The 72089-nt window shown below is 38.1% G+C and overlaps 2 protein-coding genes and 1 long non-coding RNA gene across 15 annotated transcripts; 1 reads left to right on the forward strand and 2 right to left on the reverse strand.

Moving 5' to 3' along the window:
- The first annotated feature begins 30490 nt into the window (after positions 1 to 30490).
- Positions 30491 to 39764, forward strand: LOC143862662 (uncharacterized). Of its 4 annotated transcripts, XR_013240425.1 has the most exons (9): positions 30496 to 30968; positions 31280 to 31340; positions 31468 to 31502; positions 32378 to 32413; positions 32568 to 32630; positions 33240 to 33429; positions 35251 to 35302; positions 39132 to 39245; positions 39453 to 39764. XR_013240425.1 is itself a non-coding variant. In XM_077373733.1 (8 exons), the coding sequence occupies exons 2-8, from the start codon at positions 31312 to 31314 to the stop codon at positions 39138 to 39140; spliced, it is 414 nt and encodes a 137-aa protein (XP_077229848.1). In that variant the 5' UTR covers positions 30496 to 30968; positions 31280 to 31311; the 3' UTR covers positions 39141 to 39351. The 4 variants fall into 4 exon arrangements, 2 of the variants coding, with proteins under 2 accessions (XP_077229848.1, XP_077229861.1); XM_077373733.1 differs by lacking the exon at positions 39453 to 39764 and having other exon boundaries at positions 39132 to 39351; XM_077373746.1 differs by lacking the exons at positions 32568 to 32630; positions 39453 to 39764 and having other exon boundaries at positions 30499 to 30968; positions 39132 to 39351.
- A 1859-nt stretch (positions 39765 to 41623) lies between these two features.
- On the reverse strand, positions 41624 to 50068 carry LOC143855338 (uncharacterized). Of its 10 annotated transcripts, none has more exons than XM_077365515.1 (12): positions 49783 to 50068; positions 45530 to 45668; positions 45209 to 45394; positions 45048 to 45120; positions 44859 to 44966; positions 44459 to 44767; positions 44263 to 44346; positions 43939 to 44162; positions 43308 to 43387; positions 42240 to 42323; positions 42010 to 42139; positions 41624 to 41901 (listed from the first exon to the last, which is right to left on the reverse strand). In XM_077365515.1, exons 3-8 carry the CDS (start codon positions 45271 to 45273, stop codon positions 44085 to 44087), a joined length of 717 nt encoding a protein of 238 aa, XP_077221630.1. In that variant the 5' UTR covers positions 45274 to 45394; positions 45530 to 45668; positions 49783 to 50068; the 3' UTR covers positions 41624 to 41901; positions 42010 to 42139; positions 42240 to 42323; positions 43308 to 43387; positions 43939 to 44084. The 10 variants fall into 10 exon arrangements, with proteins under 10 accessions (XP_077221630.1, XP_077221638.1, XP_077221627.1 ...); XM_077365523.1 differs by having other exon boundaries at positions 42240 to 42335; XM_077365512.1 differs by having other exon boundaries at positions 43308 to 43525.
- A 2037-nt stretch (positions 50069 to 52105) lies between these two features.
- On the reverse strand, positions 52106 to 54644 carry LOC143862681 (uncharacterized). The gene is made up of 2 exons (XR_013240429.1): positions 54449 to 54644; positions 52106 to 52497 (listed from the first exon to the last, which is right to left on the reverse strand). It is a non-coding gene; the product is annotated as an uncharacterized LOC143862681 (long non-coding RNA).
- Between the last annotated feature and the right edge of the window lie 17445 nt (positions 54645 to 72089).

Here is a 72089-nt window from a genome sequence, read left to right on the forward strand (position 1 = left end):
GCACAGCAAGATCCAGAAACCAGGCATGAAAAGGCTGTGTATTATCTTAGCAAGAAGATGCTGGAGTATGAACAGAAGTACACTGTCCTAGAAAAAACCTACTTAGCCTTGGTTTGGGTTACTCAGCGACTCAGGCATTATCTTTTATCACATAAGGTCCTGCTTTTGTCAAGGATGGATCCTCTGAAGTATCTCTTTCAAAAACCAGCCCTAACAGGTAGGACTGCCAGATGGTTATTATTGTTGTCTGAGTTCGACATCACCCATGTAACCCAAAAATCAGTAAAGGGCCGAGTCATTGCTGAGCAATTGGCGGAAGCACCCCGAGAAGAAAGTCAGCCTTTCAAGCCGATGTTCCCAGATGAAGAGATCATGATGATAGAAGATGAATATCCAAAAACTGGTTGGACCCTCTATTTTGATGGAGCAGCAAACCAAACAGGGCAAGGAGTAGGGGCATTGCTTGTGTCACCTCGAAATGAGCATGTTCCCCTTGCCGTTAAGTTGCAATTTAATTGCACCAACAATATGGCAGAGTATGAAGCATGCATTGTTGGGCTTGAGGCCGCATTGGCCTTAGGCATAGAGAATCTTGACGTATATGGAGATTCGAAGTTAATCATTTGTCAAACTCAAGGAGAGTGGAGAACCAAGGAAGAAATGCTACAGCCATATCATGAATACTTGGATGTTCTTGCTCGACAATTTCGGTGCATCACTTTCAGTTATTTACCAAGGCTGAAGAATAGATTTGCCGATGCCTTAGCGACATTAGCTTCTATGATTGACATACCTCACAATATGAAGATGAGGCCCATCACGGTTCAGGAGCAATGAGCTCCTGCCTATGTTGATGCTATAGAAATAACTGCAAGATGTCCCGATGGTAAGCCATGGTACACGGACATAAAGAACTACATCTCAGGCCAGGGGCATCCCAATGAGGCGTCGAGTAAAGAAAGAAGGACTTTGCAGAGATTGGCAGCTAATTTTATCATTTGTGGAGGGGAGTTGTATCGACGGTCTTTCGATGGAATTCAACTCTTATGTGTCACTGAAGATCAGGCAGAAGAAATTCTCGCAAATATTCATGAAGGGGTGTGTGGGCCTCATATGAATGGGAAGATGTTGGCAAGGAAGATCCTACGTCTGGGGTACTATTGGCCAACATTGGAAGCAGATTGTCACACATTTGTGAAGAAATGCTATAAATGTCAGATACATGTGAATCTCATCCATGTACCACCCACCGAATTGCATTCTCTTACCTCTCCTTGGCCGTTTTCGGTATGGGAAATTGACATCATTGGCAAGATTTCACCCAAGTCGTCTAATGGTCACGAGTACATACTCGTTGCAATTGACTACTTCACCAAGTGGGTTGAGGCCGCTTCTTATGCAAAGCTTACATCCGCATCAGTTGCTAAATTCATACGAACCAACATCATTTGCAGATATGGAATTCCCCATGAACTTATCTCAGATAACGGATCTCATTTCAAGAAAGAAGTAATCACTCTTTGCGAAGAGTTCAAGATTAAGCATCATAAATCCTCACCTTATCGGCCGCAGACAAATGGAGCGGTAGAAGCTGCAAACAACAATGTCAAGACTATCATTAGCAAAATGTCAGAAACTTATAAGGATTGATCGAATAAGTTACCGTACGCCTTGTGGGCTTACAGAACATCAATTAGAGCTTCAACTGGAGCAACCCCTTACTCTCTTGTTTACGGGATGGAAGTTGCTACCTGTTGAGATCAGGGTACCTTCGCTTCGAGTATTGACTGAGGTTAAGTTGCCAGAAAATGAATGGGCAGATGCCAGATATAAAGAGTTGAACATGCTAGATGAGAAGAGGTTAAAAGCGCTTTACCATGTGCAGGGTTACCAGCGCAGAATAGCCCGGGCTTTTAATAAAAAGGTTAAGGTCAGAGATTTAGAAGAAGGCAATCTTGTTCTGAAAGAGAATCGAGCACCAGTGTTTGACCCAAGGGGCAAGTTCAAACCAAATTGGTCAGGACGATACATTGTGGACCAAATCTTACCCGGAAAAGCTGTCAAGCTCCGTAATTTAAATGGAGAAATATTACCGGAACCAACAAATCTTGATCAACTCAAGAGGTTCTATGCTTGAACACCAGAAGGCCGTCTTTTGGCCGAATAAATCCCAAATTCATAACCCAAAATTAAAATATATATATATATATATATATATAACCTTTTGCGAACCCTTTTGAGCCTAAATAACATTTTCCTTCAAAATCCAATATACTAGGGGCATTCGCCTTGAACTACGCATGACCTGATCCCTACACTGGGGTACGTAGGCAGCTCGGTCAAACCGAGTTCGGTTGTATCAAAAGAAAATCGATCATTCTAAAAAGAAGTTGAAAAGAAAATAAAAGAAAATAAAAAAAAAAACGGAAAAGAAGAAAAGAATAAGGAAAAATCCGTGCTATCTGAAAAGAAAAGAAAATTAAAATACCTTCAAACTAGGGGCATTCGCCCTGAACTACGCATGACCTGATTCCTCCATTGGGATACGTAGGCAACCTGTTCACAGGTTCGGTCGAAACTCTTGCAAAACCTTAAGCCATTCTTTGAAAAGCCCTACCTCACCTATAAAGTCCTTTTAGTGTTCAAGTAAAAAGAAAAAGAAAAAAAAAAGAGAAAAGAAAAAAAATGGAGCTTGAAGATCCGCTAGATTGAAAACCTGAAAAGGCGATCTAGGAAAATTTAGGATCATTCCCCTGCTAAGTTGAAAACCTGAAAGGGCGGCTTAGGCAAAAGTTAAGGGGGTGGCCTGCTGAGTCGAAAACCTGAAAAGGCGATTCGGGCAAAAGTTAAGGCCGAGCGGTCCGCCAAGTTGAAAATCCAAAAAGGAAGACTTGGTCGTGGTAAGATTGGGTTCACACCAGAAGAATTATAATCGATCTCTGAAATCACAGTAGGTCAAGCAAAAATAACAACGATTCCCGAAACTAGGGGCATTAATTTCAAAACAATCCGAAAGTTGATAGAAAGATACATGAAGTATTACTGTCTTAAAAATAAGTGAAGATGTTTATCAATGGAGAAATATTCTTTAAAAAGAGGCCAGCTTAACCCAAAAAGAAAATACTGATAAGTCAGAAGCATCATGAGATTACTTGAGTAATCTTTCTTATTTTGTCTTTTTATTACAAATATCTGTGGTTCTATTTTTTTTTTTTAAAATTACGAATTCTATCTTAAGAATTGTTGTAGGGTGCAATCACTCTGAAGGCAGGTTCATTAACCGGTTCTGAGAAACTTGGAAAAGGCGAGACTGTCATGAATGGCGAAAAATCTTTGAAGAATGATCTCTGGTCAATGAATAGAAGAAAGTTAGAATGCCTCAAACTGGGGCAGGTTGCTAATGAAGTGGCATCTCATATTCGAGCCCTGAAAGTCATTTGCTGCATGGTGGTGTTAAATCATTTGCTTCCAAAATTGTTAGTTGGAGGTTTCAATTTCCTTTTTTCTGATAATCTCTGTCAAAACCCAAATCATCTTATCTCTCTGAGTCCATTTGAAAATGGTCTCTCAATTCTCTCTGAGCATCATATGAATATGGTGTCTCATTTTCTTGGAATCCGTATAAATATGGTATTTCATTCTCTCTGAGTCCATTCAAAAATGGTCTCTTAATTCTCTTTGAACATCATACTACTATGATGTCTCATTTTCTTGGAATCCGTATAAATATGGTATTTCATTCTCTTCGAGTCCATACAACTATGGTCTTTTTACTCTCTTTGAACATCATACGAATATGATGTCTCATTTCCTTGGAGTTCGTATAAATACGATATTCCATTATCTCTGAGTTATCTTCGAACATCATACGAATATGATGTCTCATTTTCTTAGAATCCGTATAAATACGGTATTTCATTCTCTCCGAGTTCATTTGAAAATTGTCTCTATTCTCTTTGAGCATCATACAAATGTGATGTCTCATTTCCATGAAATCTGTATAAATACGGTATTTCATTCTCTCTGAGTCCATTCAAAAATGGTTTCTTATTCTCTTTGAGCATCATACAAATGAGATGTTTCATTTTCGTGAAATCCGTGTAAATACGCTATTCCATTCTCTTCAAGCCATTTGAAAATGGTTTCTGCTCTTTGAACATCATACAACTATGATGTCTCTTTTCCTTGGAATCCGTAAAAATACGGTATTTCATTTTCTTTGAGTCCATTAAAAAATGGTCTTAATTCTCTGTGAACATCATACAAATGTGATATCTCATTTTCTTGGAATCCGTATAAATATGGTATTCCATTCTCTTCGAGTCCATACCACTATGGTCTCTTATTTTCTTTGAACATCATACGAATATGATGCCTCGTTTTCTTGGAATCCGTAAAAATACGGTATTTTATTTTCTTTAAGTCTATTAAAAAATGGTCTCTTATTCTCTTTTGAGCTTCATAGAAATGTGATTTTTCGCTCCCTTGAAATCCGTATAAATACGGTATTTCATTATCTCCGAGTCCATTTAGAAAATGGTCTTTTCTTTTTAACATCATGCAAATATGATGTCTCATTATCTTGGAATCCGTATAAATATGGTATTTCATTCTCTTCAAATCATTCGAAAATGGTCTCTTGTTCTCTTTGAGCATCATATAAATGTGATGACTCATTTCCTTGGAATCCGTATAAATATGGTATTCCATTCTATTCGAGTCCATACAACTATGGTCTCTTATTCTCTTTGACCATCACGCAAATGTGATATCTCATTTCCTTGGAATCCGTATAAATATGGTATTCCATTCTCTTCGAGTCCATACAACTATGGTCTCTTATTCTCTTTGAGCATCACACAAATGTGATAACTCATTTCCGTGAAATCCGTATAAATATGTGTGGACCCCGATCCCGAGGACGGTTGGGCGAGGGACACGAGATCCCACGCCGATCCCCTAAGATCTCCACGATGTGAAGGAGAGCTCTACCAAGGAACTCTCGAAATGGTGCCACTGACAGCATGGGTGGCGATATAAGTGAGATACCTCTCGATTCCAGGACTAGCCCGGAACCCAGATGTACCTATAACAAAGAAGAGTCGCCATCCAGGGAAGTAGGCCCTGGATCCCATGAAATGCTCTGTTGCAACGGATAACCAGAGATACAAAAGTCCGTGCCTGATGACGAATGAGGAAGGTGTTAAGCGCCCCCAATTCGCCCAAGTGCAAGCACCGGGTCTCTTATGCTATTTTTAATTAATTTTGAAGAGTTTTGGGCTAAAATCATGTGAAATGGGAACGAGTATCCCCGAAGAGACGTCTATCTAAGCATGCATGACCCGGGGATGGGCAAAAGAAAATAGACATCCAAATCCTAACTCACCGCATCTACTCCTAACCCATCACATCTAGGAAAGCAGTAACATCCGCATGCACAGCTACAGCTAAGCAAGCAATATCAGATATGGTAAGCAGAAAAGCAGTAAACATCTACAGCTAAGCATATGATCATGATAAATAAGCAAATAAATGTCACAGCTAAGCATGTAAATAAGCATGTGAAACTAAACGCACAAGGAATAAGCAAGATGAAAGTAAACACACAAGGAATCAAAGACAAACACACGATAAGCTAAAAGATGCGACGAAATAAAGGAATCAGAAAATAGACGGTATGCGAAGGCCCCAAAATGCCAGGGAAAATAAAAGGGAACGTACGATAGGCTCAGGGAGCGATTCTAATGAATCAAGCTCAGCGATCCTGATCCGCTAAAGATCGGATAAGTCTCACGATCGTCATAGCCTATTGTTGGGCTCAGCGAGGACAATCCCTATAAAGGGGCCACGCTATGTCGTCGCCCGTCCCAAAACCCGATAAAACGTCGGAAAACCGATAAAATCGGCAAACCACAATCAAAATCAGAAATGAAATGAAAGGAAGGCTCCGAGTGACCTGGCAATCACCATCCTTGCCCATTTTGTTTTTTTTTTGTTGTGAAAGGTTTGAAAGATTTTTTGGATGCTTGAATGATTTTTTTTTTGTTTTTGAAGGGTTTAAATGATTTTATTAAAAAGTTTGACTGAACTTGGGATGACGATCCGAAGCTGCCTACGTACCCTGTGAAAAGGGATCAAGCCAACGTAGTTCGAACAGCTTTTCGAAATACGCTTTGAGTGTTTTTTTTTTGTTTTTTTTTTGGATTTTTGTTATTTGATTTTTATGAGTTTTTGTTTTTTTATCCCTTTTTGATTGAAAATGAGGGGTTTGGCTCAGGAGGTTTCCGTCCGTCGTCGCCTGAACCCGACGAAGTGTTCCCAAAATCGATGGGATCCCGAAATGCAAAGAGAACCCCGAAGAACATGAAGAATGACTCTGATTGGAGAAGAAACCCAAGGAAATGTCCCTATAATCGAAGGAGTCCCGGAGCCCGAGTAAAATCCCTAGGAACGTGAGGAGAGTGAACCCGAAGGAAGACAAGGTAGAACCCCTGAACCCTATAAGAAGTAATGATCTCGAAGAAAAAAGGGAACCCCTAAGCCCATGTAAGAAATGATGAGATAGGAAAAGGGATATGAAGGGCAAAGGGGTGGCTCAAGAAACATTCCGTCATCGCCTGACCCGAAAGCTAGAAACCAAAGGAACCTCAATCCCTTTAGAGATCTCGAGAAGAGGAAGAAGGAAAGATGGAAATGGGTAATTGCTTACTCAAACTCTCTACAAATAATCGATTGATTATGAGAGCACCATGTCGGCATGACTTGACAATACCCTTGAGACTTTCAAGATGACCCAATTACTCTTATGACTAACCACAAGAGTGCCTTCAATAAATCAAAAAAAAAAAGGGGCACTGAAGTTTAGGAAAATTCTCCTGGAAATTATATCCACGATTGGCCCCCTCTGGTAGCCCTCGGCCTCCCCTTTAGTTAGGAGAGGTTAATTCCCGAGATCCGAAACCCATTGCATGGGGGTCAAAGAAAGGGCCTACAATTTTATCATCCACGATCTTCACACCCCCAAAACAACATAATAGGAAAAAGAACAAGATAATGTTGCAGTTGCGGAAACAGGATAGCGACAACATCAATAACAGGAAACCAACATCGGCATTATTGCATTTTAATAACAGTGCTACCCGCTTTATCATACATTAATTCCATCGAAATGGATTATGCCCATAGCATTCCATGCGTGTTATGTGCCCCGATCATATTCAACCCATGGTATAAACTTGCATTATCTTTTTTTCTTTATAAGAGTCGAATGCTGCAAACAGTGCATACAAATCCTCTATGAGAATGGGGGTAGCATAATTATTACTCTGATTGATTCCCTGCACTACACCCAGCTCAAACCATTGGACCAACACTATTTCAATTCTCGAAATCTATAGGAAACCGATTAGAAAATCAAGACAGGCTGATTCTGAACAAGGATCAAAACATAATATTGCTAAGATTAGCCACTAAAAGAGCCTGATTTGATCATGGCCTCAATCCCATTCAGATTCTTATTGTTATGAAGGAAGAAAAACAGACAAGAACGAGAAGCCATCACAATTTTCACACCATGCTCTGAAAATCAGCTTGGCACAGGGAACACAAATTACTACTTAATGAGCTCGCATTCACAGATCATGAAGGTCAAAACCACGATTGAAGCCAATTCAAATCATGGAAAAGACATCGAAGAAAATATGAAGATATGTAATACTGAAAACATGACCACTATAGGAAAAGAAAAAAAAAGAAAAAAGTTTAGCTGAAATTACCTGGGTTGAAGGAGTACGATGATGATCGGAGATAATGGTCAGAATGGGTTTGTAACGAATAACATGAGAGGCGTCGAGAAGATGGTTGAGCTTCTAAGGCAAGAATAGCGGTGACCTCCAGATTTCAGCTCCTCCTCCTTTAATTGCGAAGGATCCCCTTCAAAATCTAGTTGGAATACCCTCCTCTCTGCTTTTACCTCAAAACCCCTAATGGAATTTTCTACAACTGTATGAGAAGAGATAAAAGGGAGAGATGAATTAGAAATAGGATTCTAATAGGGTCTTGGAATTTAGTAATGGAGGGAGTTGGCAGCCGCTAGGAAGGTGGTGGTGGTGGAAACGGCGATGGTGGAGGTGGAATTGGAGAGGGTTTTAACAGCGAGTGGGGTGGGTGATGATAGGATTTGGGTTTTGATTTGGGTTAGGAGAAGAAGTTGGAGGTGAGGTGGAGGAGATGGTGGTTGGAGAAGGGTGGAAGAGGAAGAGGGTTTGGGTTGTTGGTGGATGACGGTGGTGGTGGAGATTGGCCAGCGGATCCGGTCGGAGGTAGAGATTTGCAGAGGTGGGTTTTGATTTGGGTTAGGAGGTAAACAACACAGAACAAAAGGAATGAGGTCTGTTGAGGGTTGGTACCGGAATCCGGTGGCTGGATTCCGGTGGCCGAGGTTGGAAGAACGGTTTGATGGGATTTGGCGTAGAAAAATGGTGGAGGATGGTGGTCGGTGGCGGTGACAGAGATGAAAATGGGAGAGGGGCGGTCAGATGCGGAGGTGGAGATGGGTTGGAGGAGATGGTCAGCGCTCCTCTGCTTCTCCTTTCTCTCTCTTTGGTGTTGTTCTTGCGGCTGTTCGCCTCCCTCGTTTTCAGAAAATGGGACCCCCCCTCTTACCCACGAGATTTTCGATTTTTATAGCCAGGGTTAAAACCCTCCTCCTGATCTCAGCCATCCATTTCATTCCCCTCTCATCTCATCCATCCATCTCTCTCTTTTAGCCTCAATGCCCTCCTAGAAACCCTAAAACCTAGAACATTCTAGATGATCTGAGCCCTACACTTCACCTCTTTGATCTAATGGCCTATGCTTGTGGCTTGCAAAGAAGGCAATGGAAATTTCTAATAATGCCCTCCTTGGAAATGGGAGATGATATATTACGCCCCCACCCTTCTCTCTCATGGGCAGCTCCCCATCTAGTGTATTTTATTTCTTGCTTTTGCACTTGAGTGGGCTACCCTAAGTAAGAAAAAAAACAAATATATCTTTCTCCTTTTAATACAAGGGCTTGGTATTGCCACACCTTCCTTGTTTAAATCAACCCCCTTCCATTTGAAATGAAACAACCTCACCCTCGCTTTGATAATCACACAAACTCAGCTTGTCCCTTGACAAATTTTAATTCGAAAATGTACCCATTTAAACACGGTCTAAACACTAAGAGACAAGGTAAGCTAATAAAATATCAAGGAGAGGTCGAGTTAGCATCATCCACACTTGAGAAATTTGTATAGAGAGGTGCCAATACCAAAACTCAGGGGTGTTTTGTAACTCTTTCAAATTTTTGCGAAAATGAGCTGGAGGATCAGGGCAATTTGAACGGAGGATGCCAATGGGGTTCAGAGATCATCTAGGCCTTCAAACGATTTCCAAAATATATGGAAATGGGCATTTTTAGGGTTTTCGGGTTCGATTTTTCGAAAATTTTGAGATTCGGTTCCGGGATCTCGACTCAACTTCGGGATTGGGATTTTATTCGATTTCGATAATTTATTCGATTTTGGGAAAAATGGTCCGGTCAAAATGGGGTGTCTACAATATGGTATTTCATTCTCTCCGAATCCATTCAAAAATGGCTCCTCAATTCTCTTCGAGCGTCATACGAATATGATGTCTCATTTTCCTTGAAATCCATATAAATACGTTATTTCATTCTCGTCGAGCCGTTTGAAAATGGTCTCTGCCCTTTGAACATCATACAACTATGATGTCTCATTTCCTTGAAATCCGTAAAAATACGGTATTTCATCTTATCCAAGCCCATTCAAAAATGATGCTTCGTTTTCTTCAAAAATCTTTCGAAAGTCATCTGTTATTCTCTAAAACCATTTGAAAATGGCGTCTAGTTTCCTCTGAAACCGTTCAAAAATGGTATTCCTTTCCATCCGAATATCCATTCGAAAATGGTATCCCATTCCGTCATTGCCCGTTCGAAAATGGCACCGCATCATAATCATCTTTTGTTCTGGATTGCAAGATTTTTGGCACCCAGAACAAATCCGATCCTCCGTTGTTCTAAACTGTCATCTCAGAGTGTTTAGAGTAAAAGATTTTTGATATATGTTCAAAATTCTAGGATTTCATCTAGGGTCTTGCATTATATTAGGTTGCATTGTGTCTAGGGAGTCCTTTGTCAATTAAAGCTACGCAAAATGGTTCTGTCACTTTTGCTTTGGTATTCAATGACTACGTCATCTTTACCAAAGAGGGGCATCTGTAGACACCCCCATTTCATCGTGATTTTGAATGTTTTGGGTGAAAAGTAGTTTTCCCGTGGTTTTAAAGGTTGGGTGAAAAGTATTTTCCCCGTTGTTTTGAATGTTTTGGGCGAAAATTAGTTTTTCCGTGATTTTGAATGTTTTGGGTGAATAGTAGTTTCCCCGTGGTTTTGAAAGTTGGGCGATGTAGACACCCCCATTTTTGCTCCACTCCAATCAACAAAGAAATTAAGGTTTTGCTATCGGTCTTTTTCAGTGTTTCCCATTCATGTGTCCGCCTCTTCTATTTTCTCAATCTTTTCAATCATTTATGCCGTGTTTCGCATTTTGCCGCTAAATGTTGAGAAAGGTTATTCACGAGAATCCGAGCATGAGAGAATTTGGACCCATTCGGTGGGCCCGTATGGAGCATTTGTTTAGATTTAGATCAAACAGGGGGCCCGCATATTGTTTTAATGAAAAATGAGTGTTGAGCCTACTTCGATCTAATGCATAAAGATGTCCATCAAGGGAGCGGTCAAGATCTCAGAGATGTCGTTTTAACAACCAATTTTGTTGCGACCATCAAGTTGAGCTATTCAGATAATCCTTGGAAATGATTTTTAGGCACAACTTTATAAGTTAATGATATGGATCATCCTGCGAGCGAAATTGATTTGGAGGGGCTCATTCCATATATATTGAGACCCATAAATTGGACGGCTGAGATCATGCAATGGAAGGGATTTGAATGCAAGTAGTGTAGTGCAAGAAGAATTCACCCGAAGTAGGGCCCACTAGTTTCTAGATTGAATTATACCATGGAATTCACCCATGATAATGGACCCACATTAATTTATTGTATGGTGCAGTGGTGCCAATATCAATTTTCAATCACAAATGGAAATTGGTTTGTGGAAGATATTGATCGAATGGTGGTCCCTACATTGAGAAGAACGAATTTGGAAGATTTCTCCATGAAATATAAAATTCTTTCCCTTATAATATCTCATGAGATAAATAGTTCATGATTTTTGGAATCAAGATTTTCTTGCTCGGGAAATATGCTATTGTGGGAAAGATGTTTAGTGTGTGGTGTTTGGAAAACCATAAAAAAAAGTTTCTTTTTGGAAGGATGGAGCGTCTCTCTCTGTCTTGGTTTCGAAAAAAGCAAGTAACTCTCTCTTCATAAAGAGGATGGTCTCTATGGTTGAAAAAAAAAGAGAGAAAAACGGCAACTCTGAAAAGAGAAAAAGGAGGCTCGGGAAGTTGAAAAAAAAAAGGAAAAACAGAAGGTCTCCTCATTCTCAAGGCTCTGTAATTTCCAGCTCTAAAAAGACGAAGTCAGAGCCCTCTTTCTCTGGTTTTTCCTACTAAAGAAGAGAAGAGAGCAGAGCATAGTCTGTGTCATTCCCTCTTGTCTCTCGGTCATCTCTGCATCTCGGTTGTCTCTCCCTTACCTTCTCCCTCTGATCTATTCTCTTCCTCACTCACCATCCCTCTGTTTTCTTCTCATCATCTACCCCCAACCCTCAACAGCCCACGTATAAAAAAAAAAGAAAACTCTCAAAAACAGAGTATCGTACTCTCCATCCCTCTGTGTTCATCGTTCGTCCCTTTCTAATTCTCTGTTCCTCACACTCTCCATATTTCTCGATCCACCACTCACCCTTTACTATCTTTCATCCCCCTCACCTCTCACAAACCAGCCATCTTCTCACGTTCATTCCCTCTCCCCTCTCTCAATCTTTGTTTATCTCTCTCTCATTACACTCCTTGTTTCACTCTCACTCATCCTCACTCCACTCTCTGTTTCACAATCTCTGTCTCATTCATTTTCTCTCAACTTCTCTATTTATCTATCTCACTCATCCCTCGAATTCTCTATTTATGTCGATCTCTCAAACTCTCTATCTCTCTCACTCACTCTCACTCTCTATCTACCTCTCTCTCCCCATCCACAGTGAGAGAAACAAGGAGAAAAATAAAATAAAAACAAAGAAAAAATAAAGAGAGAAAGCGGACATCGGATCGAGCGTCGGCGAGATTTTTTGGATTTTTTGGCTCTCGGATTCGGCGAGGATCTCCATCACAGGTAGGTGCACTATTCTCCAATTTTTCGATATATTTTTTATGTATTTTTGCATGGTTTTTAGCATTTAATTGAATTTAATTCGATATTATATGTGTGTGCTCCAAATCATGATCTACATGAGTGTTTCAATTCCGATTTGTCTTGAAATTTAATACGCTGATCTGTTTAAATATACTAAAAGAACCATCAGATCGGATCGGGCATTGAATCAAAGGATTTCAAAAATTTGAGTGAAGGTGGAATTTCATTTAAAATAATGGCTGAGAAATTACAAAATTTGAAAAAATAGCTATCTCAGGATGATTTATTTTGTGGAATTTTAAATTTTTCTTGTGGTCATCACATCAGAACAAGATTAAAGGACATTTTCGGGAGCCGTAATTTTCTCAAAAATCATGTTTTAAAAATAGAAAACTCTTCAAAAATATCTTTTTGACGAAGAAAAATAAAATATATACTAAATAGATTCCAAAATTAATGAAATTTCTTGAAAAATATAATATGGTACTGATACATTCTACCATGAATTTTTAAGAATTTTTGGAGTTTGTTTGGTACATTATTTGATGCTTTCTTTGAAAACAATCAGATTTTGTGAGATTTTTTACTTACATCCGATCACAATTAAAATTCGTAAAATTTTTACAGTAGTCTTATATTCCATATTTCTTACTGTTGTAAAATTTCCAAATGATTTGGATCTTGTTTCCTAAAGGATGTAGTGTAAATTCATAATCTGGTCTTAAAATTGAAAAATCCGAAATTGATAGTGAATAGTCTCTAAAATTCATGAAAATCTCACAACATGCTATGTTTACTCATATCATACTACTATAGAAATTTCAATGAATTTAGATTTCTATTTCTTGTAGTTTTTGTGTTATTTTAACAATCTGGTCTCATTATTGTTAAATCAAAATTAAATAGGAACTTAATGTAAAAATCTGCAAAACTCTGTTAATAAGCTACATACATTCCCATCTTGTTGCTGTAGAAGTTTCAGTTTGTTTCAAATTCGTTTGCAATAATTTCACTTGTAAAATCACTCATATGTTTGAAATAGATAAATTCCATTGAAAATTCGAAATTAATTAAAAATCATTGTGAAAATTTCCAAAGAACCTTAAATATCTGTCACATGTTCACTCCTTACTCCATTGAAACAGAAATCTTAGGATCTTTAGATTTTCCTAGAAAAATGGCTAGTGCATCCATAATCGTATCCCAATTGCAATCGATCTTAGACAATTTGAATATTTAAGCTATAGCATGTTATTGGCTCCGAGGTTTACTGTCCATGGAAATCCTGAGATATGCCAGGCAATAAGGTGCTATAACTTAAGTATTAAATTGCACAACGGAAGAGCGCACGATTCCCTTCCGTGGATGCCATTCTAGGCCGAAATTTGTGAACCGTAAAACCTTTGGTATTCCTTAAATGTTCAAAAACCGGAAATCCTTGAAATCTGAAATTCATTAACTTCAAGAACTTAAACCGATTTGTCTCGTGTCTTTCAGAACTGTTGGATTACGATTTCCGTCATAAGAACCATTAGAGCCCAATTTAGGAACACTTACGTCAGGTCGTGTCCTAGGTTTTAGGGAGTCCTAGGTTTTAGGGAGTCCTAGAGTTAGGAGTCCAGCCTCATCACGGACGTTTGCTATGGATAGCAACCGTGCCATAGGTCTAGTTACAATAGTCACCCAATCTTTTCCTAGGACAAGCCTAGTTACCTAGGATGTAGGTTAACCTGCATTAGTCTAAGGAACAACTTGCACTTAGATAGGATCATATAGCATCTTAGATGAAATCCTAGGATAATAAAATCTTCAACTTGAATTAAATAACTTCTCTTAAAACTGTTGAAACAGTCAATCCAGTCTAGATCGGTGTCTTAGTTGAGTTAGGCATAAGTAGCTTAGCTTAGGTGCACCGAACTACGTCGACTCTGATCCCAGTGAGGCTTGGGTACGTAGGCAGCTTGGATGTCTGATGGCATACCAATCACGAGTCAGCTCCACAACAAATTGTGGGGTTTTGTATATTAATTTTCTTGTAAATGCTTAATTAAATCACTTAGGATTTTTCATGAAATTAGAATTTTAGGAGAACTTTCACTTAGATTGAATTCAAACAAATAAAGAAATCAAGATACACACTTAGGATCTACATTGAAATTAGATTTTAGGATGCATGTCACTTAGTTCGCACATTAACAGAGAGTTGAATGAGCCATTTAAAATAAATTTAAAAGAGTTAGCTTTTGGAATCGAAGACCGATTATCGAGCAGGAATGGTGCATGTGGTGGATAACTCCCCATACCTTCCATTCTCGTAGCCAGGTAGCGAGTCTAGATTTCTGGTTAATTTCGGGTCCTAGATCCCACATCTAGGTGGCGACTCTGTCAGTCTCTTTTGTGTGGAATTCGGATTGCCTTAGTGATCCCAAGTTCACATAAAAGACGAATTAAAATCAATAATAAAAATGACACGCCAATCGCGTGGGTACGAAAAACCAAGAGAGAGCGTGGCGGCTCGCGCCCCACCCCTCTCGAGGGATCGGGTTCCACAGGCGAAAACTAGTTTTCCCGTTGTTTTGCTTAGTTTGGGCGAAAAGTAGTTTCACCGTGGTTTTAAATGTTTTGGGTGAAATGATGTTTCCCCGTGGTTTTGATGTTTTGGGCGAAAAGTAGTTTCCCACTGGTTTTGAATGTTTTTAGCGAGAGGTAGTTTCCCCGTAGTTTTGAATGTTTTGGGCGAAAAGTAGTTTCCCCTAGGTTTTGGGTGTTTCATCGAGGTTTTTGAATGTTTTAGGCGAAAAGTAGTTTCCCCGAGCCTTTGTGGGTTTAATCATGGTTTTGAATATTTTGGGCGAAAAGTAGTTTCCCTGTGGTTTTGATTGTTTTGGGCGAATAATAGTTTCCCCGTGGTTTAGGAGGTTGGGCGAAAAGTAGTTTCCTTGTGGTTTTAAATGTTTTGGGCAAAAAGAAGTTTCCTTGTGGTTTTAAATGTTTTGGGCAAAAAGAAGTTTCCCCGTGGATTTGAAAGTTGGGCGAAAAGTAGTATCCCCAAGGTTTGGAGTGTTTGTGTGAAAAGTAGTTTCCCTATTGATTTAAATGTTTGAGGTGAAAAGTAGTTTCATTGGTGTTTTGAGAGTTTGAGTGAAAAGCAGTTTCACTATTGTGTTTGTTCAATGAAAGGTAGTTTTACCAATATGACTTGTGGCTGAGTTAAGTGTCCGGTGAGAGGTACTTTCACTAATACGATTTGTTTTCCTGAGTTAAGAGTCTGGTGAAAGGTGGCTTCACCATTATGATTGTTTTACCGAGTTAAAAGTTCAGTGAAAAATAGTTGCACTAATATGATCTGTTTTCTTGAGTTAAGCGTCCACCATTGCTTTATTGCTGAGTGAGAGTCTAGTGAAAAACTATTTCACCAATTTATCATTGTAAATGTTGTTTTAAAACCAAAATCTAAAATTTGATTTGTCACAATTTCATGCCGGCCAAAATTTATTGTCTTGTCAGCTTTGGCAATCGTGTGACAAGCACACTCTGCCAAAGAGGGACATCTGTAGACACCCCATTTTGACCGAACCCTAAATCCTCAGTTTGAATAAAATCCCACGAAGTAGTGAATTAATATCCAAAATCCATCCTAGAGTATTTTAGGATCCCGGGAAGTCCCTGCAAACCTTCACAAAAATCCACCAAAAATTACCTAATAAGACGAGCCTAGTTAGAATGATAGTGCAAAAGAGGGGGGTGAATTATCCATCATGGGGTTGCCCAGTAGAAAGAAAGGATGAAGATATTACTTAAAAGTGGAGTGAGTCATCCCAAGAGGGGATTGTCCAAAGGGAAATTTATCATTTAATTATTACTCATTATTGTTTTTGTTTTAGTCATGCCTTTTATGTTGTAAAGTAGGTACGATTTGTTGAAAATGGTTGTCCAAGGTAACTTAAAGGGGCTAAAAATAATGCCTAAATTCTATGAATAGAGACCTTTCCTCTCTCACTTGCCTAATTAGGGTTTGTCTTGATTATTTTTAGAGGAAGAGAGAGAGAGAGAGAAAAAGAGAGAGGAGAGAGATCCTAAACCATAACTCATCTTCATCTTCTCCGGCGAGATCCCGCTGGAATCCGGCCGATCTATCTTCCACAAGCTATTTTCTCTTTCCCTTTGTTAGTTTCAACACTATTGACCTTAGATCCAAAGCTAAACCCTTGATCTACACTCCACAACCTTAGATCTAACCCTAACTTTTCATCTTCTCTGGGGCACTCGCCGAAATCCGGAAGATCTTCATGGATTCCGTCCAACCTTCACTTAAATCTGATTATGCCTAACATAATTTTAGTGATCTCTGCAACTCTAGTGAATCCATGTTAAATCAGAAACTTCTTCATTTCAATTGCCATCGATCATTGTTGTTTTTAGCTCAGATAGGATCATCTCTTTATCTCATCTCTCATTACTTTTTTTCCTTTGTCTTTCTCAAAGTATGATCTAGAATAGGATTTTTCTTATTAGGTTATGAGGTTTGCAAAGAGAATTAGGAAATTATTTCAATGAGTCTGCAAGAATTCAGAGTGAGGAAAAGGAAAGAGCTTGGTAACCATCTCTTTCACCATTATTTCTCTGATTTTCCATAATTATACCTTCAAGCAAGCCTATTTTCTTGTCTTTCCAGTACAATTACTACCCATGTTTTCTCCATTTCTTTCCAATTTCTCCTTCAAGTTTCTTTTCATCACCTATCTCAGCGAGATCTGGCAATTTGATTGTTCGTTTCTGTAAATTTTGCCTATCCTATATGAGATTCGAAGGAAGGAAAAGAGGGAATTTGTCTGGGGACTAGGCGTCCATTAGTCATTGATTTCAATGAGAAGTTGAGAGGGATCTATCGACAACAGGTATCATCTGTAAATCTTTTATAGTATGTTAATCCATGGATGTGCTTTAGAAAAATTACTTCCTCCAATAGCTTTCCCCTTTTATCATGTTTTGACAATTGATTTTAATTCTCTTTGATTTTGTTTCCTTTTTCATCGTTCTACCAGAAAAGACTTTATGAGGAACTTGATTTTTCATAAGGGAGTTAACTTAGCAAATTTAATATTGTTTTGATTTTTAGCTTTGATTTCTGATAAATTAAGTTACCACATGATGATCTCTTTTATGTACAACTAAAGCAGGGTGAAAAGTGTGCTATTATTCTCAAGATATAATAGTATAAGTTTTTAATTGAGTATGCTACTCTCAGTTGGATGATTATCCATTTTCTTTTCAAAAGTGCTATGAGATTTTGTTTGTCTTCCCTACTTTTAATGGGATGGTCAGTAGCCTTCATTTGAAAAAACAGAACTTTAGTAATCCTTGTAATAGGCAATGACAAGGGCTCTTTTCTTAGAGATATAGTTGTATTAAGTTTAATCTCAAAAGAATTGATATTTGTATTACCATAACTTAATGTGTATATCACTGAAAATGTTATATTCCTCCATTGATAAGGTATTTTTGTGAGAATATTCAACAGGTTCTATAGTATTATGTCTTGCCAAGGGTAAAATAAGAATTGTATTCTTTACTTTACCCTTTCTATATTCCAGGTTTCATTTGACTTAAGGTTTCAATCTTTTCATTTGAATGAAAGAAAAGGGAAAATATTACCTTGATAGAGTGGGAATTCCCAGTTGTTTGTGATTGAGAATAAATGCATTCGTTCTTTGGCTGAACTTAAATTTTTCTCCCAAAGGATAATGATTTTGATAGTTCTTTATTACAAATTCCATTTAGTTAGAATCTTTTTTAATGTACTGATGAAGTGATGATAAGCTGGTGGTGAGGTTTGAAATTAATTAAATAAAACAAATGATGGAATGAAGCAATAGTTGTGTAAACTGTCATGATATCCAGTCATGAATTTCAATAGGATATATGCTTTGATTTGTGTTATTCTTTAAGGTGGTTTGTCAAATCTTTGTAAAATTCATGAAAGTTTTAACAAGTATATACTTTTGATAATTAGATGCAGATGGATACAATATCATGTTTTAAAGAGATAATTTTATCTTTGTAACCATTGTCGGTCAGAATTATTCAATTGAGGTTCTTAGCTGAATGGATTCGAAAGCAAGGATTGAAATTTAACTTTGGGTGCTTATGCTTGAATTATAAGGTTAACATTCTTAATGCTTACACGTGTTTGAATCTCAGTTACATCATTCTTTTTACCAGTTGTATGCATGAGAATTGAATTGAGTAGCAATTAATTGATTGGATTCCACAAATGAACCAAGTTTCTATTCGGATGTCGTCTCTTGTCGAATTTTTTTAAAAACTAAAATAGTATAATAGATACTTTGATAGTTTTCTAGTGTTAATTACATCCTTTAATTCAGTGATTTTCTATGGTTATATTTTATAACAGCTATTGTAAGCTTGATTACACATATCCAGAAATTATTATACACTGGTATAATCAGTTATGAATAAGTTCCTTTTTAAAGGCAAGTTTTGGATTTGATATTGACTGGTACTGTTTTGAACCAATAAAAGGTGACACATTTCAGTTTGACCCACTCATAGTTTTTAATTCTAGAGAGGTATTTGAATTACAGTTTGATTTATAATAATTTTGATTTTAGAATTTAATAGTTGCAAGGGCTATGATAGAGCTATCCGGAGCCTCCCCTTTAGAAGACATGTTTTGTCTCATTAGTGAGTTATCCATAGAGGAGACATATTTTGTCTCATTAGCAAGTTATACTCCTTTAGGAGATTATCTTAGCCTCATTAGTGTGTCACCCATAGGAGACTTGTTCAGTCTCAGTAGGACACCCCCTATAATTAAAGACTAACTTAGTCTTCTTATTATATCCTATTTATCATTGCAAGGGCAATGATAAGGTTACTTGGAGCCCATCTCTCTGTCTAGGAGACTTACCCAGTCTTACTAACACACTAATTGTCTCCTCTTCTTCTAGGATACATACTTTGTCTTATTATCACTCCCATTTATAGAGATGTTAGTCTAGGAGTTAGCCCTATAAACTAGGAGTTAGCCCTATAGACTAGAGGTCAGTCCTTTAGTTGAGGAGCCTCTCCTTAGGTATAAATCTCCCTCTTTTAGAGACTAGCTCAGTCTATACCTTATTGGGATCATTGCTTTCATTTCCGTGACACTAGTTCACTAGTTTATGGATTCTCCTTAGGTTCTAGAGATTATGTCCTTAGTGTTGACACTCTGCTAAGCTATGGATCACGGAGTGTGGTCTTATAGGTTCCTTTTACATGAAAGGGTGAAAACACTTTGAAAAATAGCAAAAACAATAGAAATCTAAAAAACATTAAAAGGTTAAAAGCACTGGAAACATATTTTGTAAAAGCTATTTTCGAACTACGTTGGCTTGATCCTCTTCCACGGGGTACGTAGGCAGCTTGGGACCGTCCTCCCATGTGTAGTCAAACCTTTCAAAAAACCTTTTCAATAAACATTGTCAAACACTTTCAAAACAAAAAAACTTTTCTTTACAGAAGGAGTTTCCTAGATGTATAGGAGAGTTCTAGAATTAGGAGTGCCTCAGTTAGGTTAGTTTTACACATCATCAACCGATATCTAGAATAAGCCTAGTCCCACATAGGATGTAGGGCCCTCCTACATTAGTCCAGGGTTCAACTTGCATTTAGTTTAAAAGCATATAGGAAGTCTTAAAATTCACAATCAACTTCAACTTAATTAATCATCTTCAATAAGCTTTAATCACTAGTCCAATCTAGTTGGTCGAGTCAAGTTTAGTGGTTGTACGCACAATATGCATCGTAGCTTAGAATAGCGCCACCGAACTATGTTGGTCTTGATTCCAAAAGACGCTTGGATATGTAGGCAGGTTGGATGGCCATCTGAGTTCAGATCACCATATGCACATTTTTTAGAGTTTTAAGGGTTTTAGGGGTTTGTGGTCTGTTGCTTGACATTATCTCTTATATAAGGGCATGTTAGTATGTTCACTTCTTTATTTTCATTATTTCTACTTCAGATACATCTCTTGTGCAGTTTTATATGCCCATTCACATGTTTGGTAGTAGCATTACTTGTTTTTATTGCCTCTAATCACATGCTTAGCTATAACATTTACCTGCTCATTCATACATTTACTTGCTTATTCATATGCTTAGTTGTAGTACATTTGTTTACCTGCTTATTATCTTTTGATTATTAGCTTAGCTCTAGTTTGTCACTATTACCTGTTTATCGTATCTCATTATATTTGCTCATTTATTTAATTATCTGCTTAGCTGTAGAACGCATGTGGTTTTTTACAGCTTTTCTAGATGTGATGAGTTAGGATTAGTGGAGATAGGTATCAGGGTCATCTGGTATTGGATCAGCACTAGTCTTCTCCGCCTCCCCATGAGTGATGTGAAGTTATTGATTCATATTCTGTTTATACCCATCTTGTATATATATTTTATTTCTAAGAGGGGGAGATGGCGGACTCTATTGTTCATTCCAATGTCAGGTGATACTGATATCAACCCTTCTTAGGTCATGGATGTTTTTTCCTTTCTTTTGTGGATGTTATGAGTCATGCATGCTTTAGATAGGTCGTTCTTCTCAAGGATGTAGGTTCTCATTACATGATTTTTGCCCAAAATTCTTTAAAAATAATAAAGAATGGCAGAAGAGACCGAGTTTTCTCGGACGAGTGAGGTGCCTAATACCTTCCCCACTCGTAACCAAGCACGAACCTGTTATTTTCTAGTTATCCATTGCACATAGTATTTTATGGGTTCCAGGCCTTAATCCTGGATGGCAACTCTTCTTTTATATTTAAGTACGTCTTGGTTCCAAGTTCCTACTCCGAATCAAGAGGTATCGCACACGCCATGACTCATGTTGTGAGGGCACTATATTTGAGAGAGTAGCAGCGGAGCTCTCCAACTCGTGTGGAAGATTGAGAGGCTCGCGGGGTCTCATCCTGCCGTCCTGCCTCGAGATCGAGGTCCCACAAGGACATGACACAATGAATTGGTTTCATTGCAGATTCACATGTTTTCATTTGTTTTGGATGGCTCTATCAAAAGAATATACCAAAATGGGGAAGAATTCTGATTTCATTAAATCAGTATGCCTTCTAAGGTTAAAGTAAAACATCTTTTTGGATTTTTTTCTTTCTGAATGCATCGTTTAATCATTATTTATTTTTTCTCCCCTCGTGCATCGCATGAGGTTTCTTACTAGTACTTTTTAAACAAAAATGTCAGTTTTTGCAATTTTGGCTGGTTAGGTCTCTTCGGAGTTCTAATGTCATTATTTTCAATTTTTGCTCCATTTGTTAAGCATACTATTTTTTATTTGGTGATAGATAAGTGAAGGAATAGATGCTGCTCTTGAAGTGTGTATATAGGTTAACCAGAATTTCAAGAGGTTCCTAATGAACTGCTTGTTGAACTTAGTTTGACGAATTTGACAGAGCTACTTTGTCCCTAGTGAAAATGCTTTCCTTGACGATGGAGATGCACTACATGCAATTTGGATTTGGGCTTCTATTTTTTATTATGTTTTTGGTTAAATGTATGAACTTTGTTTTTTGTGTTGGTATTGGGAAGCTTGTTTTGTTTAATGAATATCTCTATTTATGTGAAGACATGTTTTAATATCAATTAATATCTACTTGTGCTTTGAATTGTTTATGATTACGATCAAAGACTTGTATATATTTTAGTTGCGTGCCAAATATTTCACAAGTTTTAAAAAAATTATTTAACAAATATCAAGAAATTATTATTATTAAAGGATTTAGTGGCATAAAAATAGTCGTCACTAAAGTGTTGGAACAGTAGCTCTAGTATCTACTAAAATTTTAAATATTAGTGCAAACTTTAGATCGTCACTCATTGAAGCAAGCCTCTCCTAGGCTTCATGGACTAAGGATCGGGAGAGTGACAAACAGACACTCAATTGTTCAATAACTCAGATACAAGAATATAGATTTACGCAAGCTCAGTAAAATGAGCATATCTTCCTCGATATAAGTCAGAATGACTTGATTCCAAAGCCAAAATTTTAAGGACTCAACGATCTACAACTTTGATGAAAAATGTTTTCTCGGATTACCATCATAGGGTGCTCAAAAAATTACTTGAAGTGGACGAATGCGAATGGACAGAATTTTGGAAACATAGTGGGATATAATAGGGAAAGATGACAACTTCAATGGCTACTCTTCAAGGTTGCCAAGGAAGGTGCGTAACGTCAATTCTTCTAGATTGATGGCTGCAACTCTTCAAGCATGCAAATGATAGGGAAAGCTCCTACTGTTCGTGGAAGGAGTGAAACTCTTCTAGGCTTCAATGATGAGCTCTTCAAGGTTCAAAGGAAATGCTCTACGCAATTTTTCATTCAATATTCAACTAAAAACTTCATTACAGATGTTTGCTGGAATTTTATAGAGAAAATCCAATAGAAAAACGTTCAAGGTAGCCCACTAACTATTTTAGGGACTTACATACATCATTAATAGCTTAGGAACTCAAAACACATTAACTAGTCAAAGACCTACAGATACAGTCTACTAAAATGGTCGTAACTTTTCAACCACTTCGCCAAATGAAGACCATAAATATCCGTCGGAAAGATAACTCAAATACCTACAACTTCTTAGTTAACCATTTGCCCTAATTTGTCCGTATATAGGTGTAAAAACGTGCTTAAAAAATGACCAGAATCATTATGACGAGAATTGCAACTGGATCAGGCCCGAATTGGCGTGTCCATGATCTTGGGCTGGAGCTGGCCTTTATACTTGGTGGATTTAAGTTGGGTTTGGGCCTTGTATTGGACTTGAATGCGTGATGATCTTCTTAAAGCCGTTGAATGGTCCAACTTGTCTCTCACATGGATAGGGTGCATCATTCCCACCATGTTTGAAAGAATTCGTCTCGAAATTCGAGTGTTCACCATCAGTTGAATTTCCCACATAAGGTGTTAAGTGATGGACCATCCGCGTGATTTTGAAGTTTGCAAAACTTCCCTTTTTCAAGAATACTCGTCCTCGAGTTTTGAAGTGTCGAAGAATGTTAATCATCTTAAACTCTTGAGAATCCAATCTTATTGCATAATTCCAAAGACAAAAGTAGAATCTGTCACCTTCTTGAACATGCTTGAATTTATGAATATAAGCTATATGCGTTAATGTCGAATCGAATAGATGTAAACAAATGAAGAAATGGATCACTGTAAACAAATGAAGAAATAGATGTAATATATTTCCACCCACCTAACTCTTCAATCTCCAATGGTTTACCCGATGTGTTGTCCAATCCAATGTCTTTGAGTTCTTCATTCAATATTCCGTATGGCTGCTCAATCATTTCCTTAACTGAATCGCTGATCATTTTGCCACTATCAAAAATCAATAACTCACCATTGGAAATTTTTGAACAGATTAGATATCCATCTTATGAATATTCATCATCGATTGGTGGAAATTTTCCAGCTTCTTGTCTTGGAGTAATAAAAAAATTTCGCATCATAAGGAACTCATCGATATCGGCACTAAGCACTTGCTCATCCTCTGAGTTACTTTCATCATCCTTTGGGTCAATATCAGCAACTTCCTCACTCGGATCATCAGATTCATTTTCCACGAGTAATGCTTTACCAGCTTGTCGCTTCCGACAATTACTAATCTCATATCGCATCACATGAATAGCAATGCATACCGGTTGTAGAGCTTTGATCGGTAGGAGGGGGATGATTACAAACCTTAGGCTGAGTAGGGGCTTTGTTGATGCTAGTGGGGTGTGCACTTGTATCGCCGGCTTTGGTGGTGCCAACCGAACCTTGAACTGTTCGGTTTGTGAAAGATGTGGAATATTGCTTCCGAGAGCGCGAACGCTCCACTTTGAGAGCTCTTTGGTGTACATCTCCTGAATCCCAGATGTCAAGAACATCAAGGGTGTCTTGGATATGAAGTTGAAGGCCTCCCAAATACTTGTTCACGAGCATCTCCTCCGAGTCTTGAATATTGTTGCGAATTGCCAACTCATTGAATTCATTGGTGTATTGGTCCGCCGTTCGCGTACCTTACCTAAAATTTTGATATCGTTGGTACTGATCCCTCTTATAACCTTTGGGAAGGAAGCACTTGCGGATATTTTCCTCCATCTTTCTCCAATGAGTGATACGATCTTTGCCGGCGGAGTGGCGGTTTTGCTTCTCACGTCTCCACCAAGCTATGGCCTTGGCTCGGAATCGCATGGCAATGATGCCAACACGACGCTCTTCGGGGATATCCCTATGCTCAAAAACTTCAATCACAAGGGTTAACCAATCAATGATTTCATTAGGGGAATCTGTTCCTAAAAATTCTGGAATGTCTCAATTGATTTCATTTTCCTCATCTGTCTCTCGAAAACCTTATGTGTGGAGTTGAGGGCGCCTTCTTTGTCTAAAAGATTGAACACTTTTGGAAGAAGAAGAATCACCATTGGTTCTTTCAGAACTGGAATTGGGTGGAGGATTGTTTGCTTCAGCACGGTGACGTTCAACTTCTCGAGTCAAATCGTTGATTTGTTGTTGCATATGTGACTGGAACTTTTCAGCAAGTGTGTGTACTTCATTCAAGGGAATAGTTCTACCACTTTGATGTCTGGCTTGTCTTGGAGGCATTGTCCTCTTCTCTAAAGATCTGATACAGAAATAATGCAAGCCTCTCCTAGGCTTCTTGGACTAAGGATCGGGAGAGTGACAAATAGACACTCAATTGTTCAATAACTCGGATACAAGAAAACAGATTTATGCAAGCTCGGTAGAATGAGTAAATCTCCCTTGGTTTAGGTTAGAATGACTTGATTCTAAATCCAAAATTTCAAGGACTCAATGATCTACAACTTTACTGACAAAAGCTTTCTCAGATTACTATCATAGGGTGCTCAAAAAATTACTTGAAGTGGACGAATGCGAATTGATAGAATTTTGGAAACAAAGTGGGATATAATAGGAAAATACGACAACTTCAATGGCTACTCTTCAAGGTTGCCAATGAAGGTGGGTAACATCAATTTTTCTAGATGGATGGCTGCAACTCTTGATGGAAGCAAATGATAGGGAAAGCTCCTACTCTTCAAGGAATGAGTGAAACTCTTCTAGGTTTCAATGATGAACTCTTTAAGGTTCAAAGGAAATGCTCTAGGCAATTTTTCACTCAATATTCAGATGAAAAGTTCATTATAGATGTTTGCTGAAATTTTATAAAGAAAATACAATAGAAAATCGTTCAAGCTAGCCAACTAACTATTTTAGGGACTTACATACATCATTAATTGCTTAGGAACTCAAAACACATTAACTAGTCAAAGACCTACAGACACAGTCTACTAAATTTTTCATAACTTTTCAACCACTTGACCCAACGAAGACCATAAATATCCATTGAAAAGATAATTCAAATACCTACAACTTCTTAGTTAACCATTTGCCCTAATTCGTCCGTATAGAGGTCTAAAAACGTGCTTAAAAAATGACCATAATTATTATGAAGGGAATTGCAACTGGATTAGGCCCGAATTGGCGTGTCCATGATCTTGGGCTGGAGCTGGCCTTTATACTTGGTGGATTCAAGTTGGGTTTAGGCCTTGTATTAGACTTGAATGCGTGATGATCTTCTTAAAGCCGTTGGATGATCCAACGTGTCTCTCACATGGATAGGGGCTACATCATTCCCACCTTGTTTGAAAGAATTCATCTCGGAATTCGAGTGTTCACTATCGGTTGAATTTACCACATATGGTGTTAAGTGACGGACCATCTGCATGGTTTTGAAGTTTGCAAAACTTCCCTTGTTCAAGAATACTCGTCCTCGAGTTTTGAAGTGTCGAAGAATGTTAATCATCTTAAACTCTTGAGGATCAAATCTTATTGCATAATTCCAAAGACAAAAAGAGAATCTGTCTCCTTCTTGAACATGCTTGAATTTATGAATATAAGCTATATGCTTTAATGTCGGATCGAATAAAAATGGATCTATGTAAACAAATGAAGAAATAGATGTAATATATTTCCACCCACCTAACTCTTCAATCTCCAATGGTTTACCCGATGTGTTGTCCAATTCAATTTCTTTGAGTTCTTCATTCAATAATTCGTATGGCAGCTCAATCATTTCTTTAACTAAATCGCTGATAATGTTGCCATTATCAAAAGTCAATGACTCACCATTGGAAATTTTTGAAAAGATTAGATATCCGTCTTATGAATATTCATCATAGATTGGTGGAAATTTTCCAGCTTCTTGTCTTGGAGTAATAAAAAAATTTCGCATCATAAGGAACTCATCAGTATTGCATTAAGCACTAGCTCATCCTCTGAGTTACTTTCATCATCCTTTGGGTCAAAATCAGAGTCTTCGTCACCCGGATCATCAGATTCATTTTCCACGTGTAATGCTTTACCTGCTTGTGGCTTCCGACAATTACTAGCACGATATCTTATCTCACCACATGAATATCAATGCATACCGGTTGTAGAGCTTTGACCGGTAGGAGGGGGTTGATTAGAAACCTTAGGCTGAGTAGGGGCTTTGTTTATGCTAGTGGGGTGTGCACTTGTGTCGCCGGCTTTGGTGGTGCCAACCGAACCTTGAACTGTTCGGTTTGAGAAAGATGTGGATTATTGCTTCCGAGAGCGCGAATGCTCCACTTTGAGAGCTCTTTGGTGTACATCTCCTGAATCCTAGATGTCAAGAACATCAAGGGTGTCTTCGATATGACGTTGAGGGCCTCCCAAATACTTGTTCACGAGCATCTCCTCCGAGTCTTGAATATTGTTGCGAATTACCAACTCATTGAATTCATTGGTGTATTAGTCCACCGTTTGCGTACCTTGCCTAAAATTTTGACATCGTTGGTACCGATCCCTCTTATAACCTTTGGGAAGGAAGCACTTGCGGATCTTTTCCTCCATCTTTCTCCATTGAGTGATAGGATCTTTGCCGGCGGAGTGGCGGTTTTCCTTCTCACGTCTCCACCAAGCTATGGCCTTGCCTCGAAATCGCATAGCAATGATGCCAACACGACGCTCTTCGAGGACATCCCTATGCTCAAAAAATTCAATCACAAGGGTTAACCAATCAGTGATTTCATCAGGGGAATCTATTCCTAAAAATTTTGGAATGTCTCTATTGATTTCATTTTCCTAATCTGACTCTCGAAAATCTTATGTGTTGAGTTGAGGGCGCCTTCTTTGTCTAAAAGATTGAACACTTTCGGAAGAAGAAGAATCATCATTGGTTCTTTCGGATCTGGAATTGGGTGGAGGATTGTTTGCTTCAGCACGAAGACGTTCAACTTCTCGACTCAAATCGTTGATTTGTTGTTGCATATGTGGCTGAAAATTTCCAGCAAGTGTGTGTACTTCATTCAAGGGAATAGTTCTGCCACTTTGATGTCTGGCTTGTCTTGGAGGCATTGTCCTCTCCTCTAAAGATCTGATACCAAAATGATGTAAGCCTCTCCTAGGCTTCTTGGCCTAAGGATCGGGAGAGTGACACTCAATTGTTCAATAACTGGGATACAAGAAAACAGATTTATGCAAACTCAGTAAAATGAGCATATCTCCCTTGATATAGGTCGGAATGACTTGATTCCAAATCCAAAATTTCAAGGACTCGTTGATCTACAACTTTACTCATAAAAGCTTGCTCAGATTACTATCATAGGGTGCTCGAAAAATTACTTGAAGTGGACGAATCCGAATTGACAGAATTCTGGAAACAGAGTGGGATATAATAGGAAAATATGACAACTTCAATGGCTACTCTTCAAGGTTGCCAAGGAAGGTGGGTAACATCAATTTTTCTAGATGGATGGCTGCAACTCTTGATGGAAGCAAATGATAGGGAAAACTCCTACTCTTCAAGGAATGAGTGAAACTCTTCTAGGTTTCAATGATGAACTCTTCAAGGTTCAAAGGAAATGCTCTAGGCAATTTTTCACTCAATATTCAACTGAGAACTTTATTACAAATGTTTGCTGGAATTTTATAGAGAAAATACAATAGAAAATCGTTCAAGCTAGCCCACTAACTATTTTAGGGACTTACACACATCATTAATAGCTTAGGAACTCAAAACACATTAATTAGTCAAAGACCTACAGACAGAGTCTACTAAAAGCTTCATAACTTTTCAACTACTTAGCCCAATGAAGACCATAAATATCCATTGAAAAGATAATTCAAATACCTACAACTTCGTAGTTAACCATTTTCCCTGATTCGTCCATCTAGAGGTCCAAAGACGTGTTTCCAAAATGACCATAATCATTATGATGGGAATTGAAACTGGATTAGGCCCGAATTGGCATGTCCATGATCTTGGGCTGGAGCTGGCCTTTATACTTAGTGGATTCAAGTTGGGTTTGGGCCTTGTGTTGGAGTTGAATGCGTGATGATCTTTCTAATGCCGTTGGATGTTCCAACTTGTCTCTCACATGGATAGGGGCTGCATAACCTATAATGAATAATTTATGAGGACATTTGTCGTCACTAAATGCATGGTTTAGATTCTTAAGCCATTCTTTAAATGGTGACTGTATGACTTTTAATGGCGGCTGCTTCACAATTTCTTTGCGACTATTCGTGTGACTAATAGTAAATAATTAGTGACGACAATTGTCGCCATTAAAAATGAGTTTTAGATTCTTCAACCATTTTTTTGTGGTGACTAGAGACCTTTTAGTGACGACTTCTTCACAATTTTATCGCAGCAAGTCTGGTCACGATTATATATGAATTTAGTGGCGACAATTACGTCATCACAAAAAGATATCTATTTAGTGGCGAGATTTTGATGTCGTCAGTATTATCTTTAGTGACATATATAGTAGCGACTCAGTGGCGATGAATTTGTCACCACTAAAAGCTTTTAGTGGCGATTTGAAGATATTTAGTGATGATTATTTTTGCTACTAAAGAGCTTGTTTCTTGTAGTATGTATCCTCTATCACCTTTCATCGCGTGAGGAAGTCGGCGAATAGTGAAGCCAATAGGCCCGCCAGGGACGGAGTTTTAAATGCGTCATTGGAAGTCTTGGATTTCCTACCTCCTTGAGGGGTCTTGGTTTGGCATTTTTAGCTTTTCTTTCCTTTCGTTTTTAATATAATTCTGTCATTAAAAAAATCATAAATTGACACTCACTCTAAATAAAAATTGAATTGGGTTGGTTTGACTTACATTTTTCATTTGGTAATAATACTATGGAAGTTTAGATATATTTTTCCTTACCAAATTATTCCAGAAAATTCCTCCAATATATCCAAACTGTAATGGCTTAGCATCCCGTACTATTTCTTTTTGTAAATCTGGTGCTGATAATTGTTGCAAAGGATGCAAGTTTTCGTTCTCTTTCACTACAAGAAAGTTGATTTCACCTACGGACATTTACCAGCAGTCCGAATAAATGCCTATATATAGCAGCGGTCATAAATAAATCGCCAGAATATAGGGAAGATTTCCGATCATTCTAGAAAATTGCGAGCCCAACACTTTATTGTTCGTGATTTATGGTTTCTTTGTTGGTTGGCTCACGACATGGTTTTAAGTAACAAAATAATTATATGTATCTAAGGGCACGTTTGGCTGCCATGAATTTGTTTTTATGATAAATGGCCGTCTTCAAGTGGAGATGAGGGTGAAATGCCTAAAAATCAGAAAATTAAACTCCGGAAAACTTCACTACAAGAAATTGGGCCATTAGTGGCGATTTTTTTAGTGAGGAACTCAATTTAGTCAATAATAACAAGTTTTTAGTTACGATAAAAAAATGTGGCCACTAAAAATTATACTTTAGTGGCAACTTCCTATGTTGTCGCTAACTAAAACATTCTAGCCACTAAAGATTATAGTTTAGTGGCGACTTTATATGTCGTCACTAATCCTATGTAATGTCTAAATATAGCGACAACATTCGTCTTGTCACTAAACCTCTCACCACTCGCTGGAATGTTGGCGGGAATAACATTAGTGACAAGACTTTGTAGTCGCCACTAAAGATTAAATTTAGTGGTGACTTTATCACTACAAGAAAATTGGTTATTAGAGGCATTCTCTTACCGACGTTCACAAAAAACGTCCCTAATATTCTACATGCAGCGACGTTCAACAAGTAAAACGTCAGAAAATTTATATTCTCGTGCAAGTAACTAGTCCCGCCAAAAAATAAGACATATGTATATACCGACGTTCATAAACTGTCGCTGAATATCTTAATTAGCGGCTTTCTTTTAGGAATGTTGGTGATAATTTATTTCATTAGTTGAACTACTCGTGACTTAGGGCAGAACCTCACGATATTTTTCGCAGAAACCCTATGATTTCCGCACAACTCTTTCCTCAAGCCCTACTTCCGCTCCAAACCCTCTCAAATTTCTTCTCTAATCTCTCTTCTCTAACCCTTACCCTCATATTTCTATCCGTTCTCATATTCTAACTGAAATTCCTAATTTCTCTAAATTCCTCTTCACTAATCTCTCCTCTTTCATCTGATTTTTTTTGTTGTTGCATTCAATGGAAATAACGAGGGGTGATTGATGGGTTACCGGCATTCAAGGGAGATAACGAGGTATTTTTCGGGGATTTGAAATGATGATTGTGACTTTTTGTGGGGCATTTTTTGTTTAAATTTAGGGTTTAAATTTTGTGTTTCAAGAGATTCCGTGATTAGGGTTTTTTTCCCCAGTATGATTAGGGATTCGGTTTTGTCTGTAATATCTTCTCCCACTTGTCTTTATAATTAGGGTTTTGGTTTCTATTTTTTTAAAGTGATTTCCCATATTCATTCTATTTTCAAGGTTTTTAATTTCTTTTTCACTTCTTTTTTAAGGTTTAAGAGAGTTCTTATTTAATTAATGTTTTTTTCTATTTGTTATGTAGGGTTTTGATTTGCGACTTCTTTAGAAAGAGGAATGAATAAGAGAGGAAAAGAAAAGGATAGGTTTTTATTTACTCTCCTGTTTTTATGTTTATTTTCCCTTTTTTCTGTAATTCTTTTTTTTTTGGGCTGTTGTTGTCTAATTTCAGAGTTTGATCCAAGAAAATACTCAAGCTAATGAATATTCCAGGTCTAATGAGCGAAATTGTTGCAAGCCATCTATAGGTTAGTTGTTAGACATCTACAAGTTTGCTTAAAGGGTTTGCATATAGTATCATCGTGTTGCACATGCTTCTTAACCTGATGATTGCAACTGAGATTGTAAGGATATTGATGTCCTTGGAGGTCTGATAGAAAATGGCAGAATTGTTGTTTAGAGCTTAATAATTGCTTAGGCTGTGTTTGATTACATGAATATATGGTGGGCTCTCTGATACTAGTATTATTAGCTGCTGATGCTTTATTAGTTTTAAGTTTGTTTCTTGTAAGGCCCTATTGCTTTAGATTTTGAGAATTGGTTAATAAGTCCAAAACTGATTATTGGACTCAAATGGAATCCAATAATCAGTTTTGGACTCACAATCTGTTCTGAAAATCCAAAACAAACAGGGTTGGTGGCAAGCAAGGTTCGAGGACCTTTACCTTGCCCCATTAGGTATGAACAAATCCCATTCCCAAGTTATTTGGTTTTAAAGTTGAAGTCAATAGCTATACCTCTCTATACCTTGCCCCATTAGGTATGAACAAATCCCTTTCAGTGTATATTTGTAAGTTTTGTGTTCATTAACACTTCTCCAAAGGTAGAAATTCGTTTCAAAGGTTGAAATTTGGATTTTTTTTTTGTATGCGAAGCAATTGACTGAAGAAAAATGGAATTTAAGAGTGATAATCAGAGGAAAAATGGCTTCAGGTTCCGAAATGGCTTGGCCATCCTATTTTAGCTGATTATTTGTGTATGGATCTTAATTGATTCTAGCTTCTTTTAAGAAATTGGGTAAGTCTATTGACCCTTCACTTTAAGTCATTTTAAGGTTATGGGTGCTTAATCATCATCATTATCTTAATTGAATCTTTTTTTTTTAATTTGGCTCATCAATTAGCGGATGAAGTTCGAAAGGCGAGAACGCAACTTGCAAGTGAGTATCTTTCCTTTACAATTTTGCTGCAAAGGCTTCTGGCTAGGTGGTCCACTACATTCCTTTCTCTTGCATGGGCTAATACTGCCATCACATGATTTGGGTGCCCCTATAGTTTTTTTTTTTTTGACACTTCATTTTATTTGTTGAGTAGGTGGGGTTAGGAGTTGGAATCAATTCTCAAAATCCAAAATGAATAGGAGCCCTAGGAGGTGGGGTTAGTTTTTTGTCTCATTCTATGTTGCTTTTATCTCCTCTTTCTTTAATATTGCCTATGCATTAAAAAATTGTTCCGCCTGAATCTGCCTCATTTGCTCCTCATTTGTGTATTTATTTGATTTTTTTTCTTCACAACATTGATAGACCAAATCACTCTTATAGAAGAACTCTGAGATGCTAGAATAACCACATCTCTACACATTCTATAAACTAGAGAGAGGCCCATGGCTAAACCATTTTCTATAGAGAGGAAGGCCTCGAAAGGAAGCCTAATTGGTATGGGACTTAACTTTCCTTGATCAAATTCACAAAAAAAATAAAAAATCATGGAGTTAGATCAGAAGCATCTTATATGTGGAGCAATTCTAGGCATGGGCATAAACTTGGGTAATTAGAAACATTTTGTCTTGATGACTTTATGCATAAAACAAATGATCCAAGTAGAGCATTTGATTGACATTTGCTGGGATTGGATCATTGATTAACACCATCACTCTTCCACTAAGACTTACAGGTGGTGAGGTGTGCTTGTGTATTTGTGAAAAATGCTCACCATGGTTAGCATATATGAAATTGGGAAATGATCATCTTCTTTTGCCCTTTTCAGGACTTCCAACTTGGAGAAGCCCCACAATACTTTTTGACGTTACAATGCGTCTTCAACCATATGAGATGCATACTTGCCTAGCCATTGAGTTCATTGTTTCAATTTCAGTCAAGTGTTACATGGTACAGCTGGGGGAATGTAAGGGACTCTTCAGCAAGTCCAAGCTCGAAACCAACAACTTTGTATCCAGGTATGCATTGATGAATAATGATACTTGCTTATTTGTTTATTCAAGTTAGAATCTCACTTACCAAAGGAACCCATTTAGATTTTGATATTATTTCTAGTAGATTTTGAGAGCTGCTCCTCATTTATATGACAACTCAGGCCAAAGATGAATTCCAAACACTATCTAGAGTATGTTACTTCATGAACCCAATATCTATATTAAAGTAGAATAGCACTTCATCTATAGAATAAAAGCAATTCTTCAAACTCTATATTTAGTGGGACTTGGCATCTGATGGCTTCTATTGATCTGGATGATAACTCAACAACACAATGGTTGTACTTTATCCAGCTAAATTGTGGGGTTCATGACCATAAAGCACATGGCAGGTTGTGATCATCGTTGGTTGAGTTGGTTGGCTTGTTGTTGGTGATTGGTTAGTGTTTGGTTGGTGTTTGTTGGTTATAGTTGGTTGTTGGTTCTCGGTTGGTTCATTGGTTGGGTTGGTTGGTTTGTTGGTGGACTCACTTTGCGAGTCATGTTGTTGATGCTTCTACATAGTGAGTGTAATTGCTCGGTGTAATTTTATGTCTTTATTGTTATTGTTGTTGTAGTGGTTTGCATTGCAATCCACGTTGTTGGTGCTTCTACATAGTGAGTGTATTTATTAGGCGTAGTTTTACGCCTTTGTTGTGGTTGTAGTGGTTTGTGTTGAAAATCACTTTGTTGGGGCTATATGCCCGGTCGTTAGCATTGCTTTTGGCCTTGCGGTTGTTAGGGCTATATGCCCGGTCATTAGTGTTTCTTTCGGCCTTGTTGTTGTTTCTTCAAGGCGACGTGCTGTGTGGCCATCTTTTGTTGGTTGTTGTGGTGGGCTGATCTTTATATCGCCCTATTGGTTGGTTGATCGTCGTTGGTTGGTGGGTGGTTCTTCTCATGGCAATGAGTTGTTCAGCTCATATCTACTCGTGGTGCTTCGTCGTTGCTCATGTGCGCGCCTTTGGCATGCTTATTTTGTTCGAGGATCGTTGTTGTTTCCTGCCGAGGCATCTCCATTGCTTATTGGTATGCGGATTTGTTTGTCGTGCTTTGATTCAGGGGGAGGCCCTGTTGTGATCGTTCTCGCCGTCGTGCTGATTCTGGGGAAGCTATTATCTTTGGTGGCCATTGAGCATGCCATTCTATTCAATGTGGCGTTTGCTATCATTTTTTTGTTATGTATTTCATTATGTATTTAGCTTGAGGGAGAGTGTTACACCAAGCTGGCTGTGTGTATGAGCTTATTGTACCTTTTTTGTTGTATGGTCTTTTTTTGTTGCAAGCTGGAGTTCCATAGTATATACACTCCAGCTTGAGGGGGAGTGTTGAAGAGTGTAAGGTCATGTTGGTCATAACTTGTATAAGTGAGGGTATTGTAGTCTTTGTACTATGTTGCCCTATTTTGGGCTCTATATATACATCATTACATGGGAGAGCTCCTTAGTGGAGAATCTCACCATCTTCTCCCTCACTCTTCTTCTTCTCCTCTCTTCCTTATCCCCATTTCTAACACCGACTTCTCACCAAAATACCCAGTCCAGGAACAAACATTGCTGGGAGGAAAAAAGAAAAATACAATTGTTACATTCAATATAGCTCCAGGCTTCCATTAGTGATTCATTTGGTTTAGAATGATTACCATTAACAAACTGAATGTGTTTAAACTGGTAAAGGAACCCCCTTCATCTGAGCATTATGTGTTGGATGGCAAGGGCTGAGACTCAATAATTCGAACGTCTAGAGTCATTATATGACCTGAATTTTTTCATCTCTATTGATAATATTGTGTTTTTGCTTTGGCAGCTCTTTTGCAATCAGTTCTGCTAATGGAGGATTGGATAGAATTTCCTACAAGGTAAATTCATATCAGAACTTGCATAAAACCATTTTTTGTTAGAAAACTGAGATTCAGTAGTTAAAAAGACCGTGTTGCCTAAGAATGTGTACAGATAAACACCTAGTTCTTTTGACAAGTTCTTTGCTTGTGAAGCCGTCCTCAAAAAGTATATTAGTGTTATCTTTCCTAGATCCAGAAGCTGTCATAAATAATATTGAGAACCTATAGCTGAACTCCTTATCTTGGTGTTTGTCCCATACTTAGTCTTGCAGATGTGTATGGCATGAATGTCACGGAAGTAGAGACCAACTATAATGGCTTTGTGATTCACTAGCAGTTTGATTTCTCTTAAAAGCATATTTAGTTAATTGTGAGTTGATTTCTCTTAACCAGTTGATGATTTACTTGGCTTGTTTTCATCACACTAAATGGATATCCAACTAAATTATCTAAGAATATTGATTTTTTATATGTTGGAAAAATCAATGATTGGCATTATCAATGTTAAATTCTCCAATCAAAGTTAGAATCCCCTCTTCTGCGAAAGAAGAACAGAAACGAAAGAAATGGAATGCAATAGGAAAAATAAATAGTAATAGATCTTTCTTTATTCTTTCTTTCCTCCATCCCAAAGGTCGAATGAAAGGCCAGTGCATCTGAAGATATGGACTTTTCTATGGTAGCAAAATCAATGATTGGCATTATGCATGCTTCTGAATTTTTTGTGTTTGAGATCAGTTCATCAACATTCCTATCATTATTATTTTTTATCGATAACAGAAATTGTATTACTAATAAAAATGATTACAGCAGGGGACAAGAAGTCCCGCTCATACAAAGAAAGGCATACAATGCCCTGTAAAAGATAAACAACGTAGATTATAATGCATCAGCTACATCCCCTCTTGGGTTACAAGTATTAATAATGTTCATGTATTCTCAACCCCCACCTTTGCTAGCTCGTCTGCCTTGCAATTAGCCGATCGTGGAACTAATAGACTTCTAATGTCCCAGAACTGAGATCCACCGCCCCCATTATGAATAATGTACTCGCTGATTTTTGCTTCGGGATTCCTTGCAACTCGAAATAGATCAGGATAAACTTCACTTAGTGAACGCTCTCCCATCCAAACATCCTTCCAAAATCTGACCCTGTTTCCCTTCCCCACCCTAAAACGTACCAGTGGTTTGAACTCCTCCATCGTGGAACTAATAAACTTCCAAGACCCTAAGCCCTTTCCCACTGCCGGCGCTTTGCATTCCCATTCACCCCAACCACACCCATATTTGTCCCGAATAATGGCATGCCATGGCGCATTTTGTCCCAAATTATGATAGAATGGTATTATGTTTGGGGAATTTTAATCAATGATAAGTGTTCACCTTTTATTATGTTTTCTCTAGATTTTATTTCAATTTATGTAGGGTACACATGTTTATGTGAGATGATGTTTGTATTTGAGTATCTCTGTTGTAGCTTCATGCTTTTATTGCAGTCACTTATTGAATGTTGTAACTTCAACCGATTTTTAGATCTGTAAGTGACCCCACCCGAAATTCCATTTTAGCCAGGCCGGTAAGGGATCTTTTACTTTATCTATGTGAAAATTTAGATCTGGTCTGTGGCTTCGTGCTGCCCTCGCTAGTGCATTTATGACTAATCTTTTACAGTACAAGAGGGTTGCTCGGGAAAGAATAGGAGGCGAATATATCATTTGATAGAAGTCACATCCTTGATATTTGATCCAACAGCAGCTCCTCAAAAAGTGAGTTGCTGTTGGATCAAATGTCATGGATGGGATGGTGAATAAGTGTTTATGAGGCCCGCCATCATGTAATTTCTCCCTAATTATATATTCCATTATAAAATATGATGGCATGCAGTGATTTTTAGCAGAATAAAATGGAGCCTTGGATTTGTAATATCTCCAGTCCTTCACTCAAACTCTTGGTCAATAAGTGATTTGCAGTTTCATATATTATAAACTATATCTGGTTGCTCTTTTACTACTTTAGTACTATGGTATTGCCATATTGGCACCTATAACTTCAGGCATTTTCTACAAGGTTGTCTTATTTGATTTTCTTTTCTTTATTACAATTTGGACAAACTGGCATGTGAGTCATGAATCATTCCTAATTTGTGTATATACCAGAGTTCTTGGGAGATCTATAGAGCAATCCTAACATGATCGAGATCCAACTTGGCAGATCTATAGAGCAATCCTAACATTCAACTTTGGGCCACACGGCGGGTTGGTTTTGTGTTACATAGATCATTGATTTTGAAAATTAGGCGTATCCATGGGGAGCAATCCTAACAATCAAATTCTTAGAAAAACTTGTGTTATGTAGATTGCTGTGAACCAACCAATTACTCCAAAAGCTTAAGCTGTTGGGGTTGGTGTTATTTAATCATTTGTACTTCGATACTCCCCCTCACGTGTGGCCCTTCTTTGTTTTTTAGGTTGGCTGTGCATGTGGATTTTTAATATCAAGGACAGGTTGGGTTTTGACAGTACCTGACCTGAGGCAATATCTCTAATACCATTTAAAACAACCAATTAATCCAAAAGCTTAAGTTGTTAGAGTTGCTGTTATTGAGAATCTTTTTTCTATAAGTTCTACATCTGTTGGTTTCTATTCTTATGTTATTTTGTCTGAAATGACCTCTTGTACCTTCATTCTGTTCAACTTTTGATCTAAAAAAGAGTGTTTTGAGATTCTTCCTGTTTTTCCTTTTTCAATGTTATCATTCTCTTTGAGGTCTTCCCTCTAGGAGCTGTAGTTACATGGTTGATTTTTGAATTTTAAGAATGAGCGATCCAATGTAGCGTTTTCGGATCATAATATGATATTGTGTGGATGTATTGCGTAGCTGGGTCCCTTCCTTCAATTGATTATGACCCAAAAATTCACTAATGTTCATGCAATTCTAGATGTCTAAGCAATGTATTTGTTTCTGTTGTGTGTGGCTCTTGCGCATTCCTTTTCAACCATCTTTTGGTTGGACGTGTAAGATTTTCCAATTTGGGTTCATTTTGGTTGAATGCATATACACCAAGACACAGCAAAGTAAGAATTCCTTGTCCTCTTGTCCTAGTCTAGTACCCGACATGTAGTTCCCGGCACTTTTTTTTTTTGAATGATTAGCAGCACTATTCTCTCTATTGAGAAACCATCTTCCTAAGTACAGAAAAATTATGTAATATTGAATATGACAGTAAGAAGGCCCCTTGGCAAGTCCTTGTTGGCCTACAAATTGAGGTTTCGACACCCAAATATTAGTGAAAAGCATCATGATTTTATTTCCAACTTGAGAACATCTCAAGGGAACCTTCACCCATTCGAAGGAATAGAGGTCATATACACTCAGACATCTATCTAATTGGATACAATGACTCAATGACTATACAATACTAGTTTTGAAAGAATTTTATCAGTTTCTTTAGGTTTATCCCCTTCTCAAAATGAATGTGCTTGTAGCATGGAATTTTGGTTGGTAGGCTCCAATAATTGGCTTTAGAGTTGTATCTATAGTTTCAAGAAATGATCATCATATTTGTATTATTTTGCAAGAATGTCACCTGTGTGTACTTCCACTTATCACTGTCTTGTACTACATGTTATAATAGATAGTCTACTTATTTGCCTCTAATTGTTTGCTATTTTGCAAATGAAACCTAAATCCATTTATCTGTGCCTAGCAAATTGAGGTTAATTATGGTTCTTTCCATATTTATGATGCATTGTATCTCGCTGACTAGTGGAAACAACTATCTTTTTAACATTGATAATACATATATTTCTAATGATGAATAATTGTAACCAGTTTTTTATGTATCAGGTGCAATAGCTACACATGATTTACAAGCTCTGTGGCTCTCCTTCAGAAGAATATTGAAATAAGTCCAAGTTGATCTGGCTGAACATCAAACTGTCTGCTACATTGAGGACTGAAGTGAGTTATTATGTCATATTAACCATTTTCTTCTTGTTTATTTACTTTGTTATATGTAACATGATATTATGTGATGTGGCTAATAACATGGAATGTGTTGCATTGAGGATTGAACTTTTGTTCGAATGTTAAATGTTTTATGCCGCATAGGTATTCACTTTTGATTCTTAGACCATTTGAAGACCATTTGTCTGTTGCTGATTTCAGCTTTCATGATCCTGTGGTTTCTAAGATAGAGTACAGAATCTACAACTCTCGGTTTCATCAGAGTGAACCTGAGGGTCTTGATCTCAAACTAACATACAATTTTGTTTGAACTCCTCTTTAGATTATGTTCTTAATCACATCAGTGTGCTCATAAAACTTCCATTTTTTTGGAGCAAGAATGCGTGTATGTATCAAAGAATGCACTGGCACTACTCCTTATGTGAATTCACTTTCATGATTTTGTTTGAATGCCTGTAGCTAAAGATTGTATCCCATATTACAGGTATTACAGGTTGTTTATATAATAAGATTGTATCCCATTGTAGTGTGAGATTGAATGCCATTGTAGTGTGAGGTTGTTTGAATGCCATTGTTACAGGTTGTATCCCAATATGATGGACTCATTCAGTATAAAGGGATTTAAAAAAAAAATTATATCTATATTTACCGACGGTCAGGACCGTCGGTGATTCTAACAATCATACTATGGCCTTACATTTTCAGCAACGGTCCTGTTAGCGTCGGTGTTTATACCAACGCTCAGAAAACGTCAGGGGATGAGGATATTCACCGATGGTCCTTAACCGTCGGTGTATTCACCGACGCTCACAAAACGTCGCTAAATGAGCTATGCATCAATGGTTTTTAGCATCGGTGTAGTTACCGACATTCACAAAACGTCGGTAAATTCCAAAGGCCATGTGGATCTTTTAATGACGGTCCCGACCGTCGGTGTAATTTACATACACCAATGGTTTACTTAAAACGTCGGTGATTATACCAAACACCAACATTTTTTTTTTGGATTTTTAATGACGTTCATAAATGCTGGTAAAAATGATAGCACATTCATTGGCATATTCACCGACGGTCATGATTGTCGGTGAATGTCACTTTTCTTGTAGAGCGTCACTAATCCTATTCGGCCCGTAATTTTGACTAAATAATATTAGTGACAACTAAAAATATTAAGAATGAATTGCTACAAAAATATGAAAAATGTCAATCCGGTTGTTGTAGAGTTTTTGGTTTCTTGATTTTTAGCCACTTCTGATCAAACACTAGTTTCCGAGTTTTTGTTGGATGATTTTTAGGGATTTCACCCTAAAACACTATTAAAAAATAACTAACTACCTCTAGCATACTTAGTGTTCTGTTGAATAGAAACAGAAGTTTCGATCCCCCCAAATCCTTATATTATATATAAAGCGAGAATCAAGGGTTATTTTCTTCTCGACTTTAACGTAAATCCCAACTACATCCCATTTGTATGCTGCATGTCCTTTAGCATAAAGCTTTAGGAAATTTACGCGCTTCTTTTAGGGTACTTTTGCCATTTTGGCAACAAATATCCTCTGCAACCTTCCAAAACATAAAATGCCAGCTGCTGCTTATTTATGGGCAATAAATGAGCAGATGATAAATTCGCACCCTTGTGGCAGACTTGAATGATTTTGGACGTCTCATCCTTATCTACTACAATATAGCGGGAGAAAAAAGGAATTTCTTTTCTTTTTCTGTGAGATTTATACATCAGCATTACTCTTTTACCATTAACCCCTTCACTGATATCTAACATCCACTACAAGAAAGTTACCTTTCACTGGCATTTGGGAACGTCGCTGTATATAAGCAAAACATCGGTATTAGATTCACCGACGTTTTTCGGAAACGCTGGTGAGTCCAGTGTCGCTAAATATATATACCCACGTTCAAAGAGTAATGCGGGTGAAAGGTCTTACACCGGCGTTTTAAAACGTTGCAAAAAATGAAACATCTAACGCCACCATTAATATATTCACCAACATTTGTAGAGAATCGTCGGTGTATATATACAAACACCGACGCTTTATGAGCGTTGGTGAAAACAGTGATATACTCCGACATTTTATTAACGTCGATGAATAATTTATGCAGCGGTGTTTTTGGTGAATGCTGCTGTATATTGTATTCATCGATGTTTAGGAATGTCGGTGAATACTATTTTCTGCAATGTTTCTGTTTGGGAACGTCTGTGAATAAATTTTTCAGCGACGTTTCTTATTGAACGCCGGTGTATATTTAAATTTTTTTTAAAAAAAAATCAGTCATGAATATACCCAAATAGGGTACATATTGTAATAGATTTACTACCTGCTCTGCTGTCAAATTCACATTGACATTCACATTCATGCTCTCACAAATAATTTGCATGCCACTTGATAAAGGTGAACATATATACACTAATGATTGTGTACACAAACTAAATGGTGAAAATATTTACATAGCACAATGACTGTGTATACAAACTAAATGTATCAACAAGAAAAAAACAATCTGCACATCTAGCAGTCCTACACCATGTAGGTTCGAATTGCATTCGCCAAGTTGACGATGAGGCAAGCACTGCGAGATTTCACCAAGTTGGAAGTCCTGAGAAAGGTAGCCCAAGTCTCTTTCACCCGAAAATCTGCAATTTGAAACTTTGACATTGAAGTTGAGCACTTCATTGCCCAACTTCAAGGAGAAACCAACAACTTTGAAAAGACAGAAGAAAAATAGGTACAAAGAACCTTACTGATATCAAAAGAACACTCATCACCCATTCGGGTACTCGGGCAACTCTTTCTGCGAAATATTTGATCCCGACTCACTGTCCACCTTGGGATTTTTGGGGCCCATTACATGAAGATTATCCATGGATTTCTCTGAAATAGAATAACATAAATATAGTGAACATTCTTTTCTTTCCAGAAAGCATTTATATGTAAACAAGTAACTATTACTTATAGAGGCCATCAATCTTACTGGATTTGACAACCGAGGGCTTTGGCACACCATAATAAGCACCTCCACCTAGTACACCATACCCATTGCCGATTTCTATGTTGCCTAATGTGAAAGCTAGCAGTCAGCAATTCCATTGAGAAAAAACAAATCAGTATGTAGTATCAAACTAGTATTTAGAGCCCATGCTATGCATGGGTGTAAAATAATGAGCCCCACCCCATCAAAACATGAGGTGTAATATGTTGGCCCTTATCTGAACATTCTAACAAGCAGCAAAAGTAACAACAGTAGCTGGTAATAAGGTGAGAAGCAACAAACGAAAATACCAGCAACAATGGCCTGCTATGGGATCAGAAACAACAAAAGAAGAGAGGGGTAACAAGCAATCGTACATTATGGAAGTGACATCTTTGGTCGGTTTTAAATGCAACAAAAAAGTCAGTAGCCTCGCTGTCAGTTCCCCTTTCAGTCGTATACTTCTTTCCATTATATACGATAAAAAAGCTAACTAAAGTCGGGTTTTTCGGGTTTCGGGTTTTTTGCCCTTGAACCCTACTCGACCCGAGAATACCTACGGTTTTTAAATATCAAACCCGGCCCTATCCAAAACCCGTGTTATTTGAACCCGACCCATGTGTTTTTCGGGTCGGGTAAAACCCAACCCAAGTTGCAACCCTACCTGACATGACAGAAGGCTTGGGTCTCAGGGAGCTGCAATTGTGCAAACCAAAGCCAAAAAGAAGTAAAACTCCAAATAGAACAAAAATAAAGCGGAACTGTGTGATTGTCCCTCTTCCAACCTGAGTAGTTGCGTTCCTCATGCTGTAGTTGCGTTCCTCATGGTGTGTGCTATTTTTTATTGGATTCATTTGGAATCATTAACAGACAACCACGGGTATTAAATTATGGTTATGTTGTATCTGTTGATCAATTATCTTTGGCATTATTAGCACAATTTAACCATTGGTGTGAGATTTTCTTGGACACAACCTACTATCATTGAAAACAAACCCACTAAGGATTGCATGCTCAAAATTGTCAATGTGCTTCTAGGAAACCCACATAGAAGCATTATAATAAGCTTACCTTCTAGGAAACTCAGCTGCCACTGCCATTCAATAGCTTTGGTTTGGCTTCACTTGCTCTCCTCTTGGCACGAAAATTATCTAAAAAGAATATGGATAGCTATTATGTATTAGAAACAGGTTAAATGCACAAATCACAAAAGATAAGGGAAAAGAAAACAATTGAATATACTTATCTTATGATCATTTGGAAGCATTTTGAAAAGGATAACTCGTGGCCTATGTAGATATTTGAGCAAAAAATAGAGAAATAAATGGATAGTTACAGCATACAACCAAGTGATAGGATACAACAAGTTTGAGTATCCAAATTGCATACACAAATATCGACAGAAAGTAAATTTGTTCTATGAAAAGTAGGATGAAAAAGTCAAATACATTTAAAAAAGCTAAAAGAGGCTGTAAATCCATGCTACATAACAATGAGAATCCAGAAACATAGCAAAAGTCTGTATCAAATTTGCATCAACATAAGTCTCATAAAAACATAAAGGGAAGGTGGCTCATGTATTCCGTGCTGGTTTAACCTGAAAACAAAGGGACCCTAGAGTAGAGAATAAAAAATCAGTATACTTGTGAATAAAATTATCATGAAGCTTAAATAAATCTACCCTCATATATCAATTACTTACCAAATATGATAGCCAAGCGATTTCTGAACCTAAAGCTTCTCCGATAAAGTCAAATAAATCGCTTTCTTTGAGAAGAGGCTCATTTGGCTCCAATGCAATCGTGATCTGGACCTCAGTGAAATGCTCTCCTAATGGCTGGCCGTCGACTACATGTGTCGGATCGAAGCTCTTACGAATACCACGAGCCACTTCAACCCCTCTCGTCGAAGGCTCATTAAGACAACCTTATAAAATGAGCCAAATGATCAGAATTAAAAATAGGCAGTTGTTTATTAAGTCACAAACCAATATAAGATGGAGATTACAATTCAACAACATTTATACCAGATCATCACGTAGATCATGGAGACCAGTCCGTCTGCAAGAGGAGGTTGCATGTTGTCGTGAAGATGTAGGATCGACGGGTGGCTAACATATGACAAGAAAGATACATAAAAAAAAAAAATTTTATGAGTAAAAGAGATACATAAAGTTATTAGTGAACTAAAAGAACTATTTCATAAAAAAATTATAAACATACATTACAATTTTGTAAGCCCTGAAAATGAGATAAGAATGTCGCCATCTGTTGTTCCATCTGGGACACCTTCTCTCTCATACTCGCCACCTCAATGTTGAGTTTCTCATTTGCCTTTTCTAGTGACGCAGCCCTCTCCTGTGACATCCCACCTCTGGATGTACAGCCAAATAGCCTACTCGGGGTAGGTCCGGGCCCCATCATCCGCACCCTGCCGCGTCTCTCTACCCCAAATACCTGGCCGTAGCTGTCATTTGGGGCAACTGCGGGGCTGAGATCTGGTTGTTGAGTCTGAACCTCCTTTATCTTATTCTGAAGAAAAGAGGATGTGTTATAATAAAGTCTTACCTCAAGTTTTTTTTTAAAAAAATTGAAAACATAGTATGAGAGTTATGAAACACACTATAAGAGCTTCACAGACATCATCATAAGGCTCCTCCCCGCCTTTCTTGCTATGGAGACGGATGAAAAGATCTCCTCGGCTTAGAGGGATACCTTCATTCTCTACAGTCTGTCCTCATGTCAACAATATCAGTGCTTGTCATTGTCAATAGATGAAAAGAAAATTAATAAAATACAATCATGAATTTACCGCCTCCCTTCGATGTACATGTGTGTTTGATAGTTTGACTCGCACGAATGGCTTTATTTCCTGCTCAACGTTCCTGAAGCATGTGATAGCAGTTTACATATTTAAGCAGTAAATAATTTCAATTGAAAGAAATTGAAACGGTTACAATTTTAAACTCATACCTTCGATTCCTCAGTATTCCAGTACGCACAGAGAGATCAGTACTGGGTCTCAATTGCTCTACCATCAGGCTTTTCGATATTTTTGTCAAAGAAGTTGGTCTTTAGAAAACACTTCCAGTCCCTCCACATCCTACCGATGCTCGCAATAGCCCATCCCTTTCGGTCATCATCAAGTACACATTTTTCCTACATTACATATATGTAAATAAAGTAAGACGACAGTAAGAGATATTAATAATCAAAGATGAAGAAATGAACATTTATATATATATGTGTGTGTGTGTGTGTGTGTGTGTGTGTGAAGCATTCTGATGGCGTTACCTTCGCAATAGTCCATGCATCATCCTTATTTTGTTGAGGCATCTTTCGCCAGTCTGTATATTTGCGACGAAAGAAATAATGACTATGACTATGCATCATCCTTATTTTGTTGAGGCATCTTTCGCCAGTACTTCCATAGCTATGTTCAAGGGAAATTATTATGAGTGGCTATTTTGTTGATTTTTTGCGACAAAAGAAATAATGACTATTAGGATTTGCCCCTTTTCAATAGGCGAGCAATAGGTTATACCTTCGAAAGTAAGCTACCTTTCCAAGTCATTGATTGAATGGTTATGATCGACCTATCATGTCTAACATTCCCATCCTAAGGTTTTAAGTTTAGGTATGCATTTCGGACCTGATAAAAATGGAAATGTGTTGATTTTGGATAAAATAATAGTAGATTTTCTGTAAAATCATGGAAATGTATTGAAAAATATGCAAATGATGTGCATTGAAGATCAAACTTCAGGAAGAGACGAAATAAACACAAATCCACACTAAAGAGGACAAAATAAAAAATAAAGACAGAGGGCGATGAAGGGAAGCCCCACACCAGCTAGGAAGAGCAACAAAAACAAAAGAAAAACAAAACCAGCAGCAAGCACACCAGACAAATCGCTGCCAAATCAAACAAAAGCCATGATCAGGAGCCACAGCCGAGACACTCTCAAATCTTGAAATTTCCAGGGATGAGACCCTTGAAAAGTGATGGAGTTCTTAGCCCAGGAAGAGAGGGAACAAATGGGAAGGATTTCCCCTTCCTCTTTGAGACTAATTGCCAAGATTCGTCTCCGTTTGAAGAAGAGGGGATAGATGGAGAAGCCTTCAAACAGCTGTCCAACAGATTGGAGCAGCCCACAATTCTGATCAGATGCCTTTCTTCCTCGTCAAGAGCAGAGAACCTGTTAGACTTGCTAATTGATGAACTCGGAACCATTTTCCTAGATGTTTCTCTACTGCCATTGCAAGGAGAAGGGGGGTCAGCTGTAGGGATCACAGAATCTATGACATTTTCCTTTTGAGTAAACTTGATACCATCTTCAACCTTAGATTTTTTATAGGCCTCCAAACTTTTTTAATTCTCTCGCCCACTGGATAAGAAGGATGATGAGAACACTCCTCAAAGGAATGACTAAAATCCTTGCAAAAAGAACAGGCCCTTGGCTTCCATTCATAAACTATGCTTTGGAGTTCTTCTCCCTTGGAGGTTTTGAGATTTATAGAGTCGGGCAGCTGCTGCCCAGCCTTTATTTGAATGCAAATCCTTGCAAAATTGAGTCTCGTTGCCTCGGCGGTGTGAGTGCCATGTATAGCGGGGTTCCTATCAAGCTTGCAATCCTACTTAAGCAATGATGGTTCCAAAACATCAAATGAAAGCCAGGAAGACGAATCCAAACAGGAATTATGATTATGATTCACAAGAGCTTGAGGAGTGGCATCTTCAGGATTGTCACCATGAACAACAATAGAAACAGCATGAGGAAGGATTTGAGCAGGATCATCAATAGCAGCCATCGTAAGAAACTGTGATTGAGCTGAACTGAACTGTGCTTTGGAAACTGATCTAAACAGATCTTGGCCGAAAACAGAAGATGCGAGCAAAAAAAGGAACTAAAATGGCAGTAAACTGATCTAAAACCAGGGACAAATTAGTTGGACAAAGAAGGAAAACAGAGAAGAAGCTAACCCAAACCCTCCATGCTGTGCACGTGAAGGGCATGGGCCCTTGCTTCACGCCGGACGCCCGCCGGCTCCCGCCGGGGAGGAGGGGAGGGAGAAGAGAAGAAGAAGGACTTTCTCTCTCCTCAGAGCATCCACTGACCAAAGCAGTGATGGGTTCCCAAACCTATGCTTTTAAGGGTCCTGATAAGATTTGGAGCACTCTTTCCATACCCTACTCTGCCAAAAGACACCAAATAGATTCCTAGCTCTTCAAATATTTCTGAAGACAAATGCCATGCATCATGTCTGCAAGAGTTAAAGCCATGAACATAAACAACCTTATGCTTGGTTGACTTTTGGGACACCATTTTCTTTGCAGGTCTGATTCTTTCCATCCATGACTTTTGATTCTAGGTGCTGTAATAGGAGCGTCATTTGAAGATCCAAAAATCTTAGGAGGAAAGAGGTTGGACTGCTTCATATGCACCTCTGATACTTTTCTAAACATTCCTGAAGGAAAATGAAAGGAGGTGCTCTGCTTTGCTTTCCTAAAAAAAAATCTTTTAGCTTGACAATTTACACACAATGCCATTGTCCTAGTGGGTTAAATCATACCCTCAACTTATGACCCAAACCCCTACAATAGACTGCTCTCCTCTTAACCTCTTTTGTTCATAAACTAAAGTGAAGCCTAGGAAATCTCAAATTCATTCCAAGGTGTACAGCCAAAATGAAATAAAACAAGGCCCAAAGTTTTGTGAGTGCCCATGACATTGAATTGGCAGTACCATGAATATCACTTAATGTGTAGTCCCAATGTCGCAAATAGGAATGGTTTGGTAACTCATAACCACCAAGTACCCAATGAAAATCACAATGCTAAGGATTTAACAAGTATACACAGTGTAAACCTGTAAATGGGTTGACCTATAGTTCTAAACAAAAATCATTTTGTGGACACAAAATACTCTGCAACACAATGAAAACATGATGAAGATCATTCAGTGGGCAGACCCAATGAATTGAGCAAGTCTCAACAGGCCTGGCAATAGCTTCAATGCCCACATGATCACGTTCCTAGAATCACCTTCCACCATAAGTTTGCCAAACAAAGATTGTTGTCCAGTCATGGCTATTCGAGTCAATAATGGGCATTGTGGGTACAGGAACCCAAAAATAAAACCAGGTGCAAGGAAGAGTTCAGAATGTTTTCATCTTATGCCTTACATGCTGTGCCATAATGCAGGGATAAAAGGGTGAAAAATGATGCCTTCTCTCTCTTCTCCTTTAAATACTTCAAGTTCCACAAGGCATAAAAACAAGGGATTGACATATTATGCAGCTTCTACTTATACAACTGATTTTGAATTCTGTAGAGGAGATATCCCCTCTAAAGTCCATCATTTCTTATATAGCTTCTACTTGAGTTTCTTTCACCATTGTGCTAATAATTGCAAACATCCTCCAAAAAGGACTCCCTGAGTCCCAAGTATTTAATCAATCAACAACCTGATCCTTTTAAAAATATCAAGGAGCCAAAAAAGGACCAAAAAAAAAAACAAGTGATCTTCTACAGAAATAAGATGAAATAGCATCTGCAGATCCTATTTGGATCGTTATTCCAATCCCTCCAAAACAAGTAATTGCTCAAAATTTCATCAATGCCACTATGTTTCCCCCATCTCTCTGGTTCCAATTGACCTATTAACACATTTAAGAATAAAAAAGATGTCTTTTTAAGGTTTAACAATATCATGACCATATAAGAAATCTGAGACATACTGCAGCTAGAGAATTCAAAACTCATCTGAGACTGCAATGCTCCGACGTGTTTATTAAGTCCATGAGGAACTTGTCATGAGACACAAATTGGAAATTAGGAACATATAAGACCTAAAACGAATCGTAATTCACCTATTTGCCTCACTTAATATGCATCTAATACATTTATTTACCAGGGTCTTTTTGCATCATGCTACAACTTTATATAGTATTGTCTTTGATATCATAAAGAAGCTCTCGGAAAGCTTGTTTCCGACATAGTCCATGACAATGCAACATTCCTGACTAAATGTGTTCCTAACATAGTCCACAGTTTGTTCTAGTTTTTTTCTTTTTCCTTTTGTTTATAAGGCATGGCATCAATAAATTTATCTAAATAGGGTACATAAACAATTCAAATTACTCAGGTGCAGAGGGTAATGTCAAAATGGTGTCATCAGCTTGGATTAGAAATTTAGAAATTTAAAATTTTAAACAGTGAACTTCGAAACCCTAATCGGCAGTCGCCATTATCTTCAAGTGGAAAAAAGGAAATACAGATACCAATCAACAGATGGAACGCACGCAGTCAAATTAAAAAGGGAAAAAAGAGTATCGATTAGTATTTAAAATGCCGTAATTGTGAAATTAAGATCAGATGGTTCTGACTAAGAAACAATAAAAAAATTCAACAGCAGATATCGTTTGAAAGGGTGGAGGAGCCACCGTTAACTCCAAAAGCAATAAAAGTTATCGATTTCTGTTATAGGGGAGGAAAATATCCATAAGAAGGGGGAAAATATCACTGCCCTAAAAAAAATGCATACCTTTCTTCTACTTCTTCTTCTTACTCTTCTTTTCTAATGGGGTTTTTTTGCACGAAATAGGGATCGACAAAATAGGGAACGATTTCTAGAGGGTTTTGATTTAGAAGGGAAAAGATGGGTTTTCATTGAGGATAAGCTGATACGTTTTACAAAGCATAGGGGTTTGGAAAACTAGGGCGAAAAGATTGGTTTTCAAGAGGATTTTTAGCTTAAACCATTAAGAAAGCGCGGGGCATGGAAAAGTAGGGCGCGAGCTTTTCATACCCAATTCAACGACGTTCCGAAAACAAATGCCGCTTGTTGTTATAGTCACCGATGCGCACTGACCGTTGCTTAATATAAACAAAGATTATCCAATTAATCCCCGACGTTTTATTTAGAAACGTAGGTAAATACTTACTTTTAGTGACGTTAATAAAACGTCTGTAAATAAGTAAACCCTAATTTTTGGGTGGGATTAGTTACTTGCGTGGGATAATCGCTTCACCGTGGCTCTACTTTATGACCGTGGGTGTAAACAGAAAATTAGGGACGGTTTTTTGGAACGTTGGTACTAGAACGTCAGAAATTATCATATTTCTTGTAGTGATCTATCTTTATGAGAAATTATTTGAGGGTAAAATCGTAATCTACATACGAAAAGTACCGACCTGGGTACCTGTCCATGACAATTACGAAAAAAACTACCAAGAAGAGTTAAAGACATATGACAATGACGAAAGAACTACTTTATATTACTCATGTAGGACACTTGCAAAATATTGACGGATTCCGGGCACCTAAAGAGGAACAACAATTATGGAAACCTCTATCGATTGGAGGGCTAGGATCATCCTATATCGATTGGAGGGCTAGGATCAACCTATGGAAATGATTTTACAGGCACAACCGATTGATGTTGTGTTCCATCACATGGACGGTTTGGATCAACCTATAACCCACTATAGATAGGAGGGTTCGGATCAACCTATGAAAATTATTTTTGGGGCCCAACCTATGTAGGCAGTGGTCCATCTAATGGACGGTTTGGATCATCCTATGGTACGGGCCATACCGTACATTTTAATAAAGTGAGGAGTGCGATCATCAAAATATGGTGAGTAGTGCCATTATAAAATATGGTAGTGAGGACTATAGCACTATATATAATTTGAAACCATTGTTGTTACTTGGATATTCCCACGCAGGTCGGGTTCAACCCTAATTTAGGTTGGGCCGAGTTAAGCTTTTTCGCATATCGGGTTGGATTGGGTTGGAAAAAATCAACCCGAATTGGAAATCGGGTCGGGTTGGGCAACCCGACCCGACCCGAAACCCAAATTTGGGTTCCATCTGAAGAAGTTCTGTATATGTGTTTTTCTTTTTCAACATTGAAATAGTCTCCACAGTCCACAATGGACGGTTTGGATAATCCTATAGTGCGGGCCATACCGTACTTTAATAAAGTGAGTAGTGTGATCATCAAAATATAGTAGTGCGGATAACATTTCCCTTTGTTAATTGTTAGTCCCTGTTTGGTTTGGATTTTGAGAACCGTTGTGAGTTAAAAACTGGTTATTGGTGACTCACTATTGGTTCTAAAAATCCAAAACAACTCGGCTTGAGTTGAGGTTGTCAACAATTGGTACCATATCAAATTGGGTCAACCCGACCAAACCCAACCCGAATTGGAAATCAGGTTGGGTTGGGTTGAGGAAATTGCAAATCGGGTTGGGTCGGGTTGGAAATCGGGAACTACTTTTTCTTATTCACTATGTGCGGGTCAAATTACGAAAAGTTTGATATTACGAATGCAGGACACCTGTAAAAATATTGACGAATTCTGGACACCTTAAGAGGAACAACAATTATCGAAACCTCTATAGATTGGAGGGCTAGGATCAGCCTATGGAAATTATTTTACAGGCATAACCTATTTATGTTGTGTTCCATCACATGGACGGTTTAGATCAACCTATGATGTGGTCTGTACAATTCTTTCTCGGCCCGTGCATCGCACGGGGTTTTTTGCTAGTCTAGATAAAGGAGTTAATAATTTTATTTCCAAATGAATGAAGTTAATAATTTATTTTGATTATCCTAAAACAAACCATCTCAGTGAATGGGGAACGTATCATTATTATTCTTTCAGGGAATGATTCCTTTCGCCGCTAACTATTACCGGAGAAAACAGCTTCCTCAGATGAACTAAATGAAAAGTGATCCCTTTGTGGCTGTTCTCTCTTGCAAAAGTCATCCGGGAAATGTGTTTCTTCAAAATTCCCTAGCAAGTCCTACATATTTCTATTGTTATATGCACCTCGTGCCTCTTAACAGTAGCATGAGAGACAGGGATGGAGAGATTTATATTAAGAAAACCATTACATTATTTGTAGATGATCAAACTGGCATGTTATTTTGCAAGACACTAAGATGTGTCCCTCAAATTCATGCCTTATTTCATAATTACATAAGGCAGTACGGTACGCGTAGAAATGCAAGGGTGTCAGTTGTGTGGCTTGGCTTCGGTTTCCTCAGTGGAAACCTGCCCGTCCATGCAGCATCTGCAACCATAGCTACCGCAGCAATGGCAACCTCCTCCACCATGTCCATAGCCTCCTCCTCCTCCTCCATGTCCATAGCCTCCACCCCCACCATGTCCATAGCCTCCACCACCACCACCACCATGTCCATAGCCTCCACCCCCACCTCCATACTTGGCATCCTCCACACCATCTGTATTTTAAAGCATAAAAGGGTTACATGTATCCAAAAGAAGGCGGTCATCTATATCGAGAAATATACGTGGTCCTATCACCATGAGGGAAATCGTTGTCAATGAAAATAAATGACTACAATCGTTATCAGCACAACCAGTCAACCATGATATTGTCTCTGTCACATACATTGTCTCTTAGTATTTAAATACCTGTCAAAATCATGTCACAGTTCGCAAAGAGCCATCTCAACTCACATAAAAAGACAAAACAGGCTAGAACCACGCATATAAAAAAACTTTGTAGTGCAGATATCATTTTCTTATTTAAAATGGGCAATAAATTGAAGCTATTGATATTTGCACTGAAAAAAATAAACTGAAGCTATTGATATTTGCACTCCCATGTTTTGATAATTGCAATAATTCATCTTGTCCTTCATTATTTAAACAACTGTAAAAAGCTATTACACTTTCCAAAAAGCACTCCGAAGACATCTAGAAAATAGAAGACAACATTAGTTTGTGTAATTATTACAACATGGTGGTGCCGTAGCCTAAATTGTCCAAATCCCCTTTATTGTCTCGCATTTTCACTGAATATTTGGGTTGCAACTTGGGTAGGGCGTGTCGGATTGTCCGAAACCCTAACCTACTCAAGAATTATCTCGAGTCGGGTAGGGTATAATTTTTTAACAGGAAGACCTAAGATTCGTAAACCTAATCCTACCCAAGATAGTTTCTCGGGTCATGTCGGATTTTCATTTTTTAGCGTAGGTTATTGACCAATTTTAAAGATTGTAGGAAAAAAACAAATCTTAACACCAAAAATCTCTAAATTTATATCATCAAGTATAAATTTAAGGACACTATTTTTACGTAGCGGACATGATCACCTCAATAAAAACAATTATATCAATATATTGGAAAATAATTTGCCATGTTACTCAAAAGATATTTAAGAAAGTCACAGTACACCCATATGAGTCGGGTCGGATTTTGGGTTTTTTTTTTCCTTTAAACCTGGCCCTACCCAAGATTGAGTTAGGTTTTCAATTTAAAACCCGACCCTACCCAAGACCCATGATTTCTAAACCTGACCCATATTACTTTCGGATTGAGTCGATGCGGGTCGGGTAAAACCCGACCAAAGTTGCAGCCCTACTGAATATGCCTAATCAGTTAAAATATATTTAGGCCAATGATATTCCCACTAGAATGTTTTCAGAATGGGCATAATCACCTTGTCTTGTAGTATTTAACCAGCTGTCCAAGGGTTATTATAGTTCCCAAAAGGCGCACAACAGCCAATCAAATAGTTAAAGACGAAGGCAGTGGGCATCATTATCAAAAGATTGCGGTGCAAACATCAGTAGCCTATATTTAAAAAAAAAAAAATTAGATACAATGGTCATCTTACGTAGCAAGTGACCGAATATGCACTGAAGGCAGGAAAAAGAAGCAATATAAATCAGTCTCCAAGTAGTTTACGTGACAGATTTATAAAAATCGCCAAACAACTCTACAATCAAGAAAAATATTCAATCAGATTATGAAAAACTGCGTAAAACATGCGGATCCATGAAATTTTTAAAATAATTTCACTAAAATTTGCGTTTTAGCTTACTCCCAACAAACACACACTCTTTATGTCTCTCTAAAATATGGAAACTATTATGATTTTGGAAACATCGAATGAAACCTACTAAATAATCTCAGTCTTTCACAAAAGAGTGAAATTCTGATGTCTAGGAGACTCTGTTACAAAGCATGTAGTTAAGAAAACTTAATGTCATCCCTTCACTAAAGAGTGAAAGGCTGATTTCTAAGGGATGCACTCAGTAGCGAGGAAGGTGAAACACTCCCTAAAATTTTAGATGTTTCGTTCCTATGAAAACAAATTAACTTTATTTGCATATAGACTATAGAGATTTAAAAACTGGGAAGGCAAGTGAAAGATTGTAAACGCACCCTTTTTCACTTCATTAGTTTCCTCAGCTAGTTCTCTAGCTGCCACCTCCGAGGAGATGAGCAGGAACGTAGCCAAGAAAATACCCAAAACGAATAGAGTCTTAGAAGTCATTTTCTTACAAACACACTTTGAAAAAGGATGAGTAGAGCAATACCTCCTTACCACTATTTATAAAATAATTAGGAGAGAGGGAGACAGAGGTGGGAGACGTAGCCACGTATGAGTGTGGCATTTTCCATTAATTGGATGGCATTTCTGGCCCACCATTTAGGTGGCTATTGGCTATTAGTCTTGACTGAGCCCAATCTTATCTCTTTGTGGATAATGCTAGCAATGGATGGTATCAATCATTCTATATGGAGTCTCTGGCGGCTACCACTCGCTCCTGTACTTTCTAAATATGGGATTTACCGTATGGGTTGTCCTTGCTTTGTATAAGGTTTTTTCCATATACGGTGTCTCTGTGATGTATATTATCCACCCATATGCAAGAATGGGTAAGAGATAAGATATAATGTAGGTCAGATTTCTAACTTTTCTATTGCATTGGGACCAACACATGTCGGTCTAGTTGTATCTCAACACTCCCCTCTTACTACTTAAAGAGCCTGAAAAAGCCTCTACTTCCTTACCAAAGATCACAATCTGCAAGAAAAAAGCAACAGACTGAGTAGATGTGTGAGAGAGGGGGAGAGAGAGGGCATGACCCCTCTTTTTTAGAGGACCTACCCTAAGGCAATAGCTCTAGTACCATGTGAAACAACCAACCAACCTTTGGACTGATCGTGGTTTTGAGCATTTTGCATTATTAGCGAAGACTGATAATGCAAAATGCCCCTTGCATGGTTTCTTAATGATTTGATCATGCATTTTGTGTTATTAATCATATTTCTGTGATTAATAATACAAAATGCCCCTATGGTATTTATTCCTATAGTCAAGAGAAAGCTAAATACAAAATGCCCCTAGTGTATTTATTCCTATACAAAACAACCAATCATTGATGTGTGATTTGTTGAAGATAAAATGGGAACTCAAGAATCTCTTTTGTGAAGAACCCTTGAGAGAGATGAACACACTTCAAGAGAGAAGAGGTTTTTTTCTCTTTTTTCTTTTTTTTTTCTTGGCGGGAGAGAGAAAAAGAACGAATTTGGATTTTTTTTTTAAATTCTTCCTATGATTGTTTGCTTTGATTTTTATACAAAAAAGCTAGGGTTAAGAGAGAAATAGTAGTTTCCAATGTGAGAGCTCCCATTTCTGGCTTGTTTCCAATTTTTCCCTCTTGCTTTCTTTCTTGTTTCCAATTTGGATTTGATTCCAATCTTAATTTCTTGTCAATCAAAACATGCTATTCTCATTCCACATTGCTTATTTGGAAGAAAACCTTTTTAAGCAATCATTCATCTTTTCCTTCTTTTCTTTTTTTATTCTTTTAACAAATATGATGTCACCATTGTGACATCATCAATGTTGGGTGCTCAACTCATGTGGGTCAGCTATGTGAGGCGCCCACCATGGTGGTTGACCCATATGGGTGAACCCACATGAGCTTCATCTTTGCGAGCTTTAGCCCAATGGGTCATTTCACACGGGTTTCGGATTTTCCGTAAAAATTCAATAAATCTTTCTAAATTCAACATTTTATATATGGACCCAACCCATTTATAGTGCATCCCTCATACATGATCGGACCATCTTTTTTGGAAAATAACTTTTAGGACCAAAATGCCCCTATTTGACTGTTAGACATCCAAATGCGACCAAAATACCCTCAGATTGGTTCATTCACCCCTAAAGGGAAAAATTAAAAATGAAAAGTCATTGTCGTCAAATTTCAAAAATAGAAACTTTTAAAATTGGGTCCTTTCGGTGAGCAATATTAAACAGGATCATTTGGTATCCCCTGAAAATACTCAAAATGCCCTCAACACTAGAATTTTCAAATTAAGCGAAACCCCTGAGAAATTCTAAATTTAGCAGGTTTTCCAAAATTCAGGAAATCATTCATAATCTCTCAGACATATTTCGGGGATCAAAAGAATGACACAAGAAAAGACCAAATTACCCCGAGGCACTAGAATTTGGCGAAACTAGGGAAAACCATGAGAAATTCCAAAAATAGCAGATTTCTGAAAATTTATGAACGGACTCAAGATTTCTTAGACACAACTTAAGGCCAAATATGATATATTGGAAATGTCTAAAATACCTCTGAAGTGCAAGACTAAGAGAAAATCTTCAACGATCTAAATTTAGCAGGTTTCCCAAATCTTACGAAATTACTCCTAATCCATCAGCCGTACCCTCGAGATGTTTTTGGATATATGAGAAATGATTGAAATATCCATAAGATGAAGTAAATGTGGAAGCCCCATGAGTTTCCAAAAATAGCAGCTTTTTCAAAATTTGTAAAATCACTCAAGATTTCTCGAATATAACTCGGGGGTCAAACGAGACACATTGGGAATGACCAAAATACCCCTGTAGTGTAAAAATGGGCAAAAATGAGGAAAACCCTAAAAATTCTTAAAATAACAGGTTTTTTTCAGTTGGTTGGAAACTTGAATATTCATCTTCTAGATACCATTGGAACACCCTAGAAACCTTTAGGATCGCGAATCAACTTCAGAATTCCTTCAACGAGGCAAAATCTACCCTAAAATGCACAGATGCTTAATCCTAGGTGGAATATGGACTCGAAACTTGACAAACTACCAAATCTTTTGCTTTTTAAAGTATAACAAAATGGAGGTGTCTACACCTTGCCTAGACACCATCCACCCCCTATGACCCATCTATGGTCGGTAGTCATACACGTCTTTATTATGATAAGCCATATAGGTCATACCGCCCCGAGAGCACTCGGCCCAACGGAGATGCATTTGTCAATCCAATGGTCAGGCCAGCGTCAAAAAGTTAACTTCTGGGTTGCCACCTCAAGAACAACACTAATGGCCATCCTTTTCATAGTGAATCCGGCATCCCATGCATGGTCACTCACGATCATTGGTGGGTCCAACACTGGACCTGCTTAGTCAATTTCATCCATATGATTCACTACTATATGCATTCATGAAAATGATCATTATTGGGGTTAATGACTGAGCGCTACTAAACATGCATTTCCTTGTACAACATGCACCCGTTGTTTACTAGGTCCATTTATAAGCACCGTTTCGTATAAATTTGAAAAAGTTTATTGAAAATCAATATCTCATTACACTAATTCAGTTAAGTATTGTTATTCTACAACATTACTTTATGATCCATTTGGGTCTTTGACAATGAAAAACAAAGAAAATTCGAATAGAAACGAGTAGGGTTAGAATAACTTTCACCATGGCCGCACCTCCAACCTTTTCAATCCGACAAATCTGTGGTTCTTTCCCAAGCACAGTGATGACTCAGAAACGCCTCTTGTTCTTCTCTTCCTTCACCTCACCACTAGGCTCATGGGAAACCTTTCCTTTTTAACGTGAGTACTCTCAAGAAGACTGGAAATTGTGGTAAGAGGAAGATGGACCAAGAGTCTCTATTTATAAGAGAAGAAACCACCCATAGAACTTTCCAATCCCATCAATTTTTGTTTCGCATGTTTAGGACAAAAATTAGCAAGCCTCTAGTTCTTAAATTGAGCCCCAAATCCTTCCCAAACTTAGGTGATTAGTTGCAAAAGTTAAGAGTAGCCTTAATGTGAGGCCACACACAAGGTTAGTATTTTTTAAGATAGAAAAATATTCTAGACTCGATATGTTGCCTTTGAAGTGACCACCAAGTGAGTATTATCAAGGGTGTAAACTCTAAGAGTAATATGCTCATAAAGACCTCTTTGGTCAACTCACTTTAGGGTTATCCATTCTCATCCGGAGAGTACTAATGAGTGTCCTGAACGATCATATGAAAAGTTTATCAGCTACATTCACAGCCTCCTTTACATTCCAAGTCAGAAGAAGTGTCTCAGATTGCGGTCAAGATGGAGTTCTTAGACTAATACTATTAGTGCACTCCCCCTATTCACAAGTTTCCTTCATATGTGAATTTAGTGGGCCCGGAAGGTGAAATAGTCAATGGCGACATATATCATTTGGTGTCTTCTGGTAGATGTTTGAAAAGGGCCCAGAAGGTCCATCCCCCACATGGAGAATGGGATGGGGCTGGCAATCGACTTGTATGGAGCTGCAAGTAGACGCGGTACCATTTCAAATTTTGACATTATTCACATCTCTTGACGAATTCCACCATGTTTCGAAGTCGAGTAGGCCAAAAGTAACCCCGGCAGAGTATTTTGTGTTCCAGCATCTTGTCCCCCGAGTGGTCTCCATAGATTCCTTCATGAACTTTCCCCATGGCTAGGTCGGCTGTGGTAGGTCCAAGACATTTGAGCAAGGGCCACGAGAAAGAGTGTTTGTAAACTGGTTATCCATCACGTAGTGAGTGGACCTAGCAATCAGTCAGCGAGCTTCTTTCCGATCCTGTAGGAGCTCGCCATTTTCCAGGTAACGGAGGATCAGATCCATCCAGCTAGGTTCATTTTGTATTTGGTGGACCTCCTCTCTTTCGATACTCGGTCGGGAGAGGATCTCATTGTAGACATTGCCCGAGTCGATGGTCCCTGATGACGCCGTCTTGGAGAGGGCGTGGGCCCGAGCATTCATGATCCTTGGAATCTGTATGATTTCAACTTTGGTAAAGATGAATATCACACTCTCCACCTTCTCTAAGTATTTCAGCATCCTTGGTTCCTTGGCTTCATGGTGACCGTTCACTTGACCGACGATGAGTTGCGAATTGCTGTGAACTTTTAGTCGGTTGGCATTTAGCTCGGAGGCAAGGGCAATCCCAACGAGGAGAGCCTCTTATTCTGCTTCATTTATGGATGCCTTGAAATCCAATTTTAGGGTGTATTCCACTAAAAATTTGTCGTGATCGGTAAAAACCATGCTGGCTCCGCTTCCTCCTGCATTGCCCTAGCCATCTACATACAGCATTCAGGGATATCAGACGGTTGGTTGCTCCTGAACAGGATCTTTGTGGTTAGAGCATCCGACCCCCAAGAGTCTTTTGTCGACCCTGTACCTTCTACCACGAAGTTTGCTAGTACTTGGGACTTGATGGTGGGACGTGGCTTTACACAGATATCGAACTCCAGTAGCTCTACCACCCAATTGATCAGTCGGCCGGAGGTGTCTAGCTTTTGCAGTATTTTTCAGAGGGGTTGGTCGGTGAGGACAATGATCATGTGTGCCTGGAAGTAGGGTCGGAGCTTTCGGGCGGAGATGACCACGGCAAAGGAAAACTTCTCTAGCTTTTGGTAACGGGTTTCTGCATCATGGAGGACCCGGCTTACATAGTAGATTGATTGTTCTGTCTTACCTTTCTGTTTTACGAGTACAGAACTTACTACAGCTAGGTTTACTACAAGGTAAAAGTACAAATCTTCACCTGGCATCGATTTAGAGAGCAACCGAGGGGATTGGAGATAGTCCTTCAACTGTTCGAAGGTTGCTTGACAGTCGTTCATCCATTGGAAATCTTTTACATATCATAGTGCCTTGAAGAAAGTTAGGCATCGCTCGGCCAACTTTGACATGAATCTGCTGATGGCGGCGATCCTTCCTATTCATCTCTTGACCTCTCGGACTCCTTCGGGAGGGGCCATGTCTAAAATGGCTTTGATTTTTTCTGGGTTGGCTTCAATTCCTCGGTTGACCATGAAACTAAGGAACTTACTTAAGATCACCCCAAAGGCGCATTTCGAGGGGTTGAGTTTCATTCGGTTCGAACGGAGCACCGCGAAGGCCTCTTCAAGGTCAGCGATGTGGTTTCTGGCTTCGAGACTCTTTACAAGCATGTCCTCGACGTAGACCTCCATATTTCGACCGATTTGATTGGCGAAGATCTTATTGATGAGTCATTGGTAAGTGACTACAACGTTCGTGAGACCAAAGGGCATTACTTCGTAGTAGAAGAGCCCTTGGTCGGTGATGAATGATGGTTTTGGAATGTCGGGACCATACATCTGAATCTGGTTGTAACTGGAGAAGGCGTCCATGAAGCTCAGCATCTTGTGTCCTGAAGTAGCATCGATGAGATGATCTATCCAGAGGAGGGGGTAACAATCCGTACCGCAGGCTCGGTTGAGATCGGTGAAGTCGATACAGATTCTTCATTTTCCATTCGAATTTTTCACCATGACAACATTGGCGAGCCATTCAGGGTATCTGATTTCTTTAATGAAATTGGCACTAAGGATTTTGTCTACCTCCTTGATGTTCCGCTGTCTTTTGATGGCGAAGTTCTGCTTTTTCTATTTGACGGGCTTGAAGCTCGGGTTGACGTTCAGTTTGTGAACCGTGACGTCCATCGGGATGCCCTGCATGTCTGAGGCTGACCAAGTGAAGACATCTGCATTAGTCCTCAGAAAGTCGATAAGGTCGGTTCAGCCTTTCCATGTCAGCAACGATGCGATTAGGACCATTCTTTCCTCTGAGTCGGGAAAGAGCGGGATTTTGGAAAGTTCTCCCATTGGTTCTCCTCGGGTGGTCTTTATTCTGGGGTCGGTACCACCTATAGAGAAGGACTTTTTAGCAGCTTTTTCTTTTTAAGCGAGTTGACATAATAGATACGGGCTTTTTCCTGGTTGGCTTGAATTTCTCTGACCCCGTGCTGCGTCTGGAACTTCACTTTGAGATGGGGAGGGAGACTACTAACCCCAGCTCGTTCAGGGCGGGCCTTCTGATGATTGCATTGTAGGAGGAAGAGACTCGCACCACCAGAAAGGTCTGCATGATGGTTCTTTGTTCGGGGTGGGCACCGAACATGGCTGGTATGTCAATTTTTCCTTGTACTTTGATTTCTCCTTCGGAGAAGCTGAAAATCGACCAATCGATTAGCTCGAGTCGGTCTTTTCCAATGAGCATTCAATCAAAGGCGTTTTGGTGGAGTACATTGACAGAACTCCCACTATAACAAAAATGCTTATTACCAACATTCTAGCACCGGCGTTCTGTCAAAACGCCCTAATTTTATTATAATCACCGGCGTTCATATAATAGAACGATGGTGAAGGGATCTTCCCGCACCAATAACTTATCCCGCCCAAAAAATACGCCATATTTATTTGCCGACATTTTATGAATGTCACAATAAGTGTATTTACCGACGTTTATTAAAACAAATGTCGCTAATTAATTGGATACTTGCGCTGGGATTAACTGACGTTCATGAGCATCGCTGGAAATAAGAACCACCGGTGTCCTTTTAGGAACGTCGTTGAATACTTTATTAAAAAGTTTCTCTTATTGCGCGTGACTGAGGTTTCCCCACCCTCGCTGTCTAATTTTCCCCTCCATTGAAATCAAAACCCTCAAGGAAATCCCTTTTTTTCCTCCTTCCAGATCGAAACCCTCGACAAATCCATATTTCAGAAAACCCATCGAGGAAACCCTATTTCTCTCTATTGTCATTTCCCCATCAGATCGAACAAAACTCTATGAAAGCAAAATCCCATTTCGTGCAAAAATAAATTAGCTCTTCCTTTTCCCATTTCGTTTAATCAGATTTTGTTACTTCATTTCCCCATTTCGTTTTTGCTCTTTTTTTCCCTATTGGAAAGGACGAAGAAGAAGAAGAAGAAAAAGAAAAAGAAAAGGAAAGGTACATTTTTATTTCGTTTCCCCTTTTTTTTTTAATTTACTTCTATTCAATCTAGGGTTTACTTTAATGCATTTAGTTCAGTTTTTACGATATTTATAGTTTCAATTGACTTTCTTATTTTATTCAATCCAGCTAGGATTTCCTTTAATTTATTTTAGTTCGATTATAAGAAGAAGAAGATTTTGGTAGTTTTTTCATGTTTCGGTTTGGGGTTTTATCATGTGCTGTTTGAATGTCAATGTTTGGTTTTTTTAGGGATTATCAATAGGTTTTCTTTTTCAAACGAATGGAATTGGGTTTTTTCTTCTTATTCATGGTAGAATTCGGGATTTATTTTCATCTAATAATTTAGATTTTTCAAGGGATTATCATGGGTGGTTTTAAAATTTTTATATGATTATTAGTGTTTCTTTTGAGATTGGCGATGGGTTATTATTTTCCCAACGAATGTCATGATTTTTCTCATCTGAATGTGTCATATTCATTTCCAAAATCATAATACAATGTAGTGTTCTATCTGTTCATGTTATCATTTTCAAAAGGTCTCACAATCTTTCTTTATTTTTAACCACCAGCTTACCATTGTCCATTTGATCTGTTTGTTATGCAGATATATATGGTCTCCATCACCATCAGTATTGTTGTAAGTAGCATCATCATCCCCGGTCTTAATTAATTTGTTCTAATTTTTGTATTGATATTTCAGTTTGCCCTTTCTTTGTTTGCATATTGGATGATACTAGCATCTTGATCCATCAAACCTCTCTTGAGGTTTTACTTGGGCATTGTTTGTTTTTTATTCTTTCCGATTATCATTTTTAGACTCGTTATTGATTATAATCGCAGCTCACAAACCATCTATCTAAATGATTCAAGTTCAAAACAAACTGTATATTTCCATGCTTCCCATTCTTAACAAACTGTCTATCTCAATGCTTCCAGTTCTTATCACACACACCTAAAATAATTAGAATTGTGTCAAAATATGTAACCAAGTTAGACCATTTCTTGAAAAAGTGTTGTGCTGGGTGTGTTGGATGTACACCAGATACATTGTCACATACTTGTAAGACAATTTTGGTTTTATCTTTTCCTTTGTCTCTTGCTACTTTTAAGAGATTGTCTTCGTTGGTTTATAGTAATTGCATTCATCAGGATAAGAATGTTAGGCTTTTTGAGGTTGACAGGGGAGCACACGTTTCTGTCTAAACTACAAAGGCATCAAATACTAACATGTCACCAACCAATATACACTTCAAACTGTATTTCAATCCAACATCTCTTTTATTATACTTTTTCATCAAACGGAAAACATATCTTGTAGCACAGATGGCAACACTTAAAAATATAGAAAAAGTAGCACACACATACACATACATACATTCAAAGTTACACTTCTAGCATTACATTTAAAAGTGTCTACAAGATTGTGGACACGGGTGTCGTGTCGGATGCTTATGTTATAATGTATCACTTCTAGTTGAGGTAGGAAACTTTTTAAAATTGCCAATTTTTTTTAATGGTAATTTAAAATTGCTAGATTCTTTGCCCAGATTCAAGCCACAGTGGTCTCAACCTTAAACTACTCATTTGATGCAAACGGCAGTTAATTTCAGTGATTCATTTATTTTAATTTTTAAGGAACACATTTACCAATTGAAAAGACTGGAAGTGTATCACATAGGATTTGTAGGCATAGTCTTCTACTTCTACCGAATGTGAGCTTTCTAATTAAACTATATTATTATAATCGTAAATCCTATTGGCGAAAATTCTTTCATTATTCAAATCGAATCTTATTTAACCAAAGTTGTATGGTTCATCCTAAATTAATGGAAGATTTATGGTATCGTGATTTTAAAGTTCATTTATGATTGTTATTAACTGATGAGATGGAATTACATTGTATCTTTTGTCGCAAATAATCAACAAAATAGCCACCGATAGTCATTTCCTTTGAAAATAGCTATGGAAGTACTAGTTTTATAGTCATTGACATCCTGCTCACAATAAAAAACTGATCAATTTTTTTTTCATCTGTACAGCTAATTAGTCATACACATTCCTTCCAATTCAATCAAGACATCACTTTTCAATCGGTTTAATCCCTTACTTGGGTTTTTTTCAGTCATAAACATTCCTTCTAAGAAATTTCATTCTATTCTTGAGATTATTAGGAGATAAGCAATGGATAAAATTTGGATGCAACTGCCAAAGTACGATTCTCTGAATGGGTGATAACCTTTTCATATACATATTTTAGTTTTTCATTATTTCAAGTTATACGACTCACATTTCTTCTATTATGTTTAAATATGATTGAACCAGCTTATAGGCATGGCATTCTAGAGTTCATTATTTTTGCATTTGCTAATACAAATAAAGGGAACAAGATCAAATGCCCATGTGTTAGATGTGTCAACATTCAATTGGTCAGTGGTTTGAATTGCTATGATCATTTGATTGTCAATGGGATTATGAAAGGATACACCAGATGGGTTTTCCATGGGGACGCTGGTTCATCGGCAGGTGTTATGGCTGATAGTGATTGCCAAGTGAACGAAGAACAGATGATAAAAGATGAAATGCATGAATTGTTGGACGACATAAGGCCAAGGTTGAACCCTAATGAGGACAATGTACCAGCAAATGTGAAGAAATTCTACAAATTATTGGAGGATGCTGAGAAGGAATTATACCCAGGCAGCAAGCTCACCTAATTGTCTTTCATTGTTCGTCTTTTTCACATAAAGTGTCTTAATGGATGGAGAAACAAATCTTTCACCATGTTACTTAAGTTGTTGAAGGAGGCACTTCCTAAGGGTGAGTTGTCGCCATTGTCATTTTATGAAACGAAGATTAAATCCAAGTAGTGACTTGGTTTGGCAACCTAGAGGGAGGGTGAATAGGATCTTTATAAAACTTTTGCCTTTTAAAAACTTTTACTAATTTCACTCTAATTTTATCCCTTGTTTAATTAAGTTTGAAATTGTTGAACTTAAAATAATAATACAAATTAATGTAAGTTCAAAACCCTTGTTGATTAGCAAACTTCATTAAGTGAGTTAATAGCCTAGTTAGTAAGGTTAAGATATTTAGGTTGATTATCAATGCTAACTACTCACTCAATTCTAAGTAACAATGCAAGCACAAATAATCAAATAAGAGAGTAAGAGGGAGTGAGAGAAATACCAATCACACAAGTGACATAAAGATTTATAGTGGTTCAGCAAACGGCCTACTCCACTCTTCTCAAGGTCGCACTTGAGGATTTCCACTATTGAGACCTCCACGATGCCCGGCTCTGAGGTTTTTATAATCCAAAGGAATTAAATAAGGATGCCCTTCCACCTTTACAATGACTCTCCTTCTCCGCCGAGTTCTAAGCGCTTCACCCAAGGGAATTATACACGGATGCCCTTGCCACCGATCTAATGAGGAGGAAGAAGAAAGCTTTGCCTCTAAGTAGGCTACAATGCAAGTTGAAGCTCCAAGGATGCTCTAAAAGATAAACAAGTTTAAGCCTAACCAATCTCAAATGATTTTCTCCAAATCAAGGCACAAGAGGTTGGTGACAGATTAACCCAAAAATGATTCACAAATGGATTTCTAGGGTTTATTAGAGTTGGACAATGTTCATCAAGTGTTTTAGACCCATTAGATGGGTATATACGGTATCCCAACTCAATATGACCATTTTAGGGGCAAAACGGTTATTTTCGGGTCAAACAGTAAACTAGCCGTTGGGCCACAACGGCTATTTTTTTTTTGAACAAATACACTGCTCGGAACTCCGAGAGTATTCTCGGAGTTCCGAGACACAAAATAGGGCTTTTAATTTTAGAACCTGGATCATTTCTCGGAGCTCCGAGAATTTTCTCGGAGTTCCGAGACTGGATTTCCAGCAAACAGTGTGCCATTTGAAAATTTTATATCTCCTTCGTTTCTCATCGGATTTCGATGTTTTTATACTCTACGGATATGAGACAAATGAGAGCTATCTGTTAAAAATATTTTCAAAAATATGTAAAAATATTTTAAACAAGTTTTGATAGGATTTAGTTTCTGGTCCAGGTTGTTACTTCGGAACTCTGTTTTGTTCATTCTTGTATTGAATGCCATATGGGTCCCAACATGTTGGTACACCACCAGGGCCATTCACTTATCAATTTAAGTCCTTAAAGGGTGTGTTAGTCTCTTTTAAAAATATATTTTTAGGGGTTTTAAGATGTGCCTTGATAAGAGAAAACACAAGAGAAATAGGTGATACAATCTACCATTTTTACCACTCTCTTGAATGAACTCTTGAGGTAGCCATTGCTTGATCTTCTCTTTGAGTGCATGGCTTGCTTTGTGATATTCAAGGTTGAGCTTCTTTGCTTGAAACCTTCCAAGAATGATGCCACCATTTGGTTCAAGCTTCTTTGCAAATTGTTGATCCACAAGCTTTGGCTTTCATTGATCTTCCTTTGTTTGTTCAATGCTTTGAGATGGTTGATGATGAGCTTCTCCTTGGTGCCTCCAAGGTGTGATTGGTCCAAGTATGTTCCGAGCTTCTTTGCCATTGTGTTTGGTTCTTCTTCAAGCATACGCCATCAATGGTGTGTTGGTGCTATCATGGATTGACTTGTGAATTACCGGTCTATAGCACAACACTCAAGGCAAACTATTAGTCCATAAAAGCTAATCAATTTGCGTTTGTTAATCATCAAAATAAGGTGATTGAAGGAACCCTTGGACTAACAGAAGATCACTAGGAATATGGGCCTCCACTACGATAAAATAGATGCGTGCCCCAACGACTGTATGTTGTATTGGAAGGAAGACTCCTAAGAGTCTTCATGTCGAATATGTAGGGCTCCCAGGTGGAAAAAAGTTGCATTACATGCAGACGATGCACGACCTCAGACATCGAAAAAGACCCAAAAATTTCTGTTAAGATTCTGTGTCACTTCCCAATTAAACCAAGGTTGCAGAGACTATATATGTCGAGGAAAATAGCTTCTTTCATGACATGGCATGATGATAAACGAACAAATGATGGTAAATTTTGCCATCTGTGGACCCCGATGTGAGAGGACCGGTGTCGAGGGACACGAGATCCCCCTGCAATCCTCAAAGATCTCCACAACGTGAAGGAGAGCTCTACCAAGGAACTCTCGAAATGATGCCACCCTCACAGCATAGCATGAGTGGCGATACAAAATGAATGAAAGAGATACGTCTCGATCCGGAGCCAGGGCTCGAAACTAAGACGTACCTGAAATAACTCAGAGTCGCCATTCATGGATACGCCATGGAACAAAAAAAATGCTCTATTTGCAATGGATAACCAAAGATACAAAAGGTCGGTGCCTGATGACGAATGGAGAAGGTCCGAAGAGCACCCCCAATTCGCCCGAGTGCGAACACTTGGTCTCTGATGCCATTTATTTATTAACTTTGAAGAGTTTTGAGCGAGAATCATGTGAAATGGGAACACGCATCTCCGAGAAAACATTTATCTAATCATGCATGTCTCGGAGATAAAAATAAGCACACACAAAGGAACCGAAAGAAATGTCACCTAAGAATAGCTAGGTTATGAGTGACATGCCTAATGGGTGTCTAAGTTCTGGTGGACGAACACATGCATACTATAGCTAAAGGTATGAGTCTGTACAAGAAAGGAAATCTAAAATTAGCAGTTAATCATGAAATGAATTAAGAAATAGTAAATGAAATAAGGAATAAACAAAATGCCAAGCAAATAAAAGAATAATGAAATAAAAAACCTACGGCGAACACATAGCGCATATCTACATTGGGGCGAATACATAGCGCCTAATATAAAATCCTAACACATTTCATCTAGAAAGCAGTAAATGACAGATAGAAAAAACAGTAACGAAAACCTATGGCGAACACATAGCGCCTATCTACATTGGGGCGAACACATAGCGCCTAATATAAAATCCTAACACATCCCATCCAGAAAGCAGTAAATAACAGATATAAAATGCAGTAATGAAAACCTATGGCGAACACATATCGCCTATCTACATTGGGGCGAATACATAGTGCCTAATATAAAATAAAATCCTAACACATCTCATCTAGAAAGCAGTAAATGACAGATAGAATAAGCTGTAAAGTAGGAAAGCGCTACAGCTAAGAAGGTAAACCTGCGCAATGAGCAAACGTCAGTAGATGATAGTAAAGGATAATAATCAGTTGTAAGCCCAATGGTTTTTACCTTGGCATTCCCATCTTGTTTTGATGATTCCAATACACAAGTGATCATTTATCACTAATGTGTTTGATTGTCTAAGTTGTAGATCTTGATAAAGTAAGATCAAGGATGCTTGGATTGAAGGCCAAGAAGCCCACATTGGACCACTAATTGGAAGGCCAAAGTCATCAAGCAAGAAGTCATGAAGACTTGAAGACATGAAGAAATTAATATTGAAGACCATTTCTTAAATGTAATTGATCCAAACCTAGATTAGGTTTTTAGAGGCATAATTAAAGTAATCTCACACACCCTAAATAAACAAGTGATTGTACTTGTGGAGTTCCAACACCTTGGAACCCTCATAGCAATCCCATCTTGGTTGAGAACTGGAAGCCCAAAAACAGAATTGAAAATCTGCTCTGCATAGGCTTCTCGGAACTCCGAGAGTTTTTCTCGGAACTCCGAGAATTATTCTCGGAACTCCGAGAATTATTCTCGGAACTCCGAGAATTGGTCCAGTAGACTTTTTCCAATTTCTGTGAGGCTTCTCGGAACTCCGAGAATTCTCGGAACTCCGAGAACACTCCAACGGTCTGAAAAAGAGCCGTTTGGAATTTTGCTGGAATTACCGTAATGCCACTGAACGGTCATATTTTGGTTTTCCTATAAATATGGGTGTTCTAAACATACAAACCATCAATCCTAACACTCTAAAACTTCATTTGAATACCCAAGAGTGAATCAAGCTTCAATTGTGCCTCTCATCACCAACTCTAGGATTTGGATCATAGGCTCTCAATTGTACATCTTTTGTAACCCTTGTGAAGGGATTTTTTAGTTCTTTCTTTCATCTTTCGAGATTTGTATTCGGGCGAGTATTCGGAGAAGCGGAGCCCTTTTTCTCCGTGGTGAGGATTGCCACCAAGGTTAAAGCAATTGTAATTGGCACCGATCTTCGCCAAGGTTAAGAAGATCAAATAGTGAAGCCATCAACGGGTTTGGTTGGTGGAGTGGAGTAGGCCTCGGGTTTGAGGACCGAACCACTTTAAATCTCGGGTGCACTCTTTCTATCTCTTTGCTCTTTCATTTGCATTGCACCATTAGATTTAACTTGTATGCTTAAAATATTGTTTTTGATCCCTTAATCGGTTTAAGTTTTTCAAATTGGTAAATTCTAGTTTTCTTAAACAACCGCATTCTCCCTCCTCATAGTTGCCATTTCTATTATAACTTGGGACCCCCCTATATCGGATTTTCACTTGGTATCAGAGCCTTGGCTCTTAAAAGATTTTAAAATTTTTATGAAAGTTATTTCAAAATCTAACTAGGGAAAGATTTTATTTGGCAACTTCTAATTGTGAAATGGCACACCAAATTGGAACCGGACTTCCGGAAGGCCATTCCACAACTAGACCTCCTTTCTTCAATGGGTCAAACTATGGACATTGGAAAACAAGGATGCGCATCTATCTTCTTTCGATAGATGTGGAACTTTGGTACATTGTTGAAAATGGATACAATGTACCTTCCATACCTTTTGAAGAATGGAATGTGGTAGAGAAAAGGCAAGCTAATTTGAACTACAAAGCAATAAATTCCTTGTTTTGTGCCTTAGCTACCGAGGAGTTTAATAGAGTTGCTCTTTTTGATTCCGCCAAGACTATTTGGGATACCCTTGCAACTACCCATGAGGGAACATCACAAGTCAAGGATTCCAAAATAAACTTGTTAAAGAGCAAGTATGAAATGTTTAGAATGAGTCCAAACGAGAGTATTTCGGAAATGTATACTCGTTTTTCTATTATTTCTAACGAACTAGCTAATCTTGGTAAATCTTATCCTAACGATGAGCTTGTGAGTAAATTACTTAGGTCTCTTCCTCCCCATTGGGATCCAAAGGTGACCGCGATTCAAGAGTCAAAAAATCTCAAGACGCTAACCATAGAGGAGCTTGTAGGATCTCTCATCACCCATGAGATGCTCCTTACTAGCCGGCAAGAGGAAAAGAAGCCAAAGGAGAAGGAGAGGGAATTTAGATCCCTAGCACTCAAGGCTTCCAAGGAAGACTCATCAAGTGAAGCGGATAGTGACGAAGAAGAAGCTTTACGAAGATTCAAGAGCTTGTGGAGAAAGAAGCATAAGAAAGATAAGAAAAAGAAAGATGAAAGTGATGTTGATGGAGCCTTAAGATGCTTCAATTGCAGGAAGATTGGACACAAAAGACCGGATTGTCCACTTCTAAAATCAACTTCCTCTAAGTACAAGGGTAAGAAGGATTGGAAGAAGCATAAGGCTCTTGCCGCCGGTTGGGATGCGTTAAGCACATCGGGCAAAAGCTCAAGTGAAGGGGAAGAAAATAAAAAAGATGATCTTTGCTTCATGACAATCACCCATGAAGTTGAGGTAAACTCTAACCCCTCATATTCTTCATCTAGTAGTAAAAGTGATAGCATACCTTATGATGAATTATGTGAAACCTTGCATACCCAAATTTCCAAAAACAAAGTTCTTAAAAAATCCATTTTAAAGTTAGAAAAAGAACTTGAATTTTTGAAAAGTGATTTATCTTCTTCCATATCTCAAGAACAAGTTACACTTGAAAATCATAAACTTGAGATTAATACCCTTAAGGGTAGTTTGGATGAGAAAACTTGCCAACTTTTAAAATTTCAAAATATGGCAAGCTCCTCCAATTCTTATGAAGATGAAAGAAATGAGCTTTTAGTTCAAACATCCCATCTTCATAATGAAAATGAAAGACTTAGATTATGTTTACATGGATTTCTAAATGGAAATAAAATTATTGACATAATCCTAAGTAAAACTAGTCTTAGACCTCAACATGCTTATCATGATAGGACTAGTGTATCTAACCCTCTTGTTAGATGCCATTTTTGTGGAATGAATGGTCATTACCAATTCCAATGTGCATCCAAGAGTAGGGCTAGATGTGGGACCAAGAAATCTTGGGTTCCCAAAACCCCCATATGATGATATTCATATTGTGTAGATTAGGGGTTTTTGAACTTAAAATTGAATATATTTCATTTGTATGTTTTGTTTGATAACCCCTCTTGTATTGTAAAATTATTTTAACTAGGGGGAGTTAAAATTGAATTTTTCTTTGAAAAAGGGGGAGCTTTAAAATTGTAAATTTTAAACCCTTGTTTTTCTTACCCCTTCTTTTTGTTGATGACAAAGGGGGAGAAGAATCTAGAGTAAAGTCTCTAGTGTAAGAAAAATGTGAAAAGAGTATATGCTTTGATTTGTAAATCTCTTGTGCTTGTCATCATCAAAAAGGGGGAGATTGTAAGCCCAATGGTTTTTACCTTGGCATTCTCATCTTGTTTTGATGATTCCAATACACAAGTGATCATTTATCACTAATGTGTTTGATTGTCTAAGTTGTAGATCTTGATAAAGTAAGATCAAGGATGCTTGGATTGAAGGCCAAGAAGCCCACATTGGACCACTAATTGGAAGGCCAAACTCATCAAGCAAGAAGTCATGAAGACTTGAAGACATGAAGAAATTAATATTGAAGACCATTTCTTAAATGTAATTGATCCAAACCTAGATTAGGTTTTTAGAGGCATAATTAAAGTAATCTCACACACCCTAAATAAACAAGTGATTGTACTTGTGGAGTTCCAACACCTTGGAACCCTCATAGCAATCCCATCTTGGTTGAGAACTGGAAGCCCAAAAACAGAATTGAAAATCTGCTCTGCATAGGCTTCTCAGAACTCCGAGAATTCTCGGAACTCCGA

Source organism: Tasmannia lanceolata, unplaced genomic scaffold (genome assembly GCF_043159265.1).
Source record: "Tasmannia lanceolata isolate RefF3 unplaced genomic scaffold, GAP_Taslan_0.1 ptg000003l, whole genome shotgun sequence".
Classification (NCBI taxonomy): Eukaryota; Viridiplantae; Streptophyta; class Magnoliopsida; order Canellales; family Winteraceae; genus Tasmannia; species Tasmannia lanceolata.

Coding starts and splice junctions, on each gene's coding strand:
- LOC143862662 (XM_077373733.1), top strand. CDS start 31,312: ATGAATAAGAGAGGAAAAGAAAAGGATAG. Junction 31,341..31,467: donor AGAGGAAAAGAAAAGGATAG/GTTTTTATTTAC, acceptor TGAATATTCCAG/GTCTAATGAGCGAAATTGTT. Junction 31,503..32,377: donor TTGTTGCAAGCCATCTATAG/GTTAGTTGTTAG, acceptor CTCATCAATTAG/CGGATGAAGTTCGAAAGGCG.
- LOC143855338 (XM_077365502.1), bottom strand. CDS start 45,273: ATGGTAGAGCAATTGAGACCCAGTACTGATCTCTCTGTGCGTACTGGA. Junction 45,121..45,208: donor GGAATACTGAGGAATCGAAG/GTATGAGTTTAA, acceptor CACATGCTTCAG/GAACGTTGAGCAGGAAATAA. Junction 44,768..44,858: donor ATGTCTGTGAAGCTCTTATA/GTGTGTTTCATA, acceptor TCTTTTCTTCAG/AATAAGATAAAGGAGGTTCA.